The 72,089-nt window shown below is 45.8% G+C and overlaps 1 protein-coding gene and 1 pseudogene across 1 annotated transcript; one reads left to right on the forward strand and one right to left on the reverse strand.

The window, feature by feature from the left end:
* Nucleotides 1-21,732: 21,732 nt before the first annotated feature.
* Nucleotides 21,733-39,856, reverse strand: LOC123397128 (annotated as a pseudogene).
* A 2,163-nt stretch (nucleotides 39,857-42,019) lies between these two features.
* Nucleotides 42,020-49,470, forward strand: LOC123426059 (dnaJ protein ERDJ3B). Its single transcript, XM_045109838.1, is given in 11 exon segments — nucleotides 42,020-42,331; nucleotides 42,527-42,675; nucleotides 42,786-42,915; nucleotides 46,740-46,847; nucleotides 47,071-47,200; nucleotides 47,365-47,475; nucleotides 48,000-48,041; nucleotides 48,134-48,157; nucleotides 48,159-48,212; nucleotides 48,863-48,934; nucleotides 49,036-49,470. Coding segments are annotated over 11 exon segments (1,059 nt in total). The 5' UTR covers nucleotides 42,020-42,251; the 3' UTR covers nucleotides 49,195-49,470.
* Nucleotides 49,471-72,089: the final 22,619 nt, after the last annotated feature.

The raw sequence follows: 72,089 nt of genomic DNA on the forward strand, positions 1-72,089 counted from the left end.
GATATCTATGCAATGATTATTTTTATAGGCATCATGTCCAAAACAAGTAGACCGATAATGTCTGGATCTACTACTATTACTCCACATGTCGACCGCTATCCAGCATGCATCCAGTGTATTAAGTCCATAAGAACAGAGTAACGCCTTAAGCAAGATGACATGATGTAGAGGGATAATCTCAAACCAATGATAAAAACCCCATCTTTTTACCCTTGATGGCAACTACTTGATGTGTGCCTTGATGCCCCTACTGTCACTGGGAAAGGTCACCACATGGCAGAACCCAAAACCAAGCACTTCTTCCATTGCAAGAATCAAAGATCTAGTTGGCCAAACAAAACCCAAGACTCAGAGAGACTTACAAGGATATCAAATCATGCATATAAGAAATCAGCAAAGACTCAAATATATATAATAGATAATCTGATCACAAATCCACAATTCATCGAATCTCGACAAACACACCGCCAAAGAAGATTACATCGGATAGATCTCCATGAAGATCATGGAGAACTTTGTATTGAAGATCCAAGAGAGAGAAGAAGCCATCTAGCTACTAACTACGGACCCGTAGATCTGAAGTGAACTACTCACGAGTCATTGGAGGGGCGATGATGATGATGAATAAGCCCTCCAACTCCAAAGTCCCCTCCGCCAGGGTGCCGGGAAGGGTCTCCAGATGAGATCTCGCGAAAACGGAAGCTTGCGACGGCCGAAGTATTTTCGAGGCTTTCCTGATTTTTTGCGGGATATTTGGGAATTTATAGGCCATAGACCTAGGTCAGGGGGTGGCCAGGGAGGCCACAAGCCTGCCCACCGTCGCCTCCCCCTGGTGGCGGAGTGGGGGCTTGTGGGCTCCCTGGAGCCCACCTGGCTTGGCCCAAAAGCCCCCTGGTCTTCTTCCGTTCGGGAAAAAATAATTTCGGGGTTTTCTTCCGTTTGGACTCCGTTCCAAAATCAGATCTAAAAAGAGTCAAAAACATGGAAAAAAAACAGGAACTGGCACTTGGCACTGAATTAATAAGTTAGTCCCAAAAAAGATATAAAAGGTACATAAAACAACCAAAGAAGACAAGATAACAGCGTGAAACCATCAAAATTATAGATACGTTTGAGACGTATCAAGCATCCCTACGCTTAACTCCTGCTCGTCCTCGAGTAGGGAAGTAATAAGAATGAGTTTTTGATGCTTTCATGCTACCTAGCATAGGTGTCCTTTGTAATTCCTCTTATGTGACGTGAATGTTCATATCCATTAGATTCAAAACAATAGTTTGCTATTGACGTGCAAACAATAATAATTCAAGCAAACCAGCAAAGTAATCATGAACTTTCAAAATAACAAGGCCAAAAGAAAGTTATCCCTACAAAAGCATATAGTTTGGTTATGCTCTATCATCGTTGCACAATGAATTTAAATCATGCACAACCCCGGTATTGGCCAAGTAATTGTTTCACACTTTTACTTTCTCAAACCTTTTCAACTCTCACGCAATACATGAGCGTGAGCCATGGTTATAGCACTATAGATGGTGTGGAATGTAGTGGAGGTTGCAAGACAAAAAAGGAGAAGATAGTCACATTAACTAGGCATATCAATGAGCTGTGGAGATGCTCATCAATAGATATCAATGTGAATGAGTAGGGATTGCCATACAAATGATGCACTAGAGCTACGAGTATGTGAAAGCTCTTAAAGAAAACTAGTGGGTGTGCATCGAACTTGCTTGCTCACGAAGACCTAAGGCAATTTTGAGGAAGCCTATCATTGGAATATACAAGCCAAGTTATATAATGAAAATTTCCCACTAGCTATATGGTGGTGACAAAACGAGAGACTCTCAATCATGAAGATCATGGTGCTTAATAAGCCCAAGTGTGAAAAATGTGGTACCATTGTCCCTTCTCTCTTTTTCTCTCGCTATTTTTATTTGGTAGGCTCTTTGGCCTCTCTTTTTTTGTGGGCTTCTTTGGCCTCTTTTATTTCCTCACATGGGACAATGCTCCATTAATGATGATCAACACACTTTTAACTCAAAACTTAGAGTAACGATGACTCTATATGGAATGCCTTCGGTAGTGTACCGTGGCAATGATCTAGCATGGCATAGACATCAATGGAAACATCATGCTAGCTATCTTACGATCATGCAATGGCAATGTAGACGTGGTGGCACATGTCATGGTGGTAGTTGCATGGCAATATATCTCAGAATGACTTTGAAAAAGCCATAATAGGTAGGTATGGTGGCTGTTTTGAGGGAGGCTAATGGTGGGTTTTGTGCACCGGCGAAAGTTGCACGGCACTAAGAAGATAGTGATGGTGGAAGGTGAAAGTGCATCTAAACCATGGACTCAACATTAGTCATGAAGAACTCATATACTTGTTGCAAAAGTTTTATTAATAATCGAAACAAAGCATTCAACGCATACTCCTAGGGGAAGGGTTGGTAGGTATAAACCATCGCGCGATCCCGACTGCCACACAAAGGATGACAATCAATATACTAATCATGCTCAGATTTCATCACATAGCGGTTCACCATTTGTGCATGCTACGGGAATCACTAACTTCAACACAAGTATTTCTAGATCCACAACACCTTACTAGCATGACTTAAATATTACCATAACCACAACTCAAAACTAATCGAGATGAATCAAACTTCTCTAACTATTCAATGCATATGAAGGTGGAAGTTTTCGTATCCCTTTGGATAACTACCCCTTTTGAGACTACTTTCAAAGCATAGATCAACTACCAAGCCACGCACCGCTGTGCTCTAAAACATATAAGTGAAGCACACAAAGCAAAAGTATCTAGCTCAAAAGATATAAGTGAAGCACATGTGAGCTGAATTGTCTACCAAAGGATAAAAGTGAAGCTCGACAAAATCACGGTGTGTGCATGTCTATCTCTCTAGGTGTGCAGTTAGGATGATTGTGACACAACAAAGTAAAAACTCCTACAATACAAGACGCTCCAAGAAAAAACAGATAACATGTGGTGAATAAAAATATAGCCCCAAGTAACGTTACCGATGGATTGAAGACGAGAGAGGGGATGCCTTCCCGGGGAATCCCCAAGATTAGGCTTTTACGACATCCTTGGATCTCTTGGGGTGCCTTGGACATCCCCAAGCTTGAGATCTTGCCACTCTTTATCTCTTTGTCCATAAGAACTTCACCCAAAACTTGAAAACTTCACAACACGAAACTTAAACAGAAACTCGTGATAACATTAGTACAAGAAAGCAAACCACCACTTCCTTAGTTACTGTAGAAAAGTTAAATTCTACTTGTGTTGATGTTGGGTTACTGTACTTTCAATCTTCCATGGCTAATACCCCCCGATACTATCCATAGTTTCATCAAAATAAGCAACCAACACAACAAAAACATAATCTGTTAACAGCAAACCAGTCTGTAGCAATCTGTATATTTCGTATACCTCTAGTACTTCAAAAATTCTGAAAACTTACGATAGTCTGAAGAATTTGCGTAGAAATCAGCAGCAAAAAGAATCAACTCAAAACTTACGGAAAAAAATGAAAATTCTTTTCGTGAGCAGAAAGTTTCTGTCTTTTCCAGCATGACCAAACGATCATCCCCAAGACTAATCATAACGGTTTTGCTTGGCACAAACGCAAAAAGAAACACAAAAAACACAATCACAACAGAATTATGAAAGTGTGGAAAACACAAAACAGAAAGAAAAAGGATAGATTCGTTGGGTTGCCTCCCAACAAGCGCTTTTTTTAACGCCCTTAGCTATGCATTCCATGATGCTTTCACAAAAGACAAGAATTGAAGCACAACGAGAGCATCCTAAAGCATGTGAAAATCACATATAAGTCTAACATACTTCCTATGCATAGGCATTTTATAGGAAAACAAATTGTCAAGACAACCAATAGTTGCCATATGCAAGGAAGAAGAAAGAGACAATAGCAATCTCCACATAACGAGAGGTGATTTGGTAACATGAAAGTTTCTACCAAAATATTTTCCTCTCTCATAGCAATTACATGTGGGATCATAATCAAATTCAACAATATAGCTATCCCATAAGATATTCTTTTCATGATCCACATGCATTCAAAGTTGACGCTCTTCAAAAATAGTGGGATTATCATCAAATAAAGTCATGACGTCTCCAATCCCACTTTCAGTATTGTTGCAAATATCATATTCATCATGAGGTTTGAACAAATTTTCAAGATCATAAGAAAGGTCATCACCCCAATCATGATTATTGCAATAAGTAGTGGTCATAGCAAAACTAGCATCCCCAAGCTTAGGGTTTTGCATATTCTTAGCATGATTGTCACTAATAGAATTTATAGTGAAACCATTGCAATCATGCTTTTCATCCAAGGAGCCCTCGTGAATCACTTCATGAATTTCTTCCTCGCAATTTTCAGATTCACGCATCTTAAGCAAAACTCCATAGAAATAGTCAATTGCCCTCAACACACTAGCAATTCGTTCCACATAAGTGGGTCTCTTAAAGAGATTAACAAACGAAGATGCAAGCATATTGAAGGCACATGGCACACAAGCGAACAGAAAGCAAGCGAGAGAAAAGGGCGAACGAAAAAGGCAAAGGGCAAATGAAAACGGCAAATGTGAAGGTGGGGAGAGGAAAACGAGAGGCAACTGGCAACAAAAGTAAATGCAAGAGATGAGTTTGTGAGACCTACTTGGATAGATCTTGATTTCTCCTCCTCGGTAATGGTGCGAGAAATACTTCTGCTACTGCAACAAAAGACCTTCCAACGGTGCCAGAAATAGGCACGTCGACGGGAGAATACTTGGCTTGGTCTTTCTGCTGCGGCTACGCCTTAAGGGACTTCCTAGGCAAGTATGCAAAGGATTTCCCCCGTGGCCTTGGAGCCTTGCGTTTGTGTTCCCTCGAAGCGGAAAGGGTGATGTAGCGTAGCGGTGGTAAGTATTTCCCTCAGTTTCAGAACCAAGGTATCAATCCAGTGGAGGAGTATCTCAAGATCCTGCACAAACACAAAAGCTTGCTCCCAACGCTATGAAGGGGTTGTCAATCCCTTATAGATTGTTTGCCAAGTGAGAACTGAAAGCAACAAAGTAACAAAGCAAAGTAAAAGCGGAGGTGTAAACAATGGATGTGAATAGACCCGGGGGCCGTAGTGTTTACTAGTGGCTTCTCTCATGAAAGTAAGTAGACGGTGGGTGAACAAATTACTGCCGAGCAATTGATAGAACCGCGCAAATTCGTGCGATATCTATGCAATGATTATTTCTATAGGCATCACGTTCAAAACAAGTAGACCGATAATGTGTGCATCTACTACTATTACTCCACACGTCGACCGCTATCCAGCATGCATCTAGTGTATTAAGTCCATAAGAACAGAGTAACGCCTTAAGCAAGATGACATGATGTAGAGGGATAATCTCAAACCAATGATAAAAACCCATCTTTTTACCCTTGATGGCAACTACTTGATGTGTGACTTGCTGCCCCTACTGTCACTGGGAAAGGTCACCACATGGCAGAACCCAAAACCAAGCACTTCTCCCATTGCAAGAATCAAAGATCTAGTTGGCCAAACAAAACCCAAGACTCGGAGAGACTTACAAGGATATCAAATCATGCATATAAGAAATCAGCAAAGACTCAAATATATATCATAGATAACCTGATCACAAATCCACAAATCATCGGATCTCGACAAACACACCGCCAAAGAAGATTACATCGGATAGATCTCCATGAAGATCATGGAGAACTTTGTATTGAAGATCCAAGAGAGAGAAGAAGCCATCTAGCTACTAACTACGGACCCGTAGGTGTGAAGTGAACTACTCAGGAGTCATTGGAGGGGCGATGATGATGACGAAGAAGCCCTCCAACTCCAAAGTTCCCTCCGGCAGGGTGCCGGGAAGGGTCTCCAGATGAGATCTCGCGAAAACGGAAGCTTGCGGTGGCGGAAAAGTATTTTCGAGGCTCCCCTGATTTTTTGCGGAATATTTGGGAATTTATAGGCCAAAGACCTAGGTCAGGGGGCGGCCAGGTAGGCCACAAGCCTGCCCACCGCCGCCTCCCCCTTGGTGGCGGAGTGGGGGCTTGTCGGCTCCCTGGAGCCCACCTGGCTTGGCCCAAAAGACCCCTGGTCTTCTTCCATTCGGGAAAAAATCATTTCAGGGTTTTTCTTCCGTTTGGACTCCGTTCCAAAATCAGATCTGAAAAGAGTCAAAAACACGGAAAAAACAAGAACTCGCACTTGGCACTGAATTAATAAGTTAGTCCCAAAAAAGATATAAAAGGTACATAAAACAACCAAAGAAGACAAGATAATAGCGTGAAACCATCAAAAATTATGGATACGTTTGAGACGTATCATTCCCCCGTTGTAGCGCTTTCAAGATCGGGAGCGCCAGAAGACCTCTTCCCGGCACCCTGCCGGAGGGAGGATTGACCTCCAGGAGCTTCTCCACCACCATGGACGCTTTCCGGACGTGTTGTGAGTAGTCCTCCTTGGACCATGAGTCCATGACCAGTAGCTATGTCATGTCTTCTCTCCAATCTTGTGCTTCAATGCTTAGCCCTTGTGAGCTGCCCTACATGATCAAGGCATCTATGTAATTTACCTGTTGTTGCTATGCCGAGTTTGCTGGGTTCCGATGGATTATGAGATTATGTTCAGATTGTGATGAGTTATATATTTGGTTCTCCTTTTATATTATGTTCTTAAGTAATTCATGCATGTTCTCCGCTGCTTTTTATTGCTTTGGTCGAGTAGTAGATTGTAACTCCAAGAGGGAGCGTTATGCATGATTGTGGGTTTATGCCCCCTAATGTCTAGCTTGAGTGACAGAAACATGAGACTAGGGCATGTGTTGTTGCCACCAGGGAGAAAACAACGGTGCTTGTGACCACGATTGCAAGGACTGTTTACCTTACGCAAAGTTCGTTAATGCAGTTGTTCGTTGTTTTGAGTTTACACTTTGGGTGGGGCTCGCAACTTAATACCAGCGAGATGTTCTGGATAGATATCTCAAGGTCGATGATTAGAGAGTAGATGTTGATGGATAAACGGTCTATTTGTCTTGACGTACTGCTGATACGTCCATTTTGTATCATGTTTTCATGTTGATATTTATCGCTTCTTTGGCTGTTATTTCACTCCACGGTACTATTCTTATGCATTTTCTCTCTTATTTTGCAAGGTTTACATGAAGAGGGAGAATACCAGCGACTGGAATTCTGGCCTGAAAGTGGAGCAAAGTTGAGATACCTATTCTGCGCAACTCCAAACGCCGTAAAAATCAACGGGGATTTTTTGTCCCGATTTATCAAAAATACTGGGCTGAAGAAGTGCTAGAGGGGCACCACGGGGTGCCCACAAGCCTGCACGGCACGGCCACCCCCCCCCCCCCACTGGCCCCCCTCTTTTGCTATATGGAGGGTTTAGTCTAGGAAAAAAATTAGGAGAGAGATTTTTCGTGGTTTCGCCGCCGCCACGAGGCGGAACTTGAGCAGAACCAATCTAGAGCTCCGGCAGTACGATCCCGTCGGGGAAACTTCCCTCCCGGAGGGGGAAATCGTCGCCATCGTCATCACCAACACTCCTCTCATCGGAGGGGACTCGTCACCATCAACATCTTCATCAGCATCATCTCATCTCCAAACCCTAGTTCATCACTTGTAACCAATCTCCGTCTCGCGACTCCGATTGGTACTTGTAAGGTTGCTAGTTGTGTTAATTACTCTTTGTTGTTGATGCTAGTTGGATTATTTGGTGGAAGATATTATATTCAGATACTTGATGCTACTCATTACCTCTCTGATCATGATTATGATTATGCTTTGTGAGTAGTTACTTTTGTTCCTAAGGACATGGGATAAGTCATGCTAATAATAGTCATGTGAATTTGGTATTCGTTCGGTATTTTGATATGTTGTATGTTGTTTTTCCTCTAGTGGTGTTATGTGAACATGGACTACATAACACTTCACCATTATTTGGGCCTAGAGGAAGGCATTGGGAAGTAGTAAGTAGATGATGGGTTGCTTTAATATGCACAAGTGTGGAAAAAGTGGTAGCATTGTCCCTTCTCTCTTTTTCTCTCTTCTTTTTTTTGGTGGGCTCTTTGGCCTCTTTTTTTATAGGCTTCTTTGGCCTATTTTATTTCCTCACATGGGACAATGCTCTAATAATGATGATCATCACACTTTCAACTCAAAACTTAGAGCAATTATAACTCTATCTGGAATGCCTTCGGTAGTGTATCGTGGCAACGATCTAGCATGGCATAGACATCAATGGAAACATCATGCTAGCAATCTTACGATCATGCAAAGGCAAGTATCCGCGGTGGCACATGTCAAGGTGGTAGTTGCATGGCAATATATCTCGGAATGACTTTGAAAAAGCCATAGTAGGTAGGTATGGTGGCTGTTTTGAGGGAGGCTAATGGTGGGTTTTGTGCACCGGCGAAAGTTGCACGACACTAAGAAGATAGTGATGGTGGAAGGTGAAAGTGCATCTAAACCATGGACGCAACATTAGTCATGAAGAACTCATATACTTGTTGCAAAAAGTTTTATTAGTAATCGAAACAAAGCATTCAAGGCATACTCCTAGGGGAAGGGTTGGTAGGTATAAACCATCGCGCGATCCCGACCGCCACGCAAAGGATGACAATCAATATACTAATCATGCTCAGATTTCATCACATAGCGGTTCACCATACGTGCATGCTACGGGAATCACTAACTTCAATACAAGTATTTATAGATCCACAACACCTTACTAGCATGACTTCAATATTACCATAACCACAACTCAAAACTAATTAAGATGAATCAAACTTCTCTAACTATTCAATGCACATGAAGGAGGAAGTTTTCATATCCCTTTGGATAACTACCCCTTTTGAGACTACTTTCAAAGCTTAAATCAACTACCAAGCCACGCACCGCTGCGCTCTAAAAGATATAAGTGAATCACATAGAGCAAAAGTATCTAGCTCAAAAGATATAAGTGAAGCACATGTGAGCTGAATTGTCTACCAAAAGATATAAGTGAAGCTCGACAAAATCACGGTGTGTGCATGTCTCTCTCTCTCTAGGTGTGCAGCCAGGATGATTGTGACACAACAAAAATAAAAGACTCCTACGATACAAGACGCTCCAAGCAAAAACACATAACATGTGGTGAATAAAAATATAGCCCCAAGTAACGTTATCGATGGATTGAAAACGAGAGAGGGGATGTCTTCCCGGGGCATCCCCAAGCTTAGGCTTTTATGGCATCCTTGAATCTCTTGGGGTGCCTTGGGCATCCCCAAGCTTGAGCTCTTGCCACTCTTTATCTTTTTGTCCATAAGAACTTCACCCAAAACTTGAAAACTTCACAACACGAAACTTAAACAGAAACTCGTGATAACATTAGTACAAGAAAGCAAACCACCACTTCCTTAGGTACTGTAGCAAACTTAAATTCTACTTGTGCTGATGTTGGGTTACTGTACTTTCTATCTTCCATGGCTAATACCCCCCGATACTATCCATAGTTTCATCAAAATAAGCAACCAACACAACAAAAACAGAATTTGTTAACACCAGACCGGTCTGTAGCAATCTGTATGTTTCATATACCTCTCGTACTTTAAAACTTCTAAACAATTACGACAGTCTGAAGAATTTGCGTATAAATCAGCAGCAAAAAGAATCAACTCAAAAGCTCTTACATAAAAAAATGAAAATTCTTTTCGTGAGCAGAAAGTTTCTGTCTTTCCCACCATGACCAAACGACCATCCTCAAGACTAATCATAACGGTTTTGCTTGGCACAAACGCAAAAAGAAACACCAAAACACAATCATAACAGAATTATCATCCCCAAGCTTAGGGTTTTGCACAAACGCACAAACGCAGCAAGTAGTGGACAAAGCAAAACTAGCACCCCAAGCTTAGGGTTTTGCATAATTTTAGCATGATTTTCACTAATAGGATTTATAGTGAAATTATTGCAATCATGCTTTTCATCCAAAGAGCCCTCGTGAATCACTTCATGAATTTCTTCCTCACAATTTTCAGATTCACGCATCTTACACAAAACTCCAAAGACATAGGCAATTTCCCTCAACTCAATAGCAATTTGTTCCACACGAGTGGGTCTCTTAAAGAGACTAGCAAATGGATGAGGATCCATACCACTAGATTTTCAGCAAGCGAAGATGCAAGCATATTGAGGGCACATGTCACACAAGCGAACAGAAAGCAAGCGAGAGAAAAGGGCGAACGAAAAAGGAAAAGGAGAAAGGCAAATGAAAACAGCAAAAGTGAAGTGGGGGAGAGGAAAACGAGAGGCAACTGGCAACAAAAGTAAATGCAAGAGAAGAGTTTGTGAGACCTACTTGGATAGATCTTGATTTCTCCTCCCCGGCAACGGCGCCAGAAATAGGCGTGTTGTCGGGAGAATATTCTTCACGGTCCTCCTCGGCAAGCGATCCTCTTCCCCGACAACGGCGCCAGAAATACTTCTGATGTTTGTTGTGTATCTCTGGCAATTGTGCCAGAAATACTCCTACTATGGCACGTTGGTATTCCCTCGAAGCGGAAAGGGTGATGTAGCACAGCGACGGTAAGTATTTCCCTCAGTTTGAGAACCAAGGTATCAATCTGGCGGAAGAGTATCTCACCTACCTGCACAAACACAAAAGCTTGCACCCAACGCTGTGAAGGGGTTGTCAATCCCTTATAGATTATTTGCCAAGTGAGAACTAAAAGTAACAAAGTAACAAAGCAAAGTAAAAGCGGAGTTGTAAACGATGGATGTGAATAGACCCGGGGGTCGTAGTGTTTACTAGTGGCTTATCTCATGAAAGCAAGTAGACGGTGGGTGAACAAATTACTGCCGAGCAATTGATAGAACTGTGCAGAGTCGTGACGATATATATGCAATGATTATTTCTATAGGCATCACGTCCGAAACAAGTAGACCGATACTTTCTGCATCTACAACTATTACTCCACACATCGACCGCTATCCAGCATGCATCTAGTGTATTAAGTCCATAAGAACAGAGTAACGCCTTAAGCAAGATGACATGATGTAGAGGGATAATCTCAAACCAATGATAAAAACCCCATCATTTTACCCTTGATGGCAACTGCTTGATGTGTGCCTTGCTGCCCCTTCCGTCACTGGGAAAGGTCACTACATGGCAGAACCCAAAACCAAGCACTTCTCCCATTGCAAGAATCATAGATCTAGTTGGCCAAACAAAACCCAAGACTCGGAGAGACTTACAAGGATATCAAATCATGCATATAAGAAATCAGCAAAGACTCAAATACATATCATAGATAATCTCATCACAAGTCCACAATTCATCGGATCTCGACAAACACACCGCCGAAGAAGATTACATCGGATAGATCTCCATGAAGATCATGGAGAACTTTGTATTGAAGATCCAAGAGAGAGAAGAAGCCATCTAGCTACTAACTACGGACCCGTAGGTCTGAAGTGAACTACTCACGAGTCATTGGAGGGGCGATGATGATGATGAAGAAGCCCTCCACCTCCAAAGTCCCCTCCGGCAGGGTGCCGGGAAGGGTCTCCAGATGAGATTTCGCGGAAACGGAAGCTTGCGGCGGCGGAAAAGTATTTTCGAGGCTCCCCTGATATTTTGCGGAATATTTGGGAATATATAGGCGCAAAACCTAGGTCAGGAGGCGGCCAGGGAAGCCACAAGCTTGCCCACTGCCGCCTCCCCCCTGGTAGCGTGGTGCAAGCTTGTGGGCTCCCAGGGGCCCACCTAGCCTTGCCCAAAGGTTCCCTGGTCTTCTTTCGTTCGAGAAAAAATCATTTCGGGGATTTTATTCCGTTTGGACTCCGTTCCAAAATCAGATCTGAAAAGAGTCAAAAACACGGAAAAACAGGAACTGGCACTTGACACTAATCAATAAGTTAGTCCCCAAAAAGATATAAAAAAGGTACATAAAACAAACAAAGAAGACAAGATAACAGCGTGAAACCATCAAAAATTATAGATACGTTTGAGACGTATCAGAGTCCTCCTGGTTCGATAAACCACAGTCCCCGTGTAAGGGAAATTTGCTGCTGACTACATCTCCACATTCCACTTGGGGTAACCAACGAGGGGCGAGAAGTATATCCACCAACTCGTCATCACAAGTCAGCATTTGAGTACTCCTTTAAAAGATTCAGCTGGTGTTCATGGTCCGTCTATCCTCTTTGATGAGATGGGAATAAAAATATATGCAGTGGCAACAGTCAAAACGCTACCCTGTCTATCCAGCGCGTAAGGGACTTGTAGTTGAGTCAAGCCACCTCATTGTGCACTTGAAAGAATATTATTAACAAATTTTCCTGAAGTGCCTGCTAGGACCGGCCATTCTCCCCCAATCCCCGTGCCTCGTCTCTCCCCCGCCTGCTCTCACAACCTCCTCCAATCCTGCGCATGAGAGTACAAATAATATCAGCTGCAGTGAAACATATGGTTTGTGATGGTGAATGCTCACATGTTTGATTTAACTAATGAAGATTCATTTGCAAAATGCCTCAATGTCCAAGCCAACAGTCTGCTAAAGGAAAAGAAGGTTCTTTTGTAATCATTGATGTAATCGTTGAAAAATATCTTGACAATATGTCCAGTGCTTTTGTAATCGTTGATGTAACTAAAACTGAGTTTCACCTACAACGTGAAATATTATGGTGGTGTAATGCCAAGACAACTTCATCTGAGAAATCAAGTTGTTGTGTTTTCTTGGCAAATGAGAAGTGTAACTTCGATGCATGATGCATTTGAAAATAGTTGGGCACATGCATATAACTTTGTTATTTTTTATGTGGCTAAAGCCTAACCATATCTGGACAAAAAATGCAGTACTACATTTGGTTTATACTTTTGTTATTCCATTTGATTTTATATGATTTCGTAGCGTAGCACGGGCATCTTACTAGTTGCATTCAAAATTAGCTTTTTGCAAAAGTACCTACTTAGTGCTATATCATGCATTGTTTATCTTGTTCTAAAAATGGGTTGCTTGCGAGATATTCAAACATATTCACTGGCTTGTTGCTGGCTATTTCATTAGCTAGGCATGGAAGAGCAGGTTTATGATGAAGAACACCTCGGCGACGATCATGCAAATTAGGACGCTTCCTAGTGAGAATGCGTGTAGGGTTAAGGCGGATGGATGGGTTCACATTATAATTGAAGATTTCCGTTGCGCATGTTTAAGTGTTGTTTGGCCTTCATGGCCCTATCTATGTAAGGCGTGACCATAATGGTCATAATTTGTGTAAGACGGTATGTAATATATGTAAGATTCTTGTTATTCATTTTTATGTGCTAAGTGAGCATTGATCTTGGAATCACATTACACGTGCATTTGGTGACTTCGACTTATTAGTCGGGGTCCCCACATAAAATAAACTCCGCACTCACTAAATTCCACAAGAAAAAAATGATTAATGAAATGGGCACTTATCATCACCGACTAGGTCCTTTTGAGGCCGGTCATTGGCAACTTAATTTCACTCATCACTAACTGATCATGTATATCGACGATGAGTGGTGGCAGTTTAAATGTGTTCTCGTTTTATGATCTCTGAAAAATGGAGCTTAATTAAATTTATTTGTAAATGAAACAATTGCAATAATTAATTAATCGTATATTACACAAAATAGAATATATATAAGATAAACTATAAGGCACACTACATGCATGTTCTAAAACAAGAAAATACATAAGTAGTAAACTATACATTTACTTCTCGTCGACTTCCACGCGGGCAGAGAACATGCGTGGGGCCGCCATCTGGCCCGTAGCCACGCCACTATGTACGACAACATCATACCGACTTAGAGCAAGTACAATAAGGTACAGTCAGTAGGCTGTAAGGATTAAAATACTATATTTGTGCTGAGTTGGATGAGAGAGAAGAGGAGAGAGAAGGGAAGCGGGTTCTTCGTGAAAAGCTAGCTCTAGCACGTGCTCCTAGATGCTTTGTGAGAATGAAAGGTGTGTCATATATGATAAAAATAGTACTCTTCTATAGCTAAATATTCTACAAGCTAGTTATAAGATGGACTATAAGATAACTTATAGCCAGAAGTTGGCTATACTATTAACATGATCTTAGCGGCATGCGGCGACCTCCACGAGAGATTCATAGCGACAAAATAGGGAGGCATCCATGGCCAAAGTTGCTTTAGCATGCGTGTGGGCCTTAGCCTCTAAGCGTGTGACATTATGGAGGGTGGCTTCAGAGCGGGTAATTATTTTAGCGCCCACTGTCGTGGTATCGATTCCGACAGTAGAAAGGGGGTAAGATAACGGAGCATGATCTATCAAGATGCACATGGGTGACACGGTGGTTTTAGCGAGTTCGGGCCTCTCATAGTGGAGATAATAACCCTACGTCTCGTGCCCCGGAGAGGCTTTGTTTTATCTGTCATGGACATGAGTTACATGGTATAGAGAGAGCCAGAGCTCCAGGGAAGGAATGAGCCCATTTAGGGAGAAGAAGAAGATGTCTAGCTATGTGGAGGGGGGTGGCTTATATAGAGTGCGCCACCTCCTCACCTCTTATGTTACAAGATGGGGCATTGATGCCATAATGTCAGTCCACTACAAATGTATTGCCGATTGTTGGTATTTGCATGACCGAGTGAGTCATACGGCCGAGTGGTTGACTGTCGTTCGAGTGGATGGAATGTACTTGTCTGAGTGAATCCGTACCGAGTGGATTATGTTGTCACGATCCAGTAGGAATTTCCCTTGTAGTCTTTAAACTAATAATGAGGTGCCCTTGGGTAGGACGTATTGGTCAGACCTATGACCCTACCCTAGGGCTATATCCCCGTCATTAGCCCCCGAATGGATCAGGGTCCGAGTGGTGAAGGTGTCGATGTAAATCTTGTAGCAGCAGACCGAACTTGAACGTGCTTCAGAGCCTTGCAAAATTATGCGTTGATTGAAGTCTTCATCATTCACCCTGATCGATTCCGCTGAGTAGTACGTCCGAGTGAACTTAAGAATTGAGTAGGTCCGAGTGACCAACAGGATCTTGAGACTTTGACTGACTGCTGGTAGTCGGTTGGAATCTGTTGAATCTGTTGAACTTGGATGTTGTTGGTGGACCTGACCAAGCAGAATGTTTCTTTTTTGTATTTCTCTTCCTGTGGGGGCACGCTCAGTGCACCCACCGGGTGTAGCCCCCGAGCCTCTATCGGACTAGATGAGTCCGGCAGAGGGTTTAGACTTCCAGTGCTTGTCATGTTGAATGTTTGTTGAATCTGCATTATATGATTTCTGGATCAAAGTCAAGTCTCCGAGTGTATTTTTTAACTTAGGCGATACGGGGTCGTAGCTAAGTTCCCGAGTGTGGAGCGTGTCTGTACTCGGAGTAGTTTTAACTTAGGCGATACAGAGTCGCAGCTAAGCCTCCGCGTGTGGAGCGTGTCCGCACTCGGAGTTGTTTTTAACTTAGGCGATACGGAGTCGCAGCTAAGTCCCCGAGTGTGGAGCATGTCCGCACTCGGAGTTGTTTTTAACTTAAGCGATGCGGAGTCGCAGCTAAGCCTCCGAGTGTGGAGCATGTCCGCACTCGGAGTTGTTTTTAACTTAGGCGATACGGAGTCGCAGCTAAGTCCACGAGTGTGGAGCATGTCCGCACTCGGAGTTTCTTTTCAACTTAGGCGATGCGGAGTCGCAGCTAAGCCCCCGAGTGTGGAGCATGTCCGCACTCGGAGTTGTTTTTAACTTAGGCGATATGGAGTCACAGCTAAGTCCCCGAGTGTGGAGCATGTCGGCACTCGGAGTTGCTTTTTAACTTAGGCGATACGGAGTCGCAGCTAACCCCCCGAGTGTGGAGCATGTCCGCACTCGGAGTTGTTTTTAACTTAGGCGATGCGGAGTCGCAGCTAAGCCCCCGAGTGTGGAGCATGTCCGCACTCGGAGTTGTTTTTAACTTAGGCGATGCGGAGTCGCAGCTAAGTCCCCGAGTGTGGAGCATGTCGGCACTCGGAGTTGCTTTTTAACTTAGGCGATACGGAGTCGCAGCTAAGCCCCCGAGTGTGGAGCATGTCCGCACTCGGAGTTGTTTTTAACTTAGGCGATACGGAGTCGCAGCTAAGTCCCCGAGTGTGGAGCATGTCGGCACTCGGAGTTGCTTTTTAACTTAGGCGGTACGGAGTCGCAGCTAAGCCCCCGAGTGTGGAGCATGTCCGCACTCGGAGTTGTTTTTTTAACTTAGGCGATACGGAGTCGCGGCTAAGTCCCCGAGTGTGGAGCGTGTCCGTACTCGAAGTATTTTTTTAACTTAGGCGACACAGAGTCGCAACTAAGCTGAGTGGTGTCGCGCGTGACAGCCGAATGATGAAGACGTGCCACACGGAGTGGCGATGCGCATGGCATCCGAGTGAGGTAGACAAGTCCGACGAAGTGGCAACACGCGGCGCGTCCAAGTGATGTATGTCGAGGAGGCGTCCGACCCACTGACGGCACGTGGGGCGGCCGTGTCCACTACGTCATCGAAGGAGCTTCCTTACACGTGAAAACGTATGAATGATCGTTGCGGCGACTGAGCCTGAGCAACGACGAGGATGGCGCACGGATGCGTCGAGTAACCTGTGTATGAAAAATAGCACAAGCCAGCATAAAAAATTATCAAAGTAATATGATCTTTTCTGAGGTAGTTTGTGTAAATAACACCCATAGACGCCCACTGGGTGTGCTAGGTGGTTGTACTTGTGCAGGATCCGACTGTACTTATGCAACTGAAGGATTCGACTGAACTCGTTTGAGTACTGGACCAAAACGAAGCGGAAGTGGAGTGTTCTCACATAAAAATAAACAACGAGTGCAGAGGTACACTTCGGTGGCGTGGCCTCCGAGTGAACGTCATGTGCGACTTCCTCGATACTCGGTAATGCGGAAGCAACTATTTAATTGAATGAAGCATATGGAGAATAACTTAGCTTTCTGACGGCGCGGGAGCAGCCGAGTGATGAAGGAGCGACCAACTGAGTGAAGGTGCGCGGAGCGACCGAGTGATGCAGGTCTGTCTCGCCGAGTGGCGGCGAGCGGGGCAGCCAGGTTACGAAGGAGCGTCCAGTCAAGCGACGGCGCGAAGGAGCGTCCCGCCGAGTGAAGGCGTGCGGGGCGACCGAGTGTCGAAAGAGCATCCGGTCGAGTGACGGCGCGAAGGAGAGTCCCGCCGAGTGACGGCGTGCGAGGCGACCGAGTGCCGAAGGAGCGTCCAGTCGAGAAACGGTGCGAAGGAACGTCCCGCCGAGTGACGGCCTGCGCGGCGACCGAGTGTCGAAAGAGCATCCGGTCGAGTGACGGCGCGAAGGAGAGTCCCGCCGAGTGACGGCGTGCGGGGCGACCGAGTGTCGAAGGAGCATCCAGTCGAGCGACGGTGCGAAGGAGCGTCCCGCCGAGTGACGGCCTGCGCGGCGACCGAGTGTCGAAGGAGCGTCCAGTCGAGCGACGGTGCGAAGGAGCGTCCCGCCGAGTGACGGCGTGCGGGACGACCGAGTGTCGAAGGGGCGTCCAGTCGAGCGACGTGCGAAGGAGCGTCCCGCCGAGTGACGGCGTGCGGGGCGACCGAGTGTCGAAAGAGCATCCGGTCGAGGGACGGCGCGAAGGAGAGTCCCGCCGAGTGACGGCGTGCGGGGTGACCGAGTGTCGAAGGAGCGTCCAGTCGAGCGACGGTGCGAAGGAGCGTCCCGCCGAGTGACGGCCTGCGGGGCGACCGAGTGTCGAAGGAGCGTCCAGTCGAGCGACGGTGCGAAGGAGCGTCCCGCCGAGTGACGGCGTGTGGGGCGACCGAGTGTCGAAGGGGCGTCCAGTCGAGTGACGGTGCGAAGGAGCGTCCCGCCGAGTGACGGCGTGCGGGGCGACCGAGTGTCGAAGGAGCGTCCAGTCGAGCGACGGTGCGAAGGAGCGTCCCGCCGAGTGACGGCGTGCGGGGCCACCGAGTGTCGAAGGAGCATCCGGTCGAGTGACGATGCATGGTGATGCTGAGTGATCTGCATGTTGATTGTTTGAACGCAAATTCTATCTGCATGTTGTTTCTAGCTCGAACGGAATGTCCGTCCGGGTAAAGTGTTATGGACAGATGTTAAATTGCAAGGAGTAAAGACTACGGATGGTTATACTTGCATGCATGCAATATTAACCATTCATGAAAACAGTGTGATGGAAGTTTTGCATGCAGCAGTTACTAAATTGATGCGATCATACCTCACCTTATGAGCCATTTAATGAGGCCATTAGGCCCATTACGAGGCATTGGACGCAGGGTCGTTCCGTTACCATTTTTAGATCAAGGCTGATTCGTAGGTTGTCGTCACAGCGCGCCTCGACCGAGGAGACCCTTGCCGACGACCGATGAAGGAGGAAGGAGCGTTGTGTGCCTGCGCCGCCTCGGCCTTGGGCCTCAACCGCGAAGGTCGCCGCCGAGCAGCCGATAACACGAGGCCGGAGACGACGACGAGACGAACGGCATTGACGGCCGTGTGTGTGCTCAATAACAACGAAGTTGGAGAAGACAATGAAGCAGACGACGCCGGAGGCCGCGCATGGTAACGACGAAGCGGGCGGTGCCAGAGCCGCGCGTGTCAATGATGAAGCGGCCGGTGCTGGAGGCCGCGCGTGACGACGACGAAGCGGGCAGTGCCAGAGCCGCGCGTGGCGACGATGAAGCGGCCGGCACTGGAGGCCGCGCATGGCGACGACGAAGCGGGAGGTGCCAGAGCCGCGCGCGGCGATGATGAAGTGGTCGACACCGGAGGCCGCGCATGGTGACGACGAAGCGGGAGGTGCCAGAGCCGCGCGTGGCGATGATGAAGCGGCCGACACCGGAGGCCGCGCGTGGTGACGATGAAGCGGACGCCGCCGCCGGCGAGAAATCGATTTGTCACTTGTGGTTGAAGAAAATAACCATATGCATCATGGCTCAATAGACGCTATGCCCCACGGTGGGCGCCAACTGTCGTGGTATCGATTCCGACAGTAGAAAGGGGGTAAGATAACGGAGCATGATCTATCAAGATGCACATGGGTGACACGGTGGTTTTAGCGAGTTCGGGCCTCTCACAGTGGAGATAATAACCCTACGTCTCGTGCCCCGGAGAGGCTTTGTTTTATCTGTCATGGACATGAGTTACATGGTATAGAGAGAGCCAGAGCTCCAGGGAAGGAATGAGCCCATTGAGGGAGAAGAAGAAGATGTCTAGCTATGTGGAGGGGGTGGCTTATATAGAGTGCGCCACCTCCTCACCTCTTATGTTACAAGATGGGGCATTGATGCCATAATGTCAGTCCACTACAAATGTATTGCCGACTGTTGGTATTTGCATGACCGAGTGAGTCATACGGCCGAGTGGTTGACTGTAGTCCGAGTGGATGGAATGTACTTGTCTGAGTGAATCCGTACCGAGTGGATTATGTTGTCACGATCCAGTAGGAATTTCCCTTGTAGTCTTTAAACTAATAATGAGGTGCCCTTGGGTAGGACGTATTGGTCAGACCTATGACCCTACCCTAGGGCTATATCCCCGTCACCCACAGACTACCTTCTTTGCACACTTCTCCTCCTCTTACTCTACAACACAACACCGTGCAACTCCGTTGTCATCATCTTCAACAATGGGGGAGTAGGATCCGTCTCAAAGTCAAAGATGCTTCAAAATGACGATAGTCTAGGAGCTAGTCACTTGCTCTGTGCCTCAACATGCCTTGTTTTTGCCTCGATGTGCCTCGTTTGTGGACGAGATACACAAACGAGACACATTGAGGCACCTAGATGATGGTGGGGAAGAGTGTGGGCTCCGACAGGGCTTCGATGGAAATTGACATTGCTAATAGAGGGGCTAGATGAGGGTGGAGTGCTAGTGAGGTGATATCGTTGTAGAGGTGATCCATATATATATAGCTTGAGAGAATGTCTAACAGAGTCATGGAAAAGGCGTGTTGGTAGCTAAACCAACATCCTCATGTGAATCATAGACGGGTCAATGTGAGCTCATTGGGAACCCATGCACCGGTAGCGAGCGCTCTGGTAATCATAACCCCCGAGCGATAACTCAAGAAGCATGAATACATTCATACTTCCTTGTTCCATTATTTTGTTCTCCATTCGGGAAGAATAAGAGACCTATAAAATTTCATACACATAGCAATGAATGTCGTTAACTAGGAAGGTCAATGATGACACTAAGAAACCACTCGTGTCAACCTGCTAGTGTTGGCATCTGGCCGTGCCCGCCCAATCAGAGGTGGAAGAACCCCTCATCACTGGTCGATCATTCGGTGTTATCTACCTCAAAAAGCCCTCAAATTCTCATCTCTAATGCGCCAGGCCTAGCCGATCAGTGATGATAGTTACCACTGATGGATGGCCCCAGACCAACCATTCATGAGGGGTCAATACTGATTTGGTATATAATAGTGGCGAGAGCTGGCATGATGGCACAAGCACAAGCTCCTCCTACCATGCTACGCCGCCATGTTGGGTGCGCCTACACACACGGTGCCCTGTGCTACTGCCCCTGCTTACCACTATGACCCAGCCTCGGAACAGTCCACCATCTCTACCCACTCTGGTCTACCATTCACCGTTAACCTCAATAGCGACTACAACTTAACTGGGTCGTCACAGCGTGTCTGACACCAGACACCACCGAAGGACATATCCTCCGTGGGTGCACACACATTGTTCAGTGGAATGCCACTCCCAAGCTCGACAATGTCCAATGACGGGATGATGTCCATGCCCAACAATGGTCAAACAAACAGAGGGCTAGAGGATCAACACTCGTGAGCACCGCAGATGAAAGCAAGGAAAGCAAACATATGAGCCACATACACCTCCAAGTAGGATGATTTTTTGTGGTTGGCTTGGTTAGGCAGAAGCATTGATCCATCTGCCAATGCCGAGCAAAGGAGCGACCTTTTGGAGGAAGGTGTGTGAGTTCTTTCATGAAATGAATAACTACCCTTCATATGTTGTGGCAAAAATCAATGATCAGAATGATAACTCCATCAATCATCGGTGAGAAAGTATTGTGGCACATATGCCCAAACAAAGAACCATGCATCAGGTGGCATAGTGTAGTATCACTAAAGCATGTCTAGAGGAGGGGTGAATAGATCTCTACTATGAAAGGGGATCTGCCGTCGTGATGGTTCAACCTCGTGCGATCCCCCTCCTAACGCTAGCACTTCCACCGCTAGCAGTTCCATCGATTTTTTTCATCCCTTCATAAACCAAACGATTAAATACAGAAAAATCGGTTCATAGGGAAAACCCTCTACATGACCACGCACCCACGTCCTGAACTGCGAACCGCTCACCTCCTTCCGCTACCTCCTATAATCCCATCCCTCCCCTCATCTCCCCGTCGCACGCGACCTCAGAGGCGATGCGGCGGTGTTAGGGTTTGTGCCGCCGCCCCGTCCGCTCCCCCTCCGTTGCTGGCCACAGGCAATATCACGCCGCCGCCTGATTTCTTATCTCCCTCGCCCCCAGCCCCCTACTCACACACCCTCCACGCCTCCTCCGCGACCCCTCAGCGACGGTGGGCGACGGCGGCCGGAGGCCACATCTGCTTCTTCCCGACGACCTCCAGAACCTTCTCTTTCTTCCTGATGACCATCCCAAAGTAAAAAATCACTGATGATTCGGGATTCCAGCCTACATACACGCCTCCCTCTACGACATGATCACGAGTCCATGTCCACAGGCTCATCTACCGGGGCAGCATAGGATCTTTGTTTTGGGTACCGCCCGAGAAAAACGGTTACCGGGCGGTAACCGGGTTTCTCACCGCCCCACGAGAAACATGTATCCCGAGCAAAAAATTCCGAATATTTTGAAATTTTTGAATTTAAAAGCTAGAGTTCTAGTCAAATAGAGCGGCATCTTAGTAATGTTATCTCTACATTTGTGGCATGGTGGTAGCCTTCTCCCTCCCACCTCAAGAGGTTGGAGGTTCGACTCACGCTAAAGTAAACTTTTTTATGTTTCGTTTATTTTCCTCAAGAGATACATAAAAATGGAAAAGTACCCAAACATGAATCGAACTCATGACCTTAGAGCAATTAGCAAGCACATACGGGATTACCACTGAGCTACTAACATAGTCCTTATTTATCCATGTTCAAGTCTTATGTATTTATAGTTTTCAAAATTTGAATTCAAAATTGCATTATAAATTTTGTTCGAAATTTATTCGGTATTTCTTGGTAAACGTGGTAACCGAGAATCTCGCCCCCACGAGAAAATTTGGTCATTCGGTATCCAAAATATTTCATAGGATAGCTCCTTGCCCATCACCACCGCCGTCATCATCAGCTTACCGGCGTCCAGAAAAGTGTCGTGCTGCATCAGCACCTCCTCCACCGAGAAGCACTTAGCCTCCAGGCCTCTCGCGTGCACGTCCTCTTTCCTCACTGGCAGCACCTCCTCGAACGGGTCGTCGAACACCACCGCGTCCTGGCTGTAGCACAGCCTCGAAGCATTGAAGAGGACCGTGATAGATCCCGTGGATCGTCAAGCCTAGATGTGTTCGATGATAGTAGTAGATTAATACCTTGTAGAGTGCTCGATGAGCTCCCTCCAGTGATCGTCGTGAGGTGGTGACGACGGTGGGGAAGGAGAGAGGGATGCGGTAGTGGCGGTGATGGACTTCCCATCGCTTCAGTGCTACCCTCTGGACCGGATTAGGGTTGAGAGTGGGGAACCAGTGGCGGCGGCGAACCTCGTATCTTGTGCCATGGTCCCCACCTCCTCTTTATAGCACTGCGCGACAGGGGCCCACCAGCCTTGCTTGGGCTGGACGCCCCCGATCAGGGCGTGGGTCAAGGTTCCAATGGGTCGTTGGGCCCATTGAACGAGAGATCAACCTAACATTCTCCCCCTTGATCTCATCATATGCTTTTAACTTTACTCGTTTCGCAACAGATCAATACATAGGGCATGTTTCATCGTCACAGCTCAATTGCTAATGGAATCAGACAACCACAATGTACCTCTCTATTTTGAGACAGATTCTTTAACCTTGGGCCCTTTATTGTCCGGAAATACTAGACTATACCATAAAACCCATGTCGACTGTGTGTTCTCCGAACGCACTAGGCGGTAAGCCTTTGATAAGCACATCTGCAAACACTTGTCTATTGTTTTTATGCTTCAAGCATTTTTCCATAATTCTGGACTTTCTCCCTCACAACACGTTACTCTTTGTCAGTGTGTTTGGCATCAACACCTGACTCATTGTGATAGGAGCGAAATATCTTAAAATGGTTATTGTTGTTATCAACCATTATCAAATCCGGGTAGAGGTAGCCTTAACCATTTTGCCTGTCCCTCAGCCTCATATCAAGCTATAACATATCATTGCATCACATTGATGACAATCGTTTCACTCATTTGGAGATTTTCCACACAAAACTCCGAGTATGAAAGTTAGCGACAATTGTGGATTTCGCTATACATTTCACAAGTCCTGCCTTTGTACTCACAATCTTTTGAGAGCACTTATTTCTTTCAGCATGAGGCCGATATCTTTGACTCCATTTCATTGATTTATCTATGGACTGGACATTGCCAAAACAACCCGGATATATACGTGAACTGTGTCAAGGTAACATCTTGAGCTTCCAACAACTGAAGCATATGGTACCATATTGGTTTACAATCTTTTCTTATTAACTTTTGAAACACCATAGTTTCCAGTTTCATTACCCTTGACTATAAGAACAGGCGTAAGTTTTCTCGTATGCATACTTTAGAGATCTTTCTTAGCATGTCCATGCGACATTCCTAATACCCCTTTTATTCTTTTGAACTGTGAGGACAAGAACTTCTTCTCTCCTCCTGCACTAGGATTGACATCACCACTAGCAAGTAGGACGTCATCCACATGCACAGGAATTGGGAAACGAATTTCCCATTCTATAACTTTGCATGAATTCAATTGTCCTCTCATTTTCTTTGCACAAAATCTTTCGATTTAAGTCATGTTTTACACCTTTACATATTTCCTTTGGAGTCACATTTGCCTTGTAGACCCTTCATAAAGTCTATGTTAGTGAAATTCAAGTGGTGGAATTTCACTAACATAGACTTTATAGTAATCACAAGTATCTTATTTTCACATTCCTAGAGACCATAAAAATCTCAAGTATTGGCACTTCTTTCATATGGAGTTCTCGTTGCTCTGTCATTGCCAAGAGGCAAATTAATTCTATAGTCACCCATTTCCAAAAGGCAATAGGTATTACAGGGACCTGTATCACAAGATCCCTTGTAGAGCTAACAACATGTGTTGTATAGATCATACAACATGCTCCCCCAGATTACTCCATCTTCACTAAAGAAATGGCGTATCTTTAAACTTTCTTCTTTATGGCACTTTAAGCACCATTGTTGTATTCCTTAGTCTGCTTTCGGAACTATAAAAGATCTGAAAATGCAACTGTTTCTTTTCTTTAGGGGTATCATAATGACGGTATTCAAATGACTGTCGTACTCCCCTTGACAATCACATTCTTCATAAATGGATCACTTTAGATGCATAATGTGCATCACATCATCTAAAGTACAGAGGAGTAATGTGCATCACATCATCTAAAGTACAGAGGAGTAATGTGCATCACATCATCTAAAGTAAAGAGGAGTCATGAAATACACTACAATGTATTTCATGTCTCTTTCTCCCCCTCGAAATGTGGCAAGAACTTTTCTGCCACAATTTTGAAACCCATTCATAGTTCTTGTGAAATGAGGAAACTTCGATTATCTAGCTCATTCATCTTATCACTTCATGTAAATGAAGTTACTAGTATGGGAGTACTTTTTCCTCATTTCATTTCAGGAACTCAACAGAGTTCTTTATAATTGTCACTTTTGCAAGTCACACTTGCATATCATTCTTTTATTTAGGTTCGTCTGTTACTTTTATCCTCTCTGGATTTAGTGATTGCATAATGACCGTTACACATAAGGTGTACGGTCTATACTAGGAAAGCTTAATAGCTACTCCATACTTTTCTCCCATAGTGGGACACATTAACCGCACATGAGTCATCATAACTTTCTCCTTTCATACAGGATAAGGCCTTTGCCAAAATTTCTCCCTGCCATACACGGATTGTTGACATAATATAATGTCAACTTTACCCAGTTACGCATGTATTTTTCCCAGACTTTTCCCGCCATGCAGGTAATTCCCTGTAAGGGACATAAATGCCATAATTGGCTCTTTTGACTGCATATTCAGAAATAAATCTGAATTATATTTGACACACATGTTCTATCCGACGTTGGTCAAATTAAACATGCATGTTGCTTGTTTCATTTCAATCATGTTGACTGAAAAAGGAGACTTCTTCATAGAGAGTACATGGAAGACATTCGTCAACCAAGACTCTCAATGATCTATCTCTTTTCTTTTCTTAAATTAATATCCAAGAGTTCTTTTCTTTTGAGACCATTCTTTAGAGAGAATATATTCCCTCAAGTTATGACCTTTCTTTTGCATCTTTCGGGTCACTAGTACCCAATCATTCGCTTTCATGAGTGAAATCTTGAATAACTTTTAGTCTGAGAAAACTTAGCCAATAAACAACAGTAATGAGCATAAAAATAACCCTACGTTGGTCTGATTAAAATCATGCACATTAAACCTTTTAAAACTTTCTGGAATATTCTAAATCACCGTGGTGGCAGAATTAGAATAAAACATCATCCTTCTACATTAATTCCATATCACCGTTGGGCAGAAATGGAAATAATGCATATAACTCATAAACAATGTGATGATAGTATTCTTATTGAAAAACTTTGCTAAGAAATAATCATCATCATTAACCATATTGCAGCAGAAATAGAAATATGCATTTCTCTATTTGTGCTCCGAAAATTGATCACTTTGATACAAAATTTATCAGAGATTTAAGCTTTAAACATAAGATGACTCATACAATTATAGTATTGTTATCATCAACGTTGGTCAGAAAACAACAATACCATATTTAACTTTAAAACAAACATTTTTCTTTTGTCATAGCGGAAATTATTGGAATCTTATTTCACCCACAAGGGAAAAAACATTGCTAATAATAGTTCTTCCAATTAAATTTTCCCGTTGGTTCCAATTTGATTGGAGGATTAAACATTTACTTTGCAGCATAAAAACGTGAATACAAAATTCATGCACCTTTACAGAAAAATATTCTGTTAAAATTTAAAAAAAATCATGAACTTTATAATCCCTTTTATAAAATCCATGAACTTTTGTTTTCTGAAAATCTTTCTTTTATTTTCAGAAACTTTTATTTTTCTTTTCAGAAAATCATGTTACTATTATAGAAAAATATTCTGTCATAATTAAGAAATTCATGAACTTTATAATCCCCTTTATAAAATCCATGAACTATTGTTTTTCTGAAAATCTTCTTTTATTTTCAGAACCATTTATTTTTCTTTTTAGAAAAATTAATATTACTTTTACATAAACTTTGCACATTTTCTTTTTCTTTTTATAATCATGTTTTCGTAGGAAAAGAATTCCTAGAAAAAACTTTTGAATCTGCCTAAAACTCTAGGCAGAAAAAAATGGACCGGCTCAGCCGGCCTAGGGCCTTTCGGCCCGAGCCGGTACCCTCTTGCGACCTGGGCCGGCCTGGGGAAAGGGACCGAGCCGCCCTGGCTACTGCGGCCAAGCCGCCTTCGCGGCCCAAAGGCCCGATTCGGACCTAGGGTTTGGCACAGGAGAAATCCTGGCCATCCTTCATGATCCGACGGCGCACCGCGCCCCGCGGAGGGACAAAAAGAGGCGAGTCGGCTGGGGAGGGGAACCCTAATCCCATTTTCCCCCTGCGAGCGCTGCTCTCTTCTCTCGGCTCCTGGCTCCCCACGCGTTCTGGCCGCGTCATGCCTCTTCTTTCTCGTGCCGGCGGCTGCCATGCCCCGCCGAGGAGAAGGCCGCCGGTCAGGACGTCGTGGGTCTTCCTTTGCTGCACGTCGCCGGTCTCTTTTTCCTCTGGCGCCGGCCCCTTGATTCTCGAGCATCCCGTGGCAGGTGAGGTACCGGCCGCTGGTGGCAAGATCTGTCGATCTGCCGCCGTGTGTGCCTGCGGTCCTCCCTCCCGCGAGGTGCTTCGGAGGTGAGGAGCTGGCCCCAGTACGATCGGGCCTTCGGCCCCCTTTTCCACGTGCTCTCTCTCTGACCGTAGCGGTGGCGAGGTGGAGGTAACCGCCGGCCGCGGCGACCATGGGTCCCATGCCGTGCGTGCCTTGCACTCCACCTTCTTCCCATCGTGATTCCTTGCCGGGGTCGTGGCCTTCCTCTCGCCGGATGCGCACACACCTTGCGGTGGGTGCGCCGCCATCGAGCGGTCGGCTGCGGCCCCTTCGTTTTCTTTTCTTGTCTCAAGAGAGAGCTAGCACAACCGGGGCGAAAATCATCTTTGTTGCCATCCCCCTCGCCGGTGGCGCGTCTGCCTTGCGGTGGGCGCGCCGCCGTCGAGGGATTTGGTGATGAAGTCCTATTGCCCCCGTGGAAATCTTTGTTTTTCTTTGCCTGTTCGTCTCCCCCTTTATTTTTTTGTTGCCTTTTTTGGATTGGATCCGATTCACTTCTTTGTTTTCATGCTGGATTAGATCCATACTTTGCCACCATAGAGGTAGGTTCTTCTTCCCCACACCTCGGCATGCCGATGCGTGTGGGGATCGAGAGGAACAGACGCGGCCTTGCGGCGACGCTTCTTTGCCGGAGAGAACTCTGATGAAGCTTTCTTTTCTTTGATATTTGCCCTTCTCGGGTTCATATCGGGGAGGGGGAAATCTTTACTTGTACTTCTTCATCCGAAAACACATCAAAAAGCCTCGTGGCTCATGATACCATTGATAGATCCCGTGGATCGTCAAGCCTAGATGTGTTCGGTGATAGTACTAGATTAATACCTTGTAGAGTGCTCGATGAGCTCCCTTCGGTGACCGTCGTGAGGTGGTGACGACGGTGGGGATGGAGAGAGAGATGCCGTAGTGGCAGTGATGGACTTCCCATCGCTTCAGTGCTACCGTCTGGATCGGATTAGGGTTGAGAGTGGGGAACCAGTGGCGGCGGCGAACCTCGAATCTTGTGCCATGGTCCCCACCTCCTCTTTATAGCACTGCACGACAGGGGCCCACCATCCTTGCTTGGGCTGGACACCCCCGACCAGGGCATGGGTCAAGGTTCCAATGGGCCGTTGGGCCCATTGAACGAGAGATCAACCTAACAAACCGTTCCTTGGAGAGATTCTTGGATGACTTCGTCGCTCCAGCCCTTTGAAACTGATGCCTGTGAGAGCTCGACCCAGTCATCCTGGTCGGTCGCGTTCGCCCAACATGCCTCTAGGAGGCCCTTGTTGGAGCTTCGGAATGACGAGCCTGTCCAGGCGAATACTTCGAAGGCTTTGAGAGAGAGCTCGCGGCCTCTCTTCATGCACATCTCGATCAGTTCTGATGGCCGAAGAAGCTTGCTTGTATGTTTGCCCTGTGCATATTCTGGATCATGCTGAACAATCTCTTCCTGTAAAGAAAAGGTAAAATTTATTTCGTCAGCTATTCATTCTGACTTTCCTTAGAAATGATAAGCCATCCACCTAGATGTCATCAAGCAAGTTATCCTAAATATGGAATGCTTCAAGACATGAGGGGCAGAGAGGTAGATCCATGATCCACCTCTGGGTAGAATTTGGGTTACTAGCCCTACCAACAACGGAATTGCATGTAAAGGCGAGACAATGGAAGAACAGGGCTGGTTAACACTAACGTCCGTAGGCAGATAATTAATTAAAATACAGAATTACAACATCATCTTTTCTGTTCAAGACAATTCACCTGAAGTTTTAGAATCCGGATATCAGCATCTATCTGTGCAACCTTCACTTCATAATCAACATCCTTACCTACATGTTAAGAACTGCAACATGTCAAGGGTCCATTTACCACTAAAAACAAAACATAACATCAATGAAACAAGAATTAATACAAAAGAATGATGCAAAATTATGTTCATTAACAAAAATACTCTCCTAGAAAATAAGGCATTTCCTGTGTTGCAGAAAGTCCAGCAGAATCATGAATTAATCTTTTACCATACATAATAAAATGTTAAGTGGAACGCCACATAAGACTATGCAACAGCTACAAGTCCTAACCATGTGAAAATTTCGTGATGGAGAGAATCATAGAATTCGTCGCATTTACTTAGCACTTGATAGACTACTGTTATCCATCTTAAAAACGATACTGGAAGCCAGTTTTACATAAACCTGTATAATATGTGGTTACATCAAACATGACATAGCTGGAGGTATAGAAGGAAAGTATAACAGAAGAAATAGTTAACATGTTGTTGCAGCAATTTTAGAGAGATAGAGGAGACGTATTCTTTCAACAAAGGACATCGACTTTCTGGTGCTTGTTAGGTCAACATCTTCTCCCGGACTTGAAAGCAGAGCACACGTATGATGAGTCTCTGAAGCGGTTGAGAACTGATTTAAACATATCTCGTGAAGCCACAAAAGATTGCTGCGGTCTTTCAAAAAATTAGCTAGCTCTTCCTGGAATTCTTCTCCCAGCCTTAACAACTTAGCGTGATGTCGGCTGTTGGTTAGTTGTTTAAAAACGTAGAAACTGAATCCCCCATGAGGTCCTACACTATCATGCTGCAACACAAGATCAACATAAGAACCGTGTTGCATAACACTTTTTTGGTTGAAAGTGAATAATTATATGCTAGGTCACTGAAAAAATATACAACAAGGCATATTCCAAGAAAAATTGGGGATATGCTCATGGGATTTTACCATAAGATTGCGGAGGAGAATCGTATCACTGATATCATAGCAAATCTGCCACAAAGTTTGGTACCTTCATGTCGTTTAGTTGTTGCCAAAATAGGAGAAGTGACCTCTCTAAATATAGATTCTTTCAGATCAGGATTGTCATTGCCTTCTCTTGACCCCTGGTAGATATGGGCATGTATTAGGTAATACCAGATTAAAATCAAGTAAAACCATAGAGCCAACATTGACAACGTTTATAAAATGATACTCCTTGTGCAGAATTACTTGTCGCTCGAATGGATGTATCTAGAGGTATTTCAGTGCTAGATACATACATTTGAGCGACACGTAATTCCAGATGGAGGGAGTACATGTTAAGTATGAACGCATTATGTCAAGAAACTATCAACAGTAGATGGGCAATCCAGAAAAATGTTGAGTTAATTTAATTTAATTGTGCAAATAGAGCTTTGCCATGGTTCTTTTTTTATTTGGAATGTCATTCTAGCTGAAACTTCCCTTTGTTACTTGATGTCAAGCTATCAGCCACTATGTTAAAGTATACAAACTTACATTCATGTCAGATGACCAAAACATACACGTGCTATGATCAGAGATTATAACCGCAGGAATGATGGTATTGGCACTCATTTGCACGTTTACGGATTCACATAGGGGGTGATATTGATATGCTTTGTCAAAAGAACTCCTAGGTACCAAAGTTGGATCCCTTATGATAAATTGATACAATATGCAAATGTTGAGCCTCCTGTATTGTGAGATTTTCATAAAATTGCTATACAGGGTGGCTTGGTGCTATACCGTCGATTGGTGAGTCGTCGCCTACGGTGCGTTGAGGTCGCCGTGAACTCTTGAGGGTGCACGAATGACACGCAAATGAGTGATTCAATCTTCTGTTGCCAACCACATGGTATGTCAAAATCCATGCATATTATGACAAGCCCCCAAGCGTCTATCATAAATCTACTTAAAGGGCAGTCGAGGGGACCTGTTTTGAATGAGGTTATATGCAATAAAGTTTTTTAATTCACATGTTGAAAGACTTTTTGAATTATCTCATACTAGCGCATTGCATGTTCTATGTGTTTAAACCAGGGATAAAAAGCACTTTGTCCATTTGAATGAACTTTAAAACCGCTTTGTTTAAACCAATGTAAGATGCACCGTGATGATGACATGGACGGTATATGGAGGAGGGCGTCACGGAGGTCACCTGGCAGGAAGTGCCTTATTTGCTTTGAGCTGCTCGATAGCGACGAAACAAAGTAGTTGGGGACCCATGATGCCCATGATTCATGCCTCCATGGTGTTTTTCGAGCTGTCGCAAGCTGAGTGAGATATGTTGTAGATGAGTTAAGTAGAAGTGTGATATTTCCTTGAAAGCTTCATCTTATTCTCTATTTGTGTTTTTGGAAATGGCAATAACTTGATCTTTAAATTATGCAGTTGCTTATCTAAAAACCTTAATTATGATCTAGCTTGTGAGGTCTGATGCAACGCAAAAAAGATTGTCATTTAAACAAAGTAACAGTACTATTTTATTCAAATAGTTTTTATCCTGATTGTAGGATTTGTCCATGATCCTCGTTTCATCATTTCTACATGTTTTGTTCTGTCTCAAAGTTGACCTTTTTTACAAGTCATCTATTCTATATTGATGCTTTTATTTTTCAGATGTATTCTCAAGTGATACTCATATCTTTGTCTCTATGCAATGAAAGGAATGGAAATATATATGATTGATTCTGAATTTGATACGACCTCTTGTAAACTTTTTTGTTGATCTGCTTCATCTGGTCCCTGGGACAAAAGTGATGATGGTGGCGTAAGCAACATCTTTCCCACCTTGGAGCTCCAAATCTGGTGCCTCGGCATAAAAATATTCGGAACATCAGGATTAGATTTTGAATGGTATGCATTGGATGTGAGAGGAAGAGATGTATCCCATTCACTATTGACGAGGAGGGTTGGTGGTGTGGCAGCTTAGGATGCTCTACACACTAATGTAGTTGCCCCAGTTTTTTATACATTTTTGTTTTCACTCAGGGCACATTATGAATCTTATAACATTGATTTCATGTATCATGTAAATTGTACGATCAAATTATGAATCTTAATGTTTGCTTCATTTTTAGCACTTTTTGTTGTTGTTTTGCTTGCAGGTTTTAAATGATTTAGTACAACAAAGATCTTAATTTATATTATTTTTTGTATTTTTGTCGTGAATACGTTATTTAGGTTGGGATGGGATTGGGAAGGAGTGGGTGCTTGGTTGTTGCCAAAAGGGTAAACGGGGAGAACGACATCGATATTTAGCGCGAGTAAATTGGATGTGTGGCATGTTCTTTGTGGGAGCTATCATTAATGTCTAGCATATTCATATTTTGTCTCGTGGCAACACACGAGCATTTAACTAGTAACTTTTAGTAGTGGTTAGCTTTGTTGGGCTCCCTCTAATGGTCTAAGGAAGTAGGCATATGTTACATTTTGCATGGTTATACTTATAACTAAATGAGGATGTGATCTCATAGTATATCAACCTGGATATGTTCAACATAATTGTTCTTCGAACAATTTGTTTCCATTATTGTCGGCATCCTTGTTACTTTAATTATTTAATTAGGGATAACTACATTTGTGCCCCTAGTTGGGTCACACTCGACTGATTTGTCCCTATTTTTTCAACAATTGCGGTTTTGCCCAGCTCACTTCACTCGCCTTGTGTTTTTGCCCTTCTGGCACGGTTCCATCGAGTCACGGTTCGCCACGTGGTGACTGATAACTGGACGGAACCGTGCCGGAAGGACAAAAACACAAGGCGAATGAAGTGAGCTGGGCAAAAACCGCAATTATTAAAAAAATAGGGGTAAATCAGTCGAGCGTGACCCAACTAGAGGCACAAATGCAATTATCCCCTTTAATTATGCCCATGATAAGGAAAACAGGATCATCATGCAACACATGAGCCGGTTTTAGAGGAGAGACTAGGAATTTACTTGTTGTTTATTATTCCACACATGCAATTGGGTTTTACTTTGAATCTTATGGTTATTATAGACTCGATAACCATTCTAATTATAACATAGAAAAAATGTTAATTACGAACATGGAAATAAATAATACTCCACCTATCTCTAAATATAAGTCTTTTTTAGAGATTTCAATATGGACTACATACAAATATATATAGACGTATTTTAGAGTGTAGATACATTCATTTTGCTCCGTATGTAATCCATATTGAAATCACTATAAAGGCTTATATTTAGGAACCGAGGGAGTAACAAATTTTCTTTTGAAAGGGTCAGCCTTGGCTAAATTTCATTGATCATAAGCACAGAGAAGTGGAAAATGTGACATAGGTGGGGATCCTCGGATCAATGAAGTAAGAAGAAGAAAATAAACATTTATTATTGCATAGGACATATTTCCTTTAACGCTTTCACATGGATCATCAGGCTCGCAAGCTTCACTTCATATAAAGTCCATCTTATGATTCATCTGCTCTATCTTGCAATATTTTTACCATGTGATTCATTTGCTCTGCTAGCCCGGTCTTGTGATGACATTGTATAAGAAAAACGAGGGCAAGCCATTCACTATGCATCATTGTTGGATGAAGTTGGCCAAAGTGAATGGATTGGCTTGACCAACTCACTCGAGATAGCCAACACCAAAAGTGGCATAACCTTCCAAGTGGATGAAGTTGGTGAAAGAAGCCGTGGAGTTAGAAGGGTGCTTGTACTATCAACTCGAGTGATGAGGTCGAGGGGGAAACAAGTGGGAGAACAAGAGGGTGAAGTGTAGTAGGGTGGCTAGCCAAATGGCAGAGAAGTGGGAGGACATCATGATCAAGAAGGAAGTGGCAATTGCCAAACCCAATGATCTCAGGAAAAAATAGAAGAGGTTTAAAGAGTTCATGGAGATGTAAGCAAAGAAGGTGGACATTGATGAGAAGATGCTTGCCTCACGAAGTTTGAGGCGTCGTTCGATGTCATGTATGTCAAAGCTGTCGACTTTGATGCTCCTGCAACGATGTGGGTTCACCAAATGTGTAATAACATCATTGCACACTATGGAAATGGCGACGGACAATGTTTCTTTCATTTGCTTTTGTTTGAATTGTTGGGTTTGGAATATGAACTTTGTATGAACTATTGGGTTCGAATTATGAAATTTGTTTGAATTGTTTGACATGCTTAATGTAACTTTCAATTGTTTGGAAATTTCTATATGTATAGTCGAATTTCTTTTGAATGTTTAATACTAAAGGCATTTGATTTAGCCAAAAATAGACACACAAATAGGGATTTTTGGATGATAGGTTTACGTGGTCGACACCCGCCTAATTATGAGCGGATAAATAGGGCGTTTATTTGGATGCTAGCCTCGAAAATGCACTAATCCAAGTGGCAGATCCGAATGTTTTTTTTTGCATGAAAATGTCTAAAACCAACAATTATAGTCATATTTGAATAGATTTCACATCATATCTACTCCATCTATAAAAAAAATATAAGAGTGTTTAGATCACTACGAAAAGAGTATTTGTTATTGTAAATATTCATACATACATTTTTAAATAATTGAAGTCAGATTAAAAATAATAATTTTAACAATGTTTTTTTTTTGAACAAAAATAATTTTAACAAAGTCTTTTGACGGGTAAAAGACTTTATTTCTCATAGAATGGTCATATCATTTACAAGAAGAAGATAAATAAAATCTCGGGTAGAATTCTCCCATAGTCGAGACGATTGGCTATCGAATGAATGTCTAGCTAAACTATCAGCAACTTGATTTGCTTCCCTGAAACAATGTTTATAGTAAATTTTTGTGAAATCCATAGCCATCTGCTTACACTCTAGAACCATAGCCAAATCAGCTCCGAGATAGTCATCCATTGATTGCATTGCTTCCATCATGGCCATGCAATCAGATTCAATTTCAACACTACTATAACCAATGTTTGTTGCGAGATATAGCCCATTCCTCATGGCATGAAGCTGTGCTGATTCAGCATCACGAACGTGTGGTAGAAACCAGTTTGCCGATGCAACAAAGTCACCATGGTCGCCGCGAACAATAGCACCACATGCACCTGATAGATTATCTTCATGGAAAGTTGCATCAACATTTATCTTGACCAAACAACAACCATGTTTTACCCACATATGATCACACTTCCGAAACAGTAACTGGGAAGTCATTGACTTTATGAAATTTGTAGCAAGAACTCGAATAGATACTACAGTTTTCTCAACTGTTTGAACAGAAACTCCCTTAACAATCTATCGGGTTGCCACCAAATGTACCACACCGCTACAAGTGACAATTCCGCTATTGGGAGATCATTCGAAGTAGCAACAATTTTTGAAAGAATTTCAAGTGTTATCGATCCTGATCGATCTTCCAGTATAGCTCTGTTAATAACCTCTAGCAGACCAAGTGCATCCCATATTTCTTTGGCTCGATTGCATTGAAACAAACAATGTTGGATCTCTTCGACTCCAATTGCACAAGTAGGACACTGCGGCAAACACGGAATATGTCGAGATGCTAGTACATCGTAGCAGGGGAGAACCCCATGCAACACTTTCCATGCAAAGTGTTTCACTTTATGAGGGACACACAATCGCCAAAGATCCTTCCATGCTGGATTTACATTAACACTCCCATGACCATCTGTTCGTGTGAGCCTGCTCCCAAACTGGTGCTCTAACTCCTTATGGTAGGCTGAGCGAACTGAGAAATAGCCCGAGGGTGTGAAATTCCATGCAACAAAATCCTCAGCCACTTGGACATTCAAAGGAATCTGCAGAATCCTATTCAGATCGACCGATGAAAAAATGTCATAGATAAGCTCCTCGTCCCATTGTCCTGAGTGAGGATCAATTAACTCTTCCACCTTCGAGAGCCCGATACCTCCTCTAGGAATGATGATCTTACGAGATGCACTCGTGGATATCCAGGGATCATTCCATATGTTGATTCCCAACTCTCTAAATACAACCCCTTTTGAAAGTTTGAACACGTGCTACTATACTCTGCCATGTAAATGAAGACCCCTTCCTTGGGCCTGCATTGAGAATATTACCATTCGGATAGTATTTAGCTTGAAGCACTTTAGCACATAAAGAGTCCGGGTTCCGGATTAGTCGCCAGCACTGCTTTGCTAACATAGCAAGATTGAAACTATGAAGGCCCCTAAATCCCAATCCCCCATTCTTCTTCGATATGAACAATGTCCAACACGCAAACCAATGCATCTTCCTCTTCTCATCATTATCTCCCCACCAAAAAGCCAGAAATCTCATCATTTATTGATTTGCAAATTCCTTTGAGCAACTTAAACACTGACATAACATACGATGGAATTGTTTGTGCCACTGATTAACCAATACCTCTTTACCTTGCATTGAGAGGTTTTTTTCCTTCCAACCTTTTAACATTTGACATACTCTATCAATGAGGTGTTGGAAACAATCACTCCTATCCACCCCAACCATTGTTGGGAGACCCATGTATGTGTCTCAGAGAGCTTCTGTTACAATGTTTAAATCTCTACATACATCTTCCCTCATCTCCACATTAGTATTTGGACTAAAGAAAACACTGGATTTAGCACTACTAACCAACTACCCCGAACTCTTGCAGTATGTGTGCAAAACCCTCTTAAGTGTATCCGCATTATCTCTGTCAGCCTTCATTAGAATCGATGAGTCATCTGCAAATAACAAGTGTGAAATAGAAGGAGCATTCCTACACACTTTAATACCCACCAAGTTCCCAACTTCCTCCTCATGAGATAACATACTTGCCTTCTGAACATAAAATAAACAAGTATGGAGATAATGTCCCTCAGTCGCAAGCCCCTGGTAGGCACAAAGTCATCAGTCTCCATATTATTAAACTGCACCCGATAGCTAACATAAGAGACATATTCCATAGTAATTTGGACCTAGTGTTCATGAAATCCCATTTTCAACATTATCGCTTCAAGAAAGCCCCATTCAACACGGTCACAGGCTTTGTTCATGTCCAACTTTACCGCACATTATCCATTAAACCCATGTGTTTTCTTCTTAATGGCTTGAAAGCACGCATATGCCACTAATACATTGTCTCTGATCAATCTCCCCGGAACAAAAGCACTTTGGGTTGGTGATACCACATCGGACAAAATCTTCTTCAACCTGTTGGCAATCATCTTGGAAATAATTTTGTAAACAACGTTACATAGACTAATAGGCCTATATTGTGTTATTACCTCAGGGCTTCCCACATTTGGTATAAGGACAATGTTGGTTGAATTCCATCCTTCACGTATCTTCTTGTTATTGATAGCATGGAGAACCTCATCAGTCAACTCTGCACCCACTATATGCCAAAACACTTGAAAAAGATTGCATCCAGGCCATCCGGCCCTGGTGCCTTCATGTCCCCAATCTGAAATAAGGCATTGTAGACCTCCTCCCTCGTGTACTCCGCAAGCAGAATAGTATCCATATAACTTTTAACCGAGGGTTTTACACAATTCAAAAGCTCGTGATCTATGTCACATGTGCCAGAAGCAAAAAAAAGAGCTAAAGTAGTTTCGGATATGAGGTTTTAGCTCCTCATCACCCTCTATCGAGCCTCCACCATCCTCCTTCAATTTTTTAATAAGATTTCTTCTTCTCCTCATCGAGGTGGAATGATGAAAAAATGAAGTGTTTCGGTCTCTCCTCCGAAGCCAACTCTCTTTGCCCCTCCGAGCCCAGTAAACTTCATTTTTTTCAAGTAAATTTTCGATGAGTAGAGCCAACTCCTTCTGTTTACACCGAACCTCACCTGCTGGGATTGATCGCATCAACTCCTCTAGCTCATTCTGCACCCTCCTAAGTCGTGCTCGTGGCTCTTTAAGAACTCTGCAATCCCAGAGATGCATGTCACGGTGCACAGAAGACAGCTTTGCCTTCGGATCCAGCTCGTGTTGCGTCGCATTTAATCAAGCTGTCTTTACTATCTCCTCTACTGTCTCCTCAGCAAGCCAGCGGGCCCCAAACCTTTTTCCGTAAGTTGGTCTGTCATACTAAGTGATTAGTATTAAGCAAGATGGGCAGGTGATCCGATTTTCCCATCTCCAAGTTGGATCGACCAGCAAACGGGTGTAGCAGCATCCACTCGGTGTTTGTCATCGCGCGGGGTCTAGCATTTCTCGCAGACCACGGCGAAACCAAGTAACCCTCAAAACCCATGTCCTCTAGCAAGCAATATGAGAGCGCATCTTGGAAATCTTGCATACGAGCTTGGTGGCGTGGGGGCACCACCCTCCTTTTCCGACGAGTATAAGATCTCGTTGAAGTCACCTATTACAGCCTCATGGTAAACTTGATTGTGCATGTAGATTGTGTAAGATGCACTAAGAGCGTTCTTTATGTTTCCAACTAGGCTCACCATACAATCAAGGAAGTCGCCACATTGCTCCATTATCCTGTTCCACCGACACATCAACAAAATCAAGGCTGGTAGCTCGGGAGTAGATCCTAACCTCCTTCTTCCAAACTAGTAGCAACCCGTCCTTTCTTCCATCCAAACTTGGGGCTACTATCATATGGTCCATGTGCAACTTTTTCATCAAAATTCATGCCTTGTCCTTATCCAAATGCGACTCCCATAGAAAAATCGCATCCGGTTCATGTCGCCTTTGGATGTCCGAAAGCGAGCAAACAATCGGGACTCCTAAGATACCCCGACAATTCCAACTTAAAACCCTCATTGTGCCCTGTTTGCGGAGGACAAAAAAACTCTCAACGACGCGCCGCCGAAGGACAGAAAACCCAAGCTTCAATCGCTAGGGGACAAAAATTCTAAAGACATACCTCACAAACCTAGTCTCCAAACCTCAGAATCTTATGACCAAGCTCATGATATGGTCAAGAAACGAACAATATAGGAAACTAATCCTACTTTATGTGGACTTCTTAATCCATCTACCTCGTCACGAAGAGAAGACCAGCGCCCAACGCCTCAGGTGCCGACCTGGGATAGCGAGACGTCGACCGCCCCGCCGCCGCCAAGGAGGCGGCCGACGGCGAACCAGCGTAAACCCTAGTCGCGCCAGCGGAAAACACAACAGATAAAACAAATAATTTTAACAAAGTTAATATGGAGAGTAAATAATAATGGAATGAGTACATGATGTGAGCAGTGGATACGTTCAGGTAGACCCGTTACCAGCATCGCCTAAGAGCAAGTACAATAAGGTACAGTCAACAGGCTGTAAGGATTAAAATACTATATTTTTGCTGAGTTGGATGAGAGAGAAGAGGAGAAAGAAGGGAAGCGTGCTCTTTGTGAAGAGCCAGCTCTAGCACGTGCTCCTAGGTGCTTTGTGAGAATGAAAGGTGGGCCATATATGATAAAAGTAGTACTTTTTTATAGCTAACTATTGTACAAGCTAGCTATAAGATGGGTTATAAAACTGCTTATAGCCAGCAGTTGGCTATACTATTAACCATGCTCTAAGAGCATCTCTAGTAGAACCCTCAAACCCTCAAACCCTTAAAAATAACCGCTTTTTTACAATTTTCATCGGAAAAACGGCGTAGACTAGAACCCTTAAACCCGTAAAAAAATTTAGAGGTCGAACCCTTAAACCCCTTCCCAGCCTGTAGAAGTGAGGGTTGGGGGGGGGAACTGCCCCCAACCCGCACTCATTTTCCCTCCTCGCGCGGGAGGCAGTTGGTTCCTCCGCGCGAGAGGAAATAGCTCGGTCGCATCTCGCCCCGCCGCCGGCCCGCGCTCCAGCCGCCGCCCCTCCGCCCCCTGGCCGTCGACCCGCCGCCCCGCCGCCGCCCTGCGATCCGGCCACCACCTCGCGCTCCTGCAGCCGCCCCTTCGCCCCTCCGCGACTCCGCGCCCCGGCCACCGCCCCGCCGCGCCCCGACCGCCGCCCCTCCGCACCCGCCGCCGTCCGCATCTCGCCTCGCCGCTGCCCCTCCGCCCCGGCCGCCGCCCCTCCGCTTCGGCCGACGCCCCGCCGTCCCCAGGCTCCGGCCGCCGTCCTGCCGCCCCTCCGCGCCCCGGCCGCCGCCCCGCCGCCCCACCGTGCCTCGGCCGCCGCCCCTCCGCTCATTGGTGAGATTTTTTTTTTTACTTTTTTAGTTTTAAATTTTTGCTTCATTGGCACTAATTGTAGCCACTTCGTATGTAGATGGACTCGTCGTCGGATTCGCCGGATTGGTCGTCATCCGACGATTCAGACATTGACGAGTTGTTGCAAGACGACGACGTCGAGATGATGAGCCTCCTCGTCGACGGGCAAGCGTTTGAAGACCGCGTGAAGCTTTTGGATCAGAGGAGAGGGTCGAAGATGGGGCGACTCACCATCTACCGGAACCGCGCTCTCGGACACGAGCATTTGATGCGAGACTACTTCGCGGAGGTACCTACATACCCTCCTCGTCTCTTTCGCAGAAGGTACCGGATGAGACGTAGTCTGTTTGTGAAGATTGTCACCGATTGTGAGGCCGCCTCGTATTATTTTACACGTCGTAGATCCGCCGCCGGTATCATGGGGTTTAGTGCATATCAAAAGATATCGACGGCAATGCGGGTACTCGCTTATGGCATACCCGCGGATTATACCGACGAGTATCTTCGCATTGGGGAAGATACAACCACGGAGTCCGTCCGTAGGTTTGCCAAGTTGGTCATCCGGTTGTATGGTGAGCAGTATCTCCGGGCACCAAACGAGGAAGATACAAAGAGATTAATGGAAATGAATGAAAAAAGGGGATGGCCGGGGATGCTTGATAGTCTTGATTGCATGCATTGGAGGTGGAAAAATTGCCCAAAGGCATGGCAGAGAATGTATTGCGGTAAAAGCCGTGATGCTACCATTGTTCTTGAGGCCGTAGCATCGGAGGACACATGGATCTGGCATGCATTCTTTGGGTTGCCGGGAACACTCAATGATATCAATGTCCTCAATAGATCTCCCTTGTTCAAAAGATTAATTTCTGGGGATGCTCCAGCTTGCAACTACAAAATCATGAACAATGAGTACTCAATGGGATATTATCTCACCGATGGCATTTATCCCGAATGGGCAACTCTTGTGAAGTCCATCAAGGAGAAAAATGGGGTGCCCTTAACAAGAAAACAGGCTCATTTCACCAAGGCACAAGAGGCAGCCCGCAAAGATATTGAGAGAGCTTTCGGTGTTTTGCAAGCAAGGTTTGCCATAGTTCGGGGTCCAGCAAGGTTTTGGGACAAAAAAACCTTGATGAACATCATGAAATGTTGTGTGATTCTACACAACATGATCCTAGAGGATGAGAGAGGGTTAAACCTCCCTTGTTTCTATGACAATGTTGGTACCCGTGTGCAACCGGAAAAAAAACCCTTCTCGCATACAAGTTTTTCTTGAAGCACATCGTGAGATCGAGGATGGAACCACTCATGGTCGGCTCCGGGATGATCTAGTAGAGCACCACTGGCATTTGGATGGGCGACGCATTGGCCCATGATGTATCTTTGTTTTACTTTTCTATGTCCTATTTGATTCGAACAATTGTTGTTATTTGCTCAAACATTGTTGTAATGATTTGAATGATTATTGTTTTATTCGGTGTTGTAATAATAACTAGAATGATTATTGTTTTATGTCAAATGTGATTGAATTTGTGATATGTCATATGATGAAATGTGATGAAATGTGTGATATATGAATGACAGTTTTAAGATTTGGGGTTGTGGCAAAGACTAGAACCCTCAAACTCAACCCTTATAACGGCCGTTATAAGGGTTGGGTTTGAGGGTTATAGTCTTTGCCTCAACCCTAAACCTTAAAGGTGTTAAAAATGTGTAATTCTCAACCCTTAAAACTGATTTTTGTTTTAAGGGTTTGAGGGTTATACTCCCTCTGTTCCATAATATTTGTTGTTGGGGAGAACTAGTTTAATTCTTCCCAACAACAAATATTGTGGTACAGATGGAGTACTACAGATGCTCTAAGTCAACCTGACGCGGTGCAACGGGCGGTTCCTTTAATGCGGTCGTTTTATCCACGTGGAACCATCCCATTTGCGGGAGCCCCGCACATCTGGCTTCCCATTGGTCCACATCACCCGCCTCCACGTCTCCCCGAAAAGCAGCTCCACATCCCTTCCCCTTCTAGTTCTCGAAGCCCTTAACCCGCGAGGCGAGAGGGCCAGCCACTGAGGAAGACGGCGACGGCGGCGACGACGACGAGGAGGAGGTCGGCAGTACCGCAGGGGCATACGCGTGGATTCGCGAGCCGCGGGAATCCTGATCCTAACTCCTAGCCGGTGGGTTGAGGGGGAGGTCGAGCGGGACCCGGCGAGGTGGGGATGGCGGCGCCGCGGAGGAGCGGGGCTCGGCTCGCGGCCGTCCTCGCGCTGCTGCTGCATCTCGCGGCGGTGATCGAGGGGTAATGCTCGGAACAGTTGTCGATCCTCGCGTAGTTTCTTCGAGATCTTATACCACCCCCCCCCCCCCCCCCCCCCCCCTCCGCGGATTCAGCGCTGATCTCTCGATCCAAGTGCGAGTTCTATGTGATTCAAATATCGGATTGGCATTTGGAAGCCGCTGAAAATTGCGTGGTGTTTTTGTTGGTGTGGATCAGGAAGAGCTTCTACGACGTGCTGCAAGTCCCCAAGGGCGCGTCGGAGGATCAGATCAAGAGGTCGTACCGCAAGCTCGCGCTCAAGTACCATCCTGATAAGAACCCTGACAATGAGGAGGCTACCAAGCGATTCGCCGAGATCAATAATGGTACTAATCCTGTGTTAGGACTTACGAGCAAAAGGATTGAAATTCCACTCGCTGAGCTTGAATAATTCGATTTAAGGGGATCTATGTTTGAATGTGTTGTTACCATGCAGCTTATGAGGTCTTGACGGATCAGGAGAAGAGGAAGGTCTATGACCGGTATGGTGAGGAGGGGCTGAAGCAGTTCCAAGGCGGGAGAGGAGGAGGCGGCGGAGGGATGAACATGCAAGACATCTTCAGCAGGTGAGGACAAAAATGTTGCCTGGCATCTGTCATTTTAGTAGCTCCTCAATCTCAGTATGCCATGTAGACAGTGTGTGTGACCTATTTTGAGCTATCACAATGTACTAGTATGTAATAATTTGCTATCTATGCAAGTTTAGAGATGTCAAAATACATAGGAAAAAACTGTCGACTTAGAAGGTAGAAACAATCTGTCACTAGGCCATAATGTGTACATGCTTGCTGGTGATTCAACTAAACATGTTCCGGACGCCCTTACATTGCTGTACATATCAAGAGAGATATTACATCACATGGATCTTTTGTTTACAGATATAGGGAACTGTCAAAATTTTATTTGCTCGTCAATCGATAGGGAATATGGTAATTCATATGACCGTGTTGAATACATGAAGATTGGCATGTACTTAAGTAGTGAAATGACACTCCTGTTTGAGTAGAAATATTCCCTGAGCTGCCCATTCATGTATTGTTAGATCATAGATCATGTGGTTCCCATTCTGTAGGGTCTGGCAGTGTCAACCATAGATATATCAAACATTTCTAATATTTGTATTGAGTGTTGACATATGCACCAGTTTTGTGTTTGTCGTTGATCCAAGAGATCATGTTCAGGGTTATTACAACAACAACAACAACAACAACAACAACCAAGCCTTTAGTCCCAAACAAGTTGGGGTAGGCTAGAGGTGAAACCCATAAGATCTCGCAACCAACTCATGGTTCTGGCACATGGATAGCAAGCTTCCATGCACCCCTGTTCTTGGCTAGTTCTTTGGTGATACTCCAGTCCTTCAAATCTCTCTTTACGGACTCCTCCCATGTCAGATTCGGTCTACCGCGACCTCTTCTGACATTATCGGCACGCTTTAGCCATCCGCTATGCACTGGAGCTTCTGGAGGCATGCACCGAATATGCCCAAACCATCTCACACGATGTTGGACAAGCTTTTCATCAATCAGCGCTACCCCAACTCTATCTCGTATGTCATCATTCCAGACTCAGTCCTTGTGTGGCCACACATCCATCTCAACATGCGCATCTCCGTCACACCTCCATCTTGACATGCGCATCTCCGCCACACCTAACTGCTGCACATGTCGCCTTTTAGTTGGCCAACACTCAGTGCTATACAACAGTGCGGGTCGAACCGCCGCCCTATAGAACTTGCCTTTTAGCTTTTGTGGCACTCTTGTCACAGAGAATGCCAGAAGCTTGGCGCCAGTTGATCCATCCGGCTTTAATTCGATGGTTCACATCTTCATCGATATCCCTATCCTTCTGCAAGATTGACCCAAATATCAGAAGGTGTCCTTCTGAGGCACCACTTGCCCATCCAGGCTAACCACCTCCTCCTCCTCGTGTCTAGTAGTACTAAAACCGCACTTGATGTACTCGGTTTTAGTTCTACTAAGTCTAAAACCTTTCAATTCCAAGGTTTGTCTCCATAGCTCTAGCTTCCTGTTGACCCCCGCGGTCCGACTATCATCGACTAGGACCACATTGTCCGCAAAGAGCATTCACCATGGGATATCTCCTTGTATATCCCTTGTGACCTCATCCATCACCAATGCAAAAAGATAAGGCTCAAAGCCAACCCCTAGTGCAGTCCTATTTTAAGCGGGAAGTCATCAGTGTCGCCATCACTTGTTCGAACACTTGTCATAACATTATTGTACATGTCCTTGATGAGGGCAATGTACTTTGCTGGGACTTTGTGTTTCTCCAAGGCCCACCACATGACATTCCGAGGTATCTTATCATAGGCCTTCTCCAAGTCAATGAACACCATATGCAAGTCCTTTTGCTCCCTGTATCTCTCCATAAGCCGCCATACCAAGAAAATGGCTTCCATGGTCGACCTCCTAGCATGAAACCAAACTGATTTTTGGTCACGCTTGTCATTCTTCTTAAGCGGTGCTCAATGACTCTCTCTCTCATAGCTTCATTGTATGGCTCATCAGCTTAATCCCATGGTAATTAGTACAACTTTGAACACCCCCCTTGTTCTTGAAGGTTAGTACTTAATATACTCCGCCTCCATTCTTCTGGCATCTTTTCTGCTCGAAATATGAGGTTGAAAAGCTTGGTTAGCCATACTATCGCTATGTCCCCGAGGCCTCTCCATACCTCAATGGGGATACAATCAGGGCACATCGCCTTGTCTCCTTTCATCCTTCTTAAAGCCTCCTTGACCTTCGACTCCTGGATTTGCCGCACAAAACGCCTGCTAGTATCATCGAAGGAGTCATCCAGTTCAATGGTAGAGCTCTCACCCCTCAACATGGGAACGGGCGACCTGGCCCCGGGCCCAACCCTGTGGCCCCGAGGTCAATATGTGAGGCCATGGGTCGGCCTCATTTCATTGAGAATTTTGTGGCCTCACTGACCCATTGGGTACATGAGGTCGACCCAAAACCCAACAAGGTGTAATATTTCCACATATGAATCAACTCTTGGAAGATTCATCTCAATAATTTCTACTAGCGGCAAAATGGTGCGAAATGAATGAACTGAATTATCTGAATCAAGGAAAGAAATGTGGAACCAGTAGTTTCTACTAGCTTCAGAGTTCAGACTAGCACGTCACTAACTAAGACTCTAAATAAATGTTCATCCAGTAAACAGTATATGAGTATATATACTAGTGTAGCACAAGTGTGAGAAAAGAGATCACAGTCCCTACAGTCTTCTACAGACAAAAATGGCAACCATAACCTGATGAAATTTGCCATGGACCCACTCTAAACAACAAACTCATCTCGCCCTGCCTAGCACAAATCAAGAGCACTGATCAACAAGGGTCCGTCCTCTGATACTATCTAGCAGCCAGGTTTACCACTCTTCAATAATAAAGACTAAAACACTGGTAGCCAGGAACCAACTTGTCATCAGGGAGTAACAAGAAACTGGCACCATCTGGACGACCAAACCTCATACCGCCATTGTTGCTCCTCCATGAATCTCAACTCCAGCGCAAGCGGCGTTGCAAGGACTTGTTTGCACCATTAGGAGTTCATTAGGACATGGAGAGTGGCTCGCACCAGGGGTCTCAGACAGGTAGGCGACAATCTTGTTATTATTTAGCAGGGAGGAATGCCGGCGGCAGAAGACGGTCGGTGTCGAGCGGCGCAGAGACGGTCGGGGGCGGGCGGCGGCGATAGAGATGGGTTGGGGGGCAGTCAGGGTTGGAAGAGATCGGTCGGGGGGGGGGGGGGCAAAATTGGTTGGGGACTAGGGCGTACCTCTCATCTGCTGGGTTGACCGTGTGATCCATCAGGTGGCACAGTGCCGGCTCCACTGACCCATGTATTGCTTAAGGCCAACCGCCTATCCCACTGCCTTGACATTTTGGGCCGAGTCAGTGACCCGGCCCATTCCCATCTTGACCCCCCCCCCCCCCCCCCCCCACAATTGAACAGCTGTCAAAGTACTCCCGCCATCTACGCTTAATCTCGTTCAGGGTATATTAGTGGAATTATTTTCTTTTCAGCACATGGGCTCATGCAATTAGAATCAATTGTCCTAAGGATCAACAACAGCATAGCTGGCCAACTAAACTTCATATGTGCATGCATCACTTGTGAAGTCGTGGTATACACAGATGAGGAGTGTTTCTTGTGCTGAAGCACCTAATTGAAATAAAATAAAATCTGTGGATATATTTCTCTGATGTTGCCATTTTCTAAAGCTGTTAAAATAATTCAGTAATAACCTGGATGGAAACAATGCATACTAATCATCTATTTGTGTTTGTTATATTTGTTTCACATGAATTTCCAGATTTAGTGATCATTTTCTCTTCTTTCACAAACTTCTCCAGCTTTTTCGGAGGAGGTGGTGGTGGTATGGAAGAGGAGGAAGAACAGATCATAAAAGGTGATGATGTGATTGTTGAACTGGATGCTTCACTAGAGGACCTGTACATGGGGGTTCATTAAGGTAACCAATTTGCATGACTGGTGAACTGGAAATATATTGCTAAGTTACGTATTCCAAATTAACACATAGATACTAGATCACATGCTGCACCTACTTGGTAGATAACCTAATCGCTATTTTGGTAGCATGACGTGATTTTTCACTAAGTACGTAGGCTGCCTGCACTATCAATGCTTAATTGTGAGCAGCACAAATTTTACTTTGCTATTTTTGTCGACATTGATAGTTTGGAGAGAAAAAAACATCATAAAACCAGCACCAGGAAAGAGACCGATGCAACTGCAGGAATGAAGTTACCACCGTCAAATTGGTCCTGGAATGTATCAACAAATGACCGAGCAGGTATTTTCCTAATTTACATGCTATGTTATTCTGCGGCTGATGTGGTTTAACGTACTGAAAACAACACGTTTCATGCACATCTTCTGTGATCAAATTAAGTTTTCTTAATCATTTCATTATTGTTTTTTCCACCCAGTGATAGGGTATCTTTTTGTCTTCTTCAGGTCTGCGACCAGTGTCCAAATGTGAAGTATGTACGAGAAGGTGATTTTTTGACCGTTGATATTGAGAAGGGTAGCAAGATGGACAGGTATGAAGCAGCTGCCATGTTTTATGTCCAGTACTTAACCTTGGGTCAATTGAAAATATATCTGCTGTAACTGATCACTTAGTTGCATATGGTTACTCAAGACTTGAGAACGTGAATTATTTAGGCAAACTTGCTGGTTTATTTCTTGCCAGTTACACTATAACAGTTAGCAAAGAAGAAACCTGCAGATAAGATGCCAGTACGATGTGTATGTATTGATTAAATCTCATGAATAGCTACTTCGAGGGGTCATCATCAGAATATTATTTTAGTCTATTTTTGAAATGTTGTGCCTGAACCATTTGTCTGAACCTAATATCTGTACATTTGCCACTTTCGATGTGAACTGTGATTACATCTGATTTCCTGCACAAGGTTATGACAATGGTAAATAAGTTACCACATGGTCAAGAGATGATTGGATGGAATTGCTTAAGTTGACAAGTTGTTTATCATGATGCAATGGATCCGTTGTGATATGCTCACTTTACTGCATAGATGTTTGACTTAGCACTGTCATTTGATATTTCAGGAGGTTTCATTTTCGAGGAAGGAGAGCCTAAGATTGATGGAGAACCTGGAGACTTGAGAGTTTGTTTTTCCTCCTTTCCTTGGTTGGTTGCAATTAGTGTGGGAAATAATTGTGTGACTAATTTCATCCTGAAAAAATGATTCATGAGCAGTTCAGGATTCGGACAGCACCACATGGACCGCTTCAGAAGAGAAGGCAACGATCTACATGCAACAGTTACAATCTCCCTGGTACTGTCTGTCTGCCCTGTCTCTTATGCTATTACAATTAACATTAAGACTAGTTAGTGCGGAGAAAATTAGTGCAGCTTGTAGCTTCATTGGAGTATCTTCACTCCGTAAAGAAATATAAGAGCGTTTAGATCACTACTTTAGTGATCTAAACGCTCTTATATTTCTTTACGGAGGGAGTACTTATGTAAGAACCAAAGAAGTTATATCAAAACTGGATGAGTTTGATGCTATCACATCTCTGTAAATTGGGCACTCATTACTCCAGTTATATATCCTCGCTACATCCTACATCGATCAGTGTAATCTCAAAGGATTGTTGCAACATTTCCATTTCAAAAGTGATCACTTTAACATCTAGATTCCATTTTGGGACGTTAGGGTTTCTGCTGAAAATTAACAGTAAACTCTAGATCAACTTGGGGCAAATGTCATATTTACCTTCCTGTGTTGCAGTATGGACCTTTCGCGCCAAAAACTCGAGTTCCTTTTGCATTGCCTTTTTGATGCTGTTATTTAGTTACTTGTATGTTGTGTATTTGTCATCCTCTGAATCCACTTTCTTTAATCCACCAAATTTCTTTCTTTCAATATGGTGTACTGAGTCTGTTCTACATATCTGATGATTTGTTTACCTTTCGGTGCTACAGCTCCAAGCTCTGGTTGGATTCGAGAAGAACCTCAAGCATCTTGACAACCATTTGGTCCAAATCGGCTCGCAGGTAAGTCAACCAATCCTGAACGGTACACCATTTTTTTGACATCCTGTAGGCTACTAAGCTCATCTGCATCTAATCTACTCTGCTCCATCACAAATTGTTAGGGTGTTACCAAGCCCAAGGAGGTAAGGAAATTCAAAGGAGAGGGCATGCCATTGCACCAAAGCAACAAGAAAGGCGATCTGTATGTGACATTCGAGGTGTTGTTCCCGAAAACTCTGACGGACGACCAGAAGGCCAAGCTGAAGGATGTTCTTGCATAAGAACTGCCTATTTTTCACTTTGTGCTGCAGCTAGTTGTTTGAGGTGTACCTCAAGGAAATTTTCCAAGTAGCTTGCATAGGAAGAAGCACCAATGGTGTTGCCTTTCTGGTGGGTGTATGTGATTTTCCGTTGGTAATATTAACTGCTCAATTTTTAGCCCCTTTTCCACTTGGATGCTCTTTTAACAGATCTGTAGTATTAGAAAGTCAATGAATTTGTACCAGAATATTTGTACTCCTGGAATACAATGTCTATAGAATTGTAGCTTACACTCACCAACTTATTTGCTTATTTTACAACGCAGTTGGCAGTCTTTAATGTGTACTGATTACTGCAGTAAATGATTTGCTTATCTTTACTACTCCCCCCGTTCCTAAATATAGGTCTTTTTAGAGATTATACTAGTGGACTACATACGAAGCAAAATAAATGAATCTATATTCTAAAATATGTCTATGTACATCCGTATATAGTCTTCTAATAAAATCTCTAAAACTACTTATATTTAGGAACAGAGGAAGTAGTAAACTTGCACGTGCAACACACGTCTATACTAACACATATGTTATCAAATATTTGTAGTTATAAAAATTCAATTTGTGGAATGAATAAGGATTTTCAGAGATGGTAAGTACATCATTTTTCAAAACATTTTTAGGATAACAACTTATTTATTTTAAGTGCATTGTGACCAGTTACACCAAGATGGAAAATTGATTTGAACATTGGGCAAAAAATGGCTCTTCATATATCAAACAAGGTGTCCGAGCCGGTGAAAGCAACAATTAAAAACTAAGAGAACAACATCCATTAGCTGTCATAAGTATCTTATCAGCTCTTGTCTTTTTCCGCATCGATATCCTTCATCCGGGCACGGGCACCCAACTGGTGTCAAGCTTGCTTTATGCCTTATACACCTTCATCTCGTCTATAACTTTTATGATCACAACCAAACTAAGAGAACAACATCCATGCATGGCATATGGTCCAATATTGCTCAGAGGTCACACAATGAACATAATATAATGTACTACTAATCACAATGCCCAACCATGTTATGATTTTTATAGAATAACTTCAAACTTGACTGTGAGATACTCATCTACACCAGGTCGATAATGCGTAAAACTACATTGAAAAGAGAATATAAAACCAAGTAATAAAAGTTGTTATTGCTCTACTAAAAAGAATCAATTGTATACAACACTATCTTATCTCCATTGAAATATCTTCACCAAGATATAACAAATTCGTAAAAAGGACAATAATCTCTACCGAACATATACATGTCGTTCAACACCCTCTCATAATCAAAACTTGACCAAGTTAAGATTACGTTTAAATTCTTCAAACAGTCTTATAGGTAAGGCCTTTGCAAATCCATCTGCAACCTGATCTTTTGAGTGAACAAACCTGATTTTCAATTCCTTGCTAGCAACCCTTTCTCTTACAAAATGATAATCAATTTCAATATGTTTTGTCCTTGCATGAAACAGGGTTAGTAGATAAATAGGTAGCACCAATGTTGTCACACGAGAGAGATGGAGTTTGTGTGTGACATATCCCAAGCTCTCTCAACATAGAGTTTACCCAAATAATTTATGTTTGCATTTGCTAATGCCTTATACTCTCCTTCAGTACTAGACCTTGAGACTGTGGCATGTTTCCTTGCACACCAAGAGATCAAGTTGGGATCAAAAAACACTACAAAACCTCTTGTTGAACGTCTGTCATCCAAGCATCCTGTCCAGTTAGAATTGGAGAAAGCACTAACAAGGATAGATGATGACTTGTTCAAAGTCAGACCAACACTCAGAGTATCTTTTACATATCTCAGTATATGTTTTGCAGCAGACCAATGAACAGTAGTAAGTGCATGAAGAAATTGGCATACTTTGTTTACAGCAAAAGAATATCAAGTCTAGTGAGAGCCAAGTACTGAAGTGCAACTACCAAACTCCTATATTTGGTGCCATCCTCTTGACTCAAAAGTTCACCTTCTGTTAGAGACAATTTTTCTGTACTAGATAGTGGTGTTGGCGATGGTTTGCACCCTTGCAATCCAACTCTACTCAGTAGATCATTTGCATATTTCTCTTGGGAAATATGAAGACCACCTTTCTTGTTCCTCTTAACTTCAGTACCAAGAAAGAAGTGCAAGTCTCCGAAATGTTTAAGTGCAAATTCTGAATTTAAATCCTTCAGTAATGCTGTCACTGCTTCATTTGATGAGCTAGTAACAATGATGTCATCAACATACATAAGCACAACTATGTATATATTTGACTTATCATAAATAAACAGTGATGCATTAGATTTTGAAGGAACAAAACCAAGTGCTTGTAGTTTTGAGCTCAAATGGGAGTACCATGCTCTAGGAGCTTGCTTCAGTCCGTAGAGAGATTTATCAAGCCTGCATACATGAAACGGTTTATTTTTGTCCTCAAACCCAGGTGGTTGCTTCATATACACTTCTTCTTTCAGAACACCATGAAAGAATGCATCCTACACATCTATCTGTCTACGACACCATCCTCTGGATACAACAATGGATAAAACAAGGCAATAGTAGCACCTTTAACAATGGGACCGAATGTATCCTCATAATCTATTCCATACCTATGTTTGGATCCTTTTGCAACAAGTCTGGCCTTGTAGCGATCTATGGTGCCATCCGATTTGTTCTTAATTTTAAACACCCATTTAGAGTCAATCAATTTTTTACCTTGACACCAAGGAACTAGATGCCATGTTTTGTTTCTTCGAAATGCTTGAAACTCCTCTTCCATGGCCTTTGTCCACTTTGGATCCTTCCATGCTTCTTGGAATGATAGAGGCGAAGTTGTCACTGTCTTTCGATGAGATGGTGGCTATCATTTTTGGTGGAGTAGACTTTGACGATCTGACTATAAACATGCGTAGACGCCGCGCCTTAGCAATAGCTAAACCAACTTCGAGAGGTTATTGACCATGCCAGAACACGATCAAACTGACCACGAGGGTCTGTTTCCTGCACGCAAACGAAGAACAAGCAAGAAACAGAAATTGCAATCTGGATATTGCGAATATAAGAGGAAAAATTTATTGGTGAAAGTGGGGTTGTGTGACGTCTTGGTCTGGTCGTAGAACACAAACGAAGAACGCGAAGTTGCAGCTATGACAAACTTGTAATATAAACAAAACCCAAGTCTAAATGGTGCCCTAAGGGGTGTATATATGGGTAATAGAGAGGGATTTTCATGACCCTTGGAGGAGGGGTCCAAAAATGATCCTAAACTCGGTTCCCCACACATACAGACTCTAAAAACAACCTATGTGGTAGTATTTCGAAATTACACGGGCCTGGCCCAAAAATAAGGTGACACATCACATATAATAGCTCATGGACAAAATTTATGAAGTGGCATCTTGTATGCTTCGTCCAAGCCTTTATGCTTTCCTTATGCTGGCTTCAAAGCCCGAAAATGACCACTAGAAGCTCCCTTGTTCTTTCCCGCGTGTGCACCTTCCCCTTCATGCTTGATTCCGCTCTAATGGCCATCCTCCTTGTCCATGATAGGTCCTTCATCCATAAGCAAAACAAAAGTATCTAATTTAGGCAACATCATATGTTCATGAACATTAGAAGGATTTCCAAGAAATGAAAGTACCTCGTAATTCAATTGGCGTGCGCGAGCTCTAGTAACTGGTCCGGTAGGTATAGCAGGTGTCGTGGGTATAAGTCTGACAGTAGAAGTGTAGGGTACGAAAGGATGGGCAGAGCCTTAGCTACGGCGAGGATGTATGAGTTCAGGCCCCTCTACGGTGGAGGTAAAAGCCCTACGTCTCAGTGCTCTTGGGAGTTTAGTGTCGAGTGGATTATAGGATTACAGTAAATGCCAACCCCTGCACCAGTGGGGAAGGGCGGCTTATATAGAGTGCGCTGCCCTTCATAATGGCCCGGTGGAATAGTGGCGAATAAATGCCTACGTTACAGGTAACGTAAGCCTTAAATGTTAATAATGGTGTATGAAAACGTATGACCGTTGCCCTCCTGGGAGGTTATGATGTACAGAGTGGATTACAGTCGGTACGTTAAATATGCTCCGAGTGCTCGTCACCGACTGGATGATGGGGGAGTCCTTAGTTCAGTCGGAACTATCTAAGGGCCTTGTCCTCTATGAAGGGTAGTCCTTGGGTAGGACCTATAGGGCAGGCCTATGACCCTACCCTGGGACTATAACCCCATCATTAGTCCCCGAATGGATCGGGGTTGGAACGATGAAGTGATGTCTGGAGTATGGAACCGACTGGTCTGGAAGTGACTTTAGCGTTGTTTGCCTCGATCTATTTTAACCTTTCAACCAGTGATCCGAGTGAATATACCAGTGAAACGAACTGTCAGGGACCGAGTGCTTCCGCAGAATCTATCGACATGACTGGTCAAACTGACAGCGGCGGATTTTCCGGGATCCTCAAATTTCGGTTGGCGCATGCTCAGCGGGGATGACGACATCGCCATCGAGTAGGTTTTGCCTCCTCGATTACCGCACCTTCATCTTCTTCACTAACATCGCAGTGGCCGGTTGAGGAGATAAGATTTCGGGTCCACTTGTTAGTGACCCAGTCGGAAGCTTATTTAAGCCTCTCCGGCGGGATTCTCTGTTACGCTGCTCATCTTCCTCGCATTAATCCCGCTCCTCCCGCAGCACTCTGGACGCCTCAAGCCTCTTCCTTCCTCTCCTCCTCTGCGGATCTGTTGCCTTCGCCATGACGAAGGGGCAGACTAGCAAACTCGAGTCGTAGAAGAAGAAGAAGAAGGGGGCGGCCCCTGCTCAGCGGCGGCAGCGGGCGCTGCTGGCGGGTTGGATCCAGGGGGATTTCCTCCCCTCCTCGGTGACGGAGGACGACTTGCTGGAGCTGGTGGAGCACGGCATGATCGTCAACAAGTCCTGGAGGCTGCCGGACGGCGAGACGGAGCCGGCGCCGAAGGAGGGGGAGCGCGTTCTGTTGCTCAGCCATGTGTTCAGGGGCTTCTCCTTGCCCCCACCCCTTCTTCCGAGGTATCATGACTTACTTCGGGGCACAGCTCCATCATTTTCCTCCGAACGCAATAGCCCACCTTGCTGCATTCGTCACCCTTTGCGAGTGCTTTATTGGATGTCCCCCTCACTGGGGGCTCTTTAAGTACGTCTTCTCCGCTAGATCCCAAACCGTCAAAAAGCTTAGCCAGTCGGACGATAAGACCCATCTCCTCCAGCTCTGCGGGGGTTTAGGCTTCCAAAAGAAAACAAAGAGTAGCTACCCTCCCCTCCAGTTGTCCGAGTCAGTTAGGAACTGGCAATCGACCTGGTTCTATTGCCAGGACATTGCTTGTCCGAATGCTTCGAGTGGGTTGCCACCTTTTAGCCTAGACCGTCCGGGCCCTCCTAGGAAGCTTGCGCTCTCTAAGGGGGAAAGGATCCAGATCCAGCCTTTGGTCGACGCGCTGATAGCCGTCGTTCGCAAGGGAGTCACTCGCACGGATCTGCTAGAGACTTTTCTGGGTTGGCGCATCCAGCCGCTGCAGGCCCGACACCACGCCATGTAGCACTACGCGGGGCCTTCAGATTCCACTCGGTCCCATCCAAAGTGCGAGACCGGGGAGACTGTGAGAGCGTGGGTCCGCGGTATCACAGGCGCGTGTGATAACCCTGAAGGAGCCCGACGGGTGAAGCCCTTCCGCGCCGACAATCCTCCTCCGAACGAGGTGAGCACATCTTGTCGAGTGCTTTTAATCTTCTTAGATTTATTGCTTTTCTTGTCCCACCGACTGACGTTGCCGACTGTGTTTTGTGCAGGAGTGGACCAACTGGTATTCTGCCGTCTCGAACGGGAATCCGGCCGAGGAAGAGGAGGGAAGCCAGGAGGGCAGCGCGGATAGCGCCGAGTACGTCTCCGACAGTGGGGAGACGGAGGAGGAGACAGAAGAGGAGGAGGAGGAGGATGGGGAGCAAAGCTCGCCACCTTCACCATCAGAGCACCGAACTAAGCGCCGTGACGATCCTGCTGCTCCGCCGGCTCCTCCAGCGGCTCCGAGTGCTCCGCCAGCTCCTCCCGTGGCTCCGAGTGCTCGGAGTGTGAAGAGGACCAGGGACGCTGCTGCCGAGCCCATGGACCAGCCGTCCAAGGTGGCCAAACCTGGTGGGTCTAAGCCTCGGAAAGCTTTGCCTCGGATGACGATCGTCGTTCCCGTCGCCTCAGCGTAAGTGTCTTGTTCTTCCATCTTCCTTCAGTATCTGATTGAACTCATGCTTATCCATCGAGTGGATTTCACTCAACAGAGCTGCTACCTCCGCCACCTCTCTGCCGTGCCAGGACGATGATCCTGTGGACACGGATAATGCCGCCACGTCCCAGCAAGGTACGTTGTCACGACTCCGAGAGTTTGTATTATTGTTTTGCAGGTGCTGTCCTTGATCTTGACCTTTTTTTGTAATTTCATTTTGTTCAATCGTGCTTCCTTCGAAGGTGATCCATCTGGAGGACGACGACCAAAGGGGGTCGGAGCCAGCTTTGACGCCTGTCCTTGAGGTTGTCCCATCTGCTGCTGCTCCCACCATGAACATGGCGCTGACTAAGACGGTGCCGCCGACTGAGATGGTGCCTCTCGCGGCGGAACCGACTGGAGCGGAGCTCGGGATGCCCAAGGAGTCTTCTGTGGCGCCGGGTCCGTCAACCGTTCAATATGATGCCCGACGCCTCCCAGAAGACCAGGTGGGGGCCGCCAAGGACGCCGTGGTGCAGATGGAGCTGATGGTGGGTGACGCCAAGGGAGCGTATGGCTCCATCGCGTATTTGTACAAGAAAATCTTGGAACTCTGGGACGATATCCGAGTAAGTGCGCTAGTAAGTGTTTGCTTTCCTCTTGTTACCCACTGGGGGTTTCAGCGATATACTCGGATAAAGTAGGATGATTTTGCAGTGGGTTCACTCCGAGTGAACCCAGTGGGTGTAGTCCCCGGGACTTCTGCCGAGTGCTTGCACCGGCAGTTATCTTTATATGTATTTTCCGTAATGTGAACAGATGAGAGCTGATCTGCCCGAATGGTACCAGTGGGTGCACTCCGAGTGCACCCACTGGGTGTAGTCCCCGAGAGTAGTGTTACTCAGGTCGGGTAGATAGTAGTCTCATAGTGTTGTTTGTTCGCTATGGAGCTTGATAGGGCTGACCTGTTCGAGCTGCATACCAGTGGGGTCACTCTTAGTGAACCCACTGGGTGTAGTCCCCGAGACCGCTGTCGATTGCTTGCATCGGCAGGGGTCTGAAGAATTTTGGACTTTGATTGTTTTGTCATATGTGTCGATACTTTTTCGTTGTTGAATGTGTCTGATCCTCCCTTTGTGCCTATTTGGCAGAAGACTTGCGAAATGGGATCTGCGTACAATGCTCTGAAGGCTGAGAAGATTCAGCTTGCTGCGGACTTGGAGGCGGCTGTGAATGACCTGGCTGGTGTGAAGGAGGCTCTTGCTGACCGAGATAAGTCTTTGGAGGAGTCTCGGGAGACCAACAAGGCATTGCTAGCCGAAGTTGAAAAATTGAAGAGTCAGAGATCCGAATGGATGGGGCAGCTGAAGTTGATGAACACTCGGTGCATGGCGCAGGAGAAGTACGTCAGCGACTGGGCAAGGAAGATGGTTGCACTTCTTGGTGGTAAGTTGTTGCCGAGTGCTTCTTGACTTTGGAGTTCACTCTGCGCTTACTTTCTGTTTGTCTTTTCTTTGCAGACTTCTGTCGGGACGTTGAGGCTGAAGCGGCCGACATTGAACGGTCGCTTGTTCCGAACGTTCCACTCGGCAATGAAGCCAACCGTGACTTGCTCCGAGCGCATATTCACCTTAGCAGGGTGGGACCTTTCATTGGCCGCCTGAGAACAGTCATCGGCCGGATCGACAAGAAATAGATGCGTTGATGACTCGGCTGGAGGACGTCCCAAACAGAGTGCAGGCGTGGAAGAAGTCTGGCGCTTGTTGTGGTGCGGATGTGGCACTTGGTCCGAGTGCACTGCAAGGAGGCTCACGAAGAAAAGCTGAAAATGCAGCAGGTCGCCAACACCAAGAAGCTTCGATTCGAAGATTTCATGGAGACCTTCCTCACATCGCAGACGGAATCGACCTTGACACCTTTGTTGAGCCTGCCAGTCCCGGTGACGCTTGAAAAAACATTATGGTGAACGCACATTTTCCTCGGTATGCCGAGTGGTATCTGTATTAAACTTTGGCTACTGCTGTTGGCCGTCACATTCGTGGTTCGGTGTGGATAATTTTGATTCACACCGAGCCGACTGATCATAGATCCAACTTTGAATTCGAATCGGATCTTTTGCTCTTCTTTCGCTAAGTTTTTTTTGACACAATTTTGGCTCGTGGTTTTTGTTTGGCGTTTCTTGGTGAAGCCAATGGCAAACATGCGGAGCATGTAGTTGTCAGTTGTCTTCACATCCACATGAGCCTCAATGAGGGTCTGCCAAGTATCCGAGAGCGCACTCGGAGCGAGCTTTTACTTAGGCAACTCTGGGTCGCGGCTAAGTCTCCGAGTGTGACTGTTAGTGCGCACTCGGAGCGAGCTGTTACTTAGGCGACTCTGGGTCCCGGCTAAGTCCCCGAGTGTGACTGTTAGTGCGCACTCGGAGCGAGTTGTTACTCATGTAGTTGTCAGTTGTCTTCACATCCACATGAGTCTCAATGAGGGTCTGCTAAGCCTCCGAGTGCATCTCGAGTATACATTCGGAGGAAGCTTTTTTACTTAGGCGATTCTGAGTCGCAGCTAAGTCCCCGAGTGTGGCTTTTCGTGCACACTCGGAGTGAGTTGTTACTCATGTAGTTGTCAGTTTTCTTCACATCCACATGAGCCTCAATGAGGGTCTGCTAAGCCTCCGAGTGCATCTCGAGTATACATTCGGAGGAAGCTTTTTACTTAGGCGATTCTGAGTCGCAGCTAAGTCCCCGAGTGTGGCTTTTCGTGCACACTCGGAGTGAGTTGTTACTCATGTAGTTGTCAGTTGTCTTCACATCCACATGAGCCTCAATGAGGGTCTGCTAAGCCTCCGAGTGCATCTCGAGTATACATTCGGAGGAAGCTTTTTACTTAGGCAATTCTGAGTCGCAGCTAAGTCCGCGAGTTTGGCTTTTCGTGCACACTCGGAGTGAGTTGTTACTCATGTAGTTGTCAGTTGTCTTCACATCCACATGAGCCTCAATGAGGGTCTGCTAAGACTCCGAGTGCATCTCGAGTATACATTCGGAGGAAGCTTTTACTTAGGCGACTCTGGGTCGCAGCTAAGTCTCCGAGTGCGACTTTTAGTGCACACTCGGAGCGAGTTTGTACTTAGGCGACTCTGGGTCGCAGCTAAGTCCCCGAGTGCGACTTTTAGTGCACACTCGGAGCGAGTTTGTACTTAGGCGACTCTGGGTCGCAGCTAAGTCCCCGAGTGCGACTTTTAGTGCACACTCGGAGCGAGTTTGTACTTAGGTGACTCTGGGTCGCAGCTAAGTCCCCGAGTGCGACTTTTAGTGCACACTTGGAGCGAGTTTGTACTTAGGCGACTCTGGGTCGCAGCTAAGTCTCCGAGTGCGATTTTTAGTGCACACTCGGAGCGAGTTTGTACTTAGGCGACTCTGGGTCGCAGCTAAGTCTCCGAGTGTGACTTTTAGTGCACACTCGGAGCGAGTTTGTACTTAGGCGACTCTGGGTCGCAGCTAAGTCCCCGAGTGCGACTTTTAGTGCACACTCGGCGTTAGGTTTTTAGACCGGAGTCTGCAAACGCGGAAGAACTTTGAATCGGCAAGAAATCAATCTGCTTTATACTACTTCAATGATACTTGTTCTTTACATTGTCTCCGTCGGTGGTCAAGTGTAGAAGCGCTTTAGGAGATCTCCATTCCATGCTCGTGGCTCGTCCGTTTCCCTGTCGAGGTTGTAGAGTCGATATGCTCCATTGTTCAGCACCTTAGAGATGATGAAGGGTCCTTCCCAGGCGGGAGCCAACTTGTGTGGTCTCTGCTGATCCACTCGGAGCACCAGGTCGCCTGCTTGGAATGTGCGACTCCTAACGTGCCGCGCGTGAAATCGCCACAGATCTTGTTGATAAATTGTTGAGCGAGTCAGTGCCATCTCGCCCTCTTCTTCTAGAAGATCCACTCCATCTTGCCTGGCTTGCTCTGCTTCGGCTTCGGAGAAGAGTTCGACTCGTGGAGAGTTGTGAAGCAAGTCACTCGGAAGGACTGCCTCTGCTCCATAAACGAGGAAGAACGGGGATCGCCCTGTAGATCTATTCGGAGTTGTGCGGAGGCCCCACAACACCGAAGGCAGCTCGGTGAACCATGCGCCGACGGCATGTCCAACTTCTCGCAGGAGTCGAGGCTTCAACCCTTGAAGAATAAGTCCATTCGCCCGCTCTGCTTGCCCGTTTGTTTGGGGGTGCGCCACGGATGCAAAATCCACTCGGATTCCTTGGCCTGTGCAAAAGCCTTTGAACCTGTCCGAGTCGAAGTTTGTGCCGTTGTCGGTGATTATGCTGTGTGGAACCCCGTATCTGGCGATGATGTCTTTGATAAATTTGATGGCCGTAAGGGCGTCAAGCTTCTTGATGGGCTTGGCTTCAATCCACTTGGTAAACTTGTCGACTGCTACCAGCAGATGAGTGAATCCTCCTTGGCCTGTTCTGAATGGTCCGACTGTATCTAATCCCCACACGAGAATGGCCAGACGAGAGGAATTGTCTTCAGCGCAGACGTTGGCTTGTGGGACTTGTTCGAATAGAACTGACAGCCTTCACAACGGTCGACCATATCCTTTGCCATTTCATTCGCCTGCAACCAGAAGAAACCAGCTCTGAATGCTTTGGCGACGATTTCCCTTGAGGAGGCATGATGACCGCAGGTTCCCGAGTGAATTTATTCCAAGATTAACTGTCCCTCTTCAGGGGAGATGCACCGCTGAAGGACGCCTGAAACACTTTCCCTGTACAACTGGCCATCAATGACGGTGAAGGACTTCGACCTGCGGACGATCTGCCTAGCTTGGACTTCGTCCTGTGGTAACTCTTGCCTCAGGATATACGCAATGAACGGCACAGTCCATTCGGGGATGACAGCAAGAATCTCCATGATCAAATCAACCACAGCAGGGACCTCGACTTCAGTCGGATCTGTCGAGCTCTTCGGTTGTACTGGTTCCTGTGTAAAAGGATCTTCTTTTACTGATGTGAAGGCCAAGTTTCGCCAATTCATCTGCTGCTTGGTTTTTCAGTCGGGGAACATGGTGAAGTTCCAGACCTTCAAACTTCTTCTCGAGCTTCCTTATTGCGTTGCAGTATGCAGTCATGGTGGGGTTCCTTACATCCCACTCCTTCATCACTTGATTAACCACCAAATCCGAGTCGCCATAGACCATCAGGCGACGGACGACGAGTGTGATGGCCATGTGCAATCCGTAAAGGAGAGCTTCGTACTCTGCCTCGTTGTTGGAAGAATCAAAATGTATCTGCAACACGTACTTGAGTTTATCACCTTTTGGCTATATGATCACTACGCCAGCGCGGAGCCATTCAACATCTTGGACCCATCGAAGAACATGGTCCAATGAGCCGAGTAGATGTGAATCGGTTGCTGTTGTTCTACCCATTCTGCTATGAAGTCAGACAGAGCTTGAGACTTTATAGCCTTCTTGGCTTCAAACTTGATGTCGCAGTATAACATCTCCATTGCCCACTTTGCCACTCGGTCTGATGCGTCCCGATTGTGGAGAATTTCCGACAACGGAGCATCAGATATGACAGACACCGAGTGGTCTTGGAAATAATGAGCCACCTTCTTTGCAGTCATGTAGATCCCATAAATAAGCTTCTGATAATGGGTATACCTCTGCTTGGAAGGAGTCGGGACTTCGGAGACATAATATACTGGCCGCTGAACCTTGTACGCTTTGCCTTCTTCTTCGCGTTCGACTGTGAGAACAGTGCTGATGACTTGATTTGTAGCCGCGATGTACAGAAGAAGGGGTTCTTTACTGAGTGGGGCAGTAAGAACCGGCTGGGTGGAAAGCATGGCTTTGAGGTCGTCGAATGCAATTTGAGCTTCGTCTGTCCACTCGAAGGTATCTAATTTCTTCATGAGTCGGTACAGAGGTAACGCCTTCTCACCGAGTCGAGCGATAAACCTGATCAAAGCCGCTAGGCAACCTGTGAGCCTTTGAACATCATGTATTATGACCGGCCGCTCCATTCGGACGATGGTCCCGATCTTTTCGGGGTTGACATCGATCCCCGTTCGGAAATGAAGAAACCGAGTAACTTCCCGCTGGGAACGCCGAATGAACACTTGGCTGGGTTGAGCTTGATATCGTACCTACGTAGGTTGGCGAATGTTTCTGCCAAGTAAGTCAGCAGGTCGGAACCTTTGCGTGACTTGACTATGATATCGTCCATATATGCCTCCACATTTCGATCAATCTGGTCTAGGAGGCATTTTTGGATCATGCGCAGAAAAGTTGCTCCTGCATTCTTCAAACCGAATGGCATAGTGATGTACCAGAAACACCCGAATGGGGTGATGAAGGCTGTTTTTAATTCATCCGGACCATACAGACGGATCTGATGATATCCCGAATAGGCATCAAGGAATGATAAACGCTCGCAACCCCCAGTCGAATCAACAATTTGATCAATGCGGGGGAGCGGGAAGTGATCTTTCGGGCAGACCTTATTGAGATGCTTGAAATCGATGCACATACGGAGAGACTTGTCCTTCTTGGGCACCATGACAACATTGGCGAGCCACTCGGAGTGGTGTACCTCGCGAATGAAGTTGGCTGCCAAAAGTTTAGCCACCTCCTCTCCGATTGCCTTCCTTTTGTGCGCGGCGGACCGACGCTGGCGTTCTCGGACGGGCCGAGCAGCAGGATCCACATGCAGTCGATGCTCAGCCAACTCCCTGGGTACACCCGGCATGTCAGCAGGCTTCCATGCAAAAATGTCCCAGTTCTCACGGAGGAATTGGATGAGCTCGGCTTCCTATTTTGGATCAAGGGTGGTGGAGATGTTCGTCGGGGCAGCGGCGTCGTCCGTCGGGTGGATGCTGACTTTCTTCGTGTCTCCCGCCGACTGGAATGCGGACTCCGAAGCTGGCTTCTTCGAACGCATCAGGTCAGCGGGGTCGGCGGTCTTCTTGTACTCATCCAGCTCGAGGATAGCCATCTGCTGATCGGCAATCCTCGACCCCTGCTGCAGACACTCCTCGGTCCGTTGCCGATTGCCTATGACCGTGATCACACCTTTGGGACCTGGCATCTTCAGCTTCAAATACACGTAACATGGACGGGCCATGAAACGCGCATACGCCGGACGGCCCAGAATTGCATGGTATGCACTCTGGAAGTCCACCACCTCGAATGTCAGCTTTTCCTCGCGGAAGTTCTTGTCGGAGCCGAAGACGACGTCCAACGCGATCTGGCCGAGTGACGTGGCCTTTCGTCCTGGGACGACTCCGTGGAACTGCATGCTGCTCTCGCTAAGTTTGGACATCAGAATGCCCATCCCCTTGAGAGTGTAGGCGTACATGATGTTCAAGCCGCTGCCGCCGTCCATGAGGACTTTGCACAGTCGGACTCCTTCCACCACTGGGTCGACGGCCAGAGCTTGCCTCCCTGGGGTGGGCATGTGTGTTGGATGGTCCGACTGATCAAAGGTTATCGCAATCTGTGACCATTTGAGGAACGTGGGGTTGGTTGGGGTTGCCATGTTCACCTCCCTGTTCACCAGCTTCAGTCGACTTTTGCTGTCCACGTCAGCAAAAATCATCAATGTTGCATGGACTTGGGGGAACGGATCCTCCTTGTCCTCATCATCCTGCTCGTTGTCCTTTTCACTCGGCTGCCCTTCGCCGAATCCTTGGATCAGGAGGCGACACTGCCGGGTGGTATGCTTCGGGAATATGGGATTGCCTTCTTCGTCCACCTTAGTGTGGATTGGACACGGCTGATCCAGGACGGAGTTTCCGAACTATTTCTTCTTGGGGGTGTACTGAGCTTTCCCCTTGCCCTTGAACTTGGCATTTGTAAAGGCTGCTACCTCTGCCTGCGGAGTGGATGGAGCTTTCTACTTCTGCTTCTGATTGCTGTTCCCATCTCCATCGGCGACTGCCTTATGCTTGCCGCTACGTATGCGGTCCTCCTCTTCGCCATTTGCATAGCGTGCGGCTATCTCCATCATCTTTCTCATGGAGATGTCGCCTGTCCGACCGAACTTCAGGTACAGGTCTCTGTACCGCACGCCTGCCTTGAAGGCGCAGACTGCTTGGTGCTCTGTGACGTTCTCCACCGTGTGGTAGAGGGTCGTCCAGCACTGGATGAAATCGCGCAGGGGCTCATTCTGCTTCTGGACACAGTGCTGGAGCTCCACAAGACCAGCAGGGCGTTTGCACGTGCCCTCGAAGGTCCTGATGAAGACTCGGGACAGATCCGCCCAGCTGTAGATGCTTGAAGGAGCCAACTGGTTCAACCACGCCCGCGCCGAGCCGTCGAGCATCAGGGGGAGATGTTTCATGGCGACCTGGTCATCTCCGCCACCGATCTGGACCGCTACTCTGTAGTCGTCCAACCACGTTTCTGGCTTGGACTCTCCTGTGAACTTGCTTATTCCCGTCGCCAATCGGAAGTTGGGAGGGATGTCAGCTGAACGGATGGCCCGACTGTCGTGGTTTTGTCACGGCATATGTCCTTGTGAAAGGACTTAGTACTGGAGCCATCGCACCTTGGTGGCGACTCAAAGGGGTTGAACAGGAGAGACATGACGATTTACCCAGGTTCGGCCCCTCGCGAGGAGGTAAAAGCCTACGTCCTGCTTTGAGTTGTATTGATGGAGTTTCGATTACAAGGAGGGCGTAACTCGCCAGACCTAGCACTCGATGATTTCTAACCTGTCCTCTTCTTCCCTGGGACCCTCCTTTATATACAGGTCGAACCCCTAGGGTTTACAAGGGTACTTTCCTTTCTACAAATCGTGACCTCTACGGTCTCCAAGTCGCCATCTTCCAAAGCTTGGAGTCCTTCCGGAAATTATAAACCGCCATACAACCTTCGGTCTTACTAGGCCAAGGCCCGAACCACGCTCAGATGAATCGCCTGATTTGGTGACCCGGCCCAACTAGGGCGGGTTATTAACAGGTAATATCCCCAACATTAGGCCCCAAATTGACTTGAATTCTCTTCACGCCAATATTTTCGCTCAGTTAAAGGCGATTCATTCTTCATCCTTCTCTATACATCAGAAACTTTAACCCGCCATCTGTCGTGGAAAAACTTAAATCGCCAAACCATTTCTTGTTGGCATCATCTTATCCCTTGAATTCCAGAAAAGACTGACGTAATCCTAACGGATCCTTTGGTATTGCTATCCTAAAATTTTCGGAACGTCATTATAGCGAATCTTTTTATCCTTCGGCGGTTCCCGCTCACGGCGCCTTGATTCTAGCGCCTGCCCTGTTAAATAGGTGGGGGGGGGGACAGGTCTGGCGCATTCCACCCACCAGTCTCATCAATCTTCTCCCCATTATCAAAGCAAGAAACCCTTATTGCCTTCCAAGAGCTCCGCCGCCGACCGCAGTTCCTGTCTTCGCCCGAAAGCTTTGGCGCCGCCCAAAGATCTTGTCACCGTCAAGCACTTTACCGCGGCCGAGCTGCTCGCCGCCATCGACCATCTCACCGTCGTCGACCACCTCGCTGTTGCCAGGCACTTTCGTCGCCGCCGAAGATCTCCGCGCCCGACCGAGAATTTCGTGCTCCTCCAAAAGCCTTCATCGCCGTCGACCACCTCTGACCGAACCCATCAGGTTAGGTCACCGCTTACTTAAGAGGAGATCCCCATCCCTTTTCGAAGTTCATCACTGCCATGTTCTTGATGCCTTCCCGAATATTTGTTACCTATCCTTGATTGGTTAGTATTGATGACGACGAGAAAACAAACGTCTCTAATACCTTCACTTATCCGCCCGCGATTTGCATGTTTAGAGTAATATTTCATCAAACCAACAACATTATCTCATCCTGGTTGTAAGTTGCCGTATCCAGTCATTTTCCTCATGTATTTTCGGCTGTCCAGTAGATCCATAATTTACCGCTCGTTGCGTAAAAGCTGTTTGCAGTCTTCACACTTCACCATTTTGAACAAATGTCTCCGACGCCTTAAGACACAACTCTTGTGAGTAGCCAAACTTCGTAAGTCGCCATAGCAACTTGACTCGGATCTTTATATGGCGGGTCAAGATTTTTCCCCAATCCGCGGACAAATTACTTGGCGAGTTAAATGAACTTATTTCACCTCTTACGATAGATGTTCAAGCGTGTAAATTCACTCGTACTTTACTCCTTTGTAGCATGGGCACCGTCTTCAAAAGTGACTGGCTCCCCACCAAGGTCAATGATACCATACTAGCGGATTATGTGAAAACGGGAAATTTGGACCCTCAAGATGTTATCGGTTGGCGTACCGGGTTTGGAGAGGAAATCCCCAATCCCAAAGAAGGGGAGATAGTTGTTTTCGTCGAACATCTTGAGCGGGGTTTTAAGCCGCCCGGATCGAAGTTCCTTAGAGATGCCATGGTTTTCATGAACGTCCGCCTCCAGGATCTAGGACCCAATTCAATAAGTAACCTATGCTAGTTCCAAGTGTTTTGTGAGGCTTACCTGCGGATGGAACCCTCAGTTCCCTTATTCTGGTAGTTTTTCCACTTAAATCGCCAAACGGAATTTCACAACGGCCCCAGCCTGGAACTTGGTGGTGTAAATGTTCAGCGCCGCAGGGATAGCCCATTTCCCTCACTCGCCATGCCAAGCCATCCCAAAGGCTGGGGCGAGTCTTGGTTCTATTGTCAAGAGACCTCTCCTGCAGGCGAAAACAAGCTTCTGGGCCATAGGGAAGATCGCCTTCCAACGAATTTCAAGCTTCCGGACAAGCTCACCGAGGAGGAGGAATCAGATTTCATCCCAGTATTGTCCGAGTTAAGATCTTTGACAAACAACGGCCTTACTGGGGTCGACTTGATCCGCTGCTGGGTCGAATGGCGCATCCTCCCTTTAAGTCGCCAGGACGGGTTAATGTGCGAATTTGATGGCACCTTAGATCATCCTCAATGTTATTTCCGCACGGCTTTAACGGAGAATGATATTGTCACCATCATCAAGAAGCTGACCGGCGAGCCTACGGGAAAATGCGGCCAAATCGGCCTCAAACCCTTCTGCAAGATTAATCCGGCGCCCAAGGTAAGCAACTTTAACCCGCCTTTTGTATTTTCTTCTTATGTTTCATTCGAATTGTGGCCTTTTATAACATATGCCATTCCAGAAAGGTGATAAATTTTGGTCCAAGGAGCCCAAAAAGCCAGCCATGAAACAAGCTAAGTCGCCCCCAAAGAAGAAAACCAAGGGCAAGGGCAAAGCTGTTGTGGCCGAGCCATCCGAAGCCGAAAAGTCTCAAGTCGGCGATGCACCTTCAGAGGTAAAAACCTATCCTCCTTTCACTCGCCATCCGCTACTGTTAACTTTGTATTTATGTCTCTGCCTCTCTTGAATAGAATGACGACAACGAAAGTCAGTAGGATTCTGTAGAGGTAATTTCTGTTTCCTCCGATTCATCTCCTTCTCCACCTAAGCCGGCCAGGCGAATTTGTGGGAAAGTTCCCTTCTCACATCCAAATGCTTGTTTGGACCCAAATTTTCTTCTGAAGAAAGCACAATATACTTCAAATCGGAAGACCCGAAGTCATTCCGGTGATCTGGTGTCCGGCTTACCAACAAAGAACAAGAGAAAGCCAAATGAGGTACCCATGAACAACACTTCTTCATGTTTCTTTGGATCGCATCTGTAACCCGCCTATATCTTTGACGTATAATTCTTGCAGAATTCTCCTCCTACATCTGGCGACTCAGTAATGTCGACACTTCCGGCAATGATCCGTGTCCCTGGGTAAGTCCTTTGATAATTTTACTTTGAATCTGATGGTGATAAATTTTCAGTCCTTAAATGCGCCTCTTCCCTCTTTCAGGGCACAGGCGAAGAAGAGAAAAACCAGCGGGTCAACTCCTATCATAATCTCAGAGCCCATCAAAGAGCCGGTGCTGATCCTAGATAACCCGGACCAAGACAAGCCTGAGGATCAAATGGATCCTCCTAGCTCGCCCAAGGAAACAATGGATGCCCCCAAGCCGCCAAGTCCATAGACAACAGCAGAAGACCCGGATGTTGTAATTATCACTGGTACCGGCTTCTCTAAACCGGCCACAACGGTTTTATCAAAGCATGTGCCATCATCATCTCAAACCGTTCCTGAGTCTGGACTCTCCAAGGCTAAGCTTTCTGAATATGAACATCTGGAATTCAAAGAACTTTGCTCTGGTTTTGCAAGTCGCCCGGAGGCGAGTTATGAGATGGAGAAAAGCCTGCTTCGGATGCTAAAAAATAAACATGAGGTAAGTTTTGTTATATGCTATATTATCCTCATTAACCCCCAAGGGCCGGGTCATCAGTAAAAAGATGAGCCGGGTCTTGATTACTTAGAAAAACTTTCGACCAATAACCCCCAAGGGCCGGGTCATGAGTAAAAAGATGAGTCAGGTCTTGATTACTTAGAAAAACTTTCGACCAGTAACCCCCAAGGGCCAGGTCATCAATAAAAAGATGAGCCGGGTCTTGATGCTGTATAATTTTATCTGAAAAAATTATACATTAGCCCCCAAGTGTCAGGGATATTGCTTGCAATAGTTCTGAGACTTGCCCCTTATCATGTACTTCAATAGGAAACTCTTATCCAGACTGAATCAGCACTTGGCGACTTGAAGAAAAACTTATCTGATCAGCAGGATGCCCGAACCAAATCGGAGGAGAAGTATCAACTGGTCTTAGCTGAGATGGAAAAACTAAAAGCCGATTTAAAAAGGGCTCAAGATGACCAAGATGCTTCAACAAAACGAGCAGAGAAAGCTGAAGCCAAGCTAGCTACTGTGCAACAAGAGCTGTCCGGTTTGAAACGTCATATCTCAAACATGGCGCAAGCCGTCTTTGGTAAAATACTCAAACCTTTGACCTTTTTAAACAAATAACTCTTATCTTGAGTCGCTGATTATCATTACCCCTTGTACAGGTCCGAGAGCCGCCAACCTTCAGGATGATTGCGTGCTGATGCTGAAGGCGATTTACACGCTGATAGAGCAGCTGTATACCGGCAGTGTAATAACTGTGAAAGCAGTGATGGGTGCCAAGGAGCCTATAAACTCCATAAAGAAGATGCTTGGCTGCCTATCCACGCTTCCTCCCCAGATTGGCGAGTTGACTTGGTCAGCCGCCCGGAAGGGAGTGCTGACTACATTAAGTCGCTGCTTAGCGTATGCTCCAGAGATTAACCCGGAAGAAGTAGCGGCGGGCTTTCCTCAACTCAAGGATGACGGGTCAGAATTCGCCGAAGAGGACCACCAACGTGTCGTCAAGGACTCTCGGCTGGCAGCGACTCAACTTGCTGCAAGTCTGGTCTTATCGAAGTACCAGGACGCTTATGATAGTAAGAACAAGAAGGTCAACCCGCCAACCTTTGTGACGACCAGCTTAACTCCACGGCGACCCAAGAACCCTTTTGACTTAGACGCAGATCTTTCATCAATCCTGATCGATGAAGATGACTTTGCAGCTCTGGTCAAGTGTAACTGGGTACTGGGGACTTGCAAATTGAGGTTGGCCAAAGCTCGCAGCAAAACGGTCCAAGGGCGTCAGCAGAATAAACTTCATTGATTTGGCCCTAAGAGCCATGTAATAGGTCTCCTTTAGGAATCGGTACTGCTTTTGTGAAACTTTCGAAAAGAATCCTTATGTCGCCCTTAAGGCGATTTGAAATACTGGATCTGCCATTTGAAAATTCTTTATAATGCTTAATCCGCCATGGATAAAGTGCTTTTGATCATCAACCTGTTCTAAGCTTAAAAACATATGTGAAATCATCTTAATGAATAATAAGTGATAACAAATATTTCAAGATGAATCAGGAAAAAGTTTGGAAAGCCTTGTGGCAGTGCCAGGAAGGTAAATAAAAAATAGCAATTTCGTTGGCCCATAAGGTCGCGACAGGATGGGGCGAGTCAGAAAACTCAAACGCCACCCAAGAATGATTTCGTCGGCTCATAAGGTCGCGACAGGATGGGGCGAGTCAGAAAGCTCAAGCGCGCACCCTAGATGATGGTTTCGTCGGCTCATAAGGTCGCGATAGGATGGGGTGAGTCAGAAAGCTCAAGCGCCACCCTAGATGATGGTTTCGTCGGCTCATAAGGTCGCGACAGGATGGGGCCAGTCAGAAAGCTCAGGCGCCACCCTAGATGATGGTTTCGTCGGCTCATAAGGTCGCGACAGGATGGGGCGATTCAGAAAGCTCAAGCGCGCACCCTAGATGATTTTGTCGGCTCATAAGGTCGCGACAGGATGGGGCGAGTCAGAAAGCTCAAGCGCACACCCTAAATGATTTCGTCGGCTCATAAGGTCGCGACAGGATGGGGCCAGTCAGAAAGCTCAGGCGCCACCCTAGATGATGGTTTCGTCGGCTCATAAGGTCGCGACAGGATGGGGCGATTCAGAAAGCTCAAGCGCGCACCCTAGATGATTTTGTCGGCTCATAAGGTCGCGACAGGATGGGGCGAGTCAGAAAGCTCAAGCGCACACCCTAAATGATTTCGTCGGCTCATAAGGTTGCGACAGGATGGGGCGAGTCAGAAAGCTCAAGCGCGCACCCTAGATGCTTTCGTCGGCTCATAAGGTCGCGACAGGATGGGGCGAGTCAGAAAGCTCAAGTGCACACCCTAAATGATGGTTTCATCGGCTCATAAGGTCGCGACAGGATGGGGCGAGTCAGAAAGCTCAAGTGCCACCCTAAGATAATGATTCCGTCGGCTCATAAGGTCGCGACAGGATGACAAAATTGATCTCAATGAGGAAGCCCCCAAGTCGGGAAGCATTTTAATTTTATTACTTCATAATGAAACTGAAAAACTTACAAAATGCAGAGCTTAAGAGCTCAAGTGTAATAAGGCCGCAAGTGGGCAATATTCGAGGGGCGAGTTGACTCAGCCTCCGTGGTTGGCCGGTTAGGCCGGAGATCCACCAGATAATAAGAGCCGTTGCGAAGATTTTTGCTGACGACGAACGGTCCTTCCCATGGTGGTGACAACTTATGCATGCCAACACGATCTTGTATCAACCGAAGAACTTAGTCGCCTTCCTGAAAGGTCCGGCTCTTAACCCGGCAATTGTGATAACGCTATAGATCCTGCTGATAGATGGCCGAACGGGCCGCAGCCAAGTCACGTGCCTCCTCTAAGGCGTCCAAGGAGTCTTGACGCGCCAGTTCGTTGTCTTGCTCCACATATGCGGCGACTCTAGGCGAGTCATGCCTTATGTCAGTAGGAAGAACGGCTTCTGCCCCGTAGACCAGAAAGAAAGGGGTAAAACCCGTGGACCGGTTCGGGGTGGTCCGGATGCTCCACAGTACTGAAGGCAATTCTTCGACCCAACATCCTGGGGTTTTCTCCAGGGGAACCATGAGTCGGGGCTTGATTCCTCGTAGAACTTCCTGATTCGCCCATTCCGCCTGCCCATTGGATTGCGGGTGAGCAACCGCAGAAACATCAAGCCGGATATGTTCTCGACGACAAAACTCCTGCATCGCCCCTTGGGACAGGTTAGTACCATTATCAGTAATGATACTGTGTGGATATCCAAACCAGAAGATCAGCTTCTTCAAGAACTTGACCGCTGTCTCCGCATCGCAAGTTCCAATAGGTTCTGCCTCAACCCATTTGGTGAACTTATCAACCGCCACCAACAAATGGGTTTTCTTGTTGGACGACATTTTAAAGGGGCCGACCATGTCTAACCCCCAGACCGCAAAAGGCCAAGTGATGGGAATCATTCTTAGTTCTTGAGCCGGCACATGAGCCTGTCGTCCATAACGCTGGCATCCCTCGCACCGACGAACTATCTCTTCTGCATCTGCATGAGCCGTCAACCAAAAGAAACCATGACAGAATGCCTTTGACACCAAAGAGCGTGACCCGGCATGAGGCCCACAGTCCCCGGAATGAATGTCATTTAAGATTATGCATCCTTCTTCGGAGGAAACACATCGTTGAAAAACTCTAGAGGCGCTCGGCTTATATAATTCGCCATTGATGATCACCATGGATTTGCTCCACCGAACGATCTGACGGGCCGAAACTTCGTCTGTTGGTAACTCGCCTCGGGCGAGATAAGCCAAATAGGGAAGAGCCCAATCCGGTGTGACGTGGAGAGCCGCCACGAACTGAGACTCAGGATCCGGTATTGCCAACTCCTCCTCCGATGGTAAATCACGGATGGTTTATGCAAAATATCCAGAAAAACATTGGGAGGAACTGGCTTTCGCTGGGAACCAAGACGTGAAAGGGCGTCAGCTGCCTCGTTGAGGCGCCGATCAATGTGGTCAACCTGATAGCCATGAAAATGACCCGCCACGTCAGACACAACCCTTCTGTAAGCCGCCATCACGGGGTCCCGACGTAATGCCCCAAGTGTAGGACTTTCCCTTTTTGTAACCTTACATGTGGGACCACCTTGTCTTTGCCATGAGAGTTGCTATGCGCGTATGATTTCATGTGTCACCCTCTATTTTTCATTAGCATGCATGCATCCATGCCATCTCATTCCTTGGCTTACCTTTGATTCTATGTCATGTTATGTTTGCTTGTCATGATCATGTGGGCATATGTGCTTACTAGGAGTTAGTGCTTGTGGTGTTATGATTGCATGTGACCTTGCTAGGGTTTTGTTGTGGTATTGCACTATCTTGTGATGCATGTGTGTTGGTGGTA

This window comes from Hordeum vulgare, chromosome 1H (assembly GCF_904849725.1).
Source record: "Hordeum vulgare subsp. vulgare chromosome 1H, MorexV3_pseudomolecules_assembly, whole genome shotgun sequence".
NCBI lineage: Eukaryota > Viridiplantae > Streptophyta > Magnoliopsida > Poales > Poaceae > Hordeum > Hordeum vulgare.